At 48.1% G+C, this 60948-nt stretch overlaps 1 protein-coding gene across 1 annotated transcript; it reads left to right on the forward strand.

The window, feature by feature from the left end:
• Positions 1 to 19149: 19149 nt before the first annotated feature.
• On the forward strand, positions 19150 to 53254 carry GAB2 (GRB2 associated binding protein 2; the record flags this gene model as incomplete). The annotated part of the gene is made up of 9 exons (XM_080613457.1): positions 19150 to 19426; positions 41978 to 42218; positions 45121 to 45707; positions 46682 to 46776; positions 47499 to 47778; positions 49244 to 49334; positions 51134 to 51236; positions 52257 to 52382; positions 53111 to 53254. The coding sequence occupies exons 1-9, from the start codon at positions 19165 to 19167 to the stop codon at positions 53252 to 53254; spliced, it is 1929 nt and encodes a 642-aa protein (XP_080469583.1). The 5' UTR covers positions 19150 to 19164.
• Between the last annotated feature and the right edge of the window lie 7694 nt (positions 53255 to 60948).

Below are 60948 nucleotides of genomic sequence, written 5' to 3' on the forward strand. Positions count from 1 at the left end.
TTCTTTGTGCCTACTGGGATATATCCTTCTCGTCTGGGGTTTAGCAATGTCACTACGGGGAGTCAAAACAGGTTGGAGTCATCCTATAAGACATAATGGCTTGTTTTTAGGGGGTTTCTCTGGCAGTTCTGTGAAGCTGGAGGAAAAAACTTTGCTTGGGAGATGAATAAATATTTCCCTTGACTGTAAATTAAATATTTTGATGTAGAGCTATTGTTTTAACCCTTCCAATTGGAAAGTAAGTGTTACTTTGAACTGGAAAATCCAAACAGAGTTACGAAACATGAATTGTTTCAGGGGCTCGTAGAGGGTTTAAAGGATGTTTTCTCGGAGTAAATGATTTTGCAGAATTGACATGGATTAGCAAAATATTCCTTGCCATGTCTGTCCTAAGGTTTCAGCTAAAAATCATCATTTCTATAACCACCAGGCTTGAAGCTGGGGATTATAGAAGAGAAATAACAGGGTACAGGTGGGGAGACGTGCTTGTTGAGCAGCCTGAAGATCTCTTGGGAGCAAGTTGTGTGGTGTTAGATACCACTTGGCCTTGCCCTGATCAGCTTAAAATCACACCAGCATCTAGAAACCTTCTCCTTGACATCCAGATGAAAGCCAGTGTAGAGGTTGTTTGTGCTTCTCTGAGTCCCATCATGACCCAACAGATACTACCCAGACCCATAGAGCAGCTATAAGATAAGGGAGCTTGAGCAAATGGTACGTGGAGAGACTAAGTCCCAGTTAGCAATAGTGGTGTGTTAGTGTCTTCACCTCATTCCTGCTCATTCTACTCTGTAAAACCCCCTTGGTGATTTCCCTCTTGTCCTTGGTGTTTACACCCTTCAAATATTTGCGGCCAGTTGAGTTGCCAAGCCCCTGCTAGGCTGCTGTTAAGCCAAGCTAAACACATGAGCTCAGAAAGTCAGTCTCTCTGGCTCCATAATCATGTTTTGCTTTGTTCTTCTCCGAGTTTCCTCCAGTTTAATGATATTTTCCTGGGATCGAGGCACCTGACCCTGATGGTGATACAGGAGGTGCCATCTTTGCAGAATACCAAGGTCCCTGTGGCACGTGAAGCCGGAAGATGCTGGGTTTTATAGATGCCTCCTTGCTTTGTTTAAGTACAGACTGGAGGTTCCTCCATGGCCCCTTGGCTGAACCCAGGGACCAACTAATATAGGATCACTCCCTGCAGAGAGATCAGTGGGTGCCTGTCTGATGGACCTTCCATGGGCTCATCCCTCCTGTCTTCTCCTTAGCAAAGATGGAAACTGAGTTTTGCCAGGCTCAAACCCCTCTGCAGTCCTGCAGAGATGAAGGAGTCTTCAGACCTTCGTTCCCAACTCATCTATGTGTTTCTATTTTCCCCAGTAATAAAAAACCACTAATAAGCCTTATCTCTAGGCATAATGATACAGCTTTTGAAACCCAACCTGGCCCTGCTGTCATCTCCCCAGCTTTCATTCTTCCATGCTCCTATAATCTTTCTGTTGACCTTGCTGGCTGAAACAAGGAGACATCCTTGGCTTGGCATAGGAATGCCTTACTTCTGCATCCCTGGATGCTAAAAGCAGTCAGCAGGAGAACCCGGACTACACGTGGAGCCCACCCTTGTTGTGAAGGAGAGCTGTGTTTGCTCAGGGTGGAAAACCCAGCGGAGTCCTCCTTGCTTATCCTTGCTGGTGGGAGGGCGAGCAAGCCATGTGTAGATAGGGCAGGGATCCACAATGGGCTCCACTCCTATTTACTCAGCTGCAGAAACTACTTGAGCTTGCAAAGGGCACCCATAGAGTCAACACAAGCCTCCTGCAGCAGGCTGCAGCAGCGTGGTGGGGCAGCATCAGGATGGAGTGGGAGAGTGGGGACACATGGTGGGTTTAGGAGGGTCAGAGCAAAAGCAAAGCTCAGGATCCCCTGTGCATTAGGAGGTAATGAATAGGAGCGGCTTCCCTCGATCTCTTGCAGAGCACAGGGTGTATATATATATGTATATATCCTTGGGAACACCCAGCCCAGGAATCTGGGGTATTTAAACCCTGTCTTTCCCAAACTCGACAGCTTATGCAAGTTGAGGCAGGAAAAACACGTACCCTGTGCATCTTCTAACATATAGTGCTAATGTCTTCCAGCATATAATGCATAATATAGTTAAATATGGACCAGAGAGGTCCCATGCTTCAGTAATGTTGGTTTCTAGGGATGAACTGTCTCCAGAGGAGCTTTCAAATGAGGTCCTGTGTAAAAATACAGCGACTCTTTTACCACAGTGCCTGTAGATGCAATCACTGCTTGCCCATGCTCATGCCTCGGTCCCCTGCTTGCTGCTGTGATCCAGGGATAACTGCACTGACACACAGGTCTGGTAGGAGAGCCATGCAAGTGGGATGAGATGAGCAGGAGAATCAGAATGAAGGAATGCAGGGGTGGAGGTGTGGCATTCCAAAGTGAAGGGAAAAACATCTTTCAACATCACTGTGTACCTGCCTGAGCCACCAAAGGATTTGGGGATAGGGGCTCCCAAAGACAGCTGGACCTGTTCATCCCTGGCAGCCCATGCAGGGCAGTCCCTACAGCCTCTGAGCACGCAGAGAGCCTCTCCATTCCCTTTGGAAAGCATCTGCAGTATTCCACACTGCCAGGCCACTTGAGGGACACCCCTGAAGCCCACACTTGGCCCAGAGGGTCGGGTCCTTCATGCAGGTTGGCCCTGAAGAACATTTCCTTCTGGCCAGACACCGTGTTCCCACTTCAGGATGGATCCCAGATGTGAGTTAGCATTACAAATACATCTCAAAACCCTCATTTCCCCCAGCTGCCAAGTCCTCCACCCGCATCCCAAACCTCTTCTAGAGGGATGATTAACACATGCTGCTATGAACCTCATCAGTTCCTGCTCTTTCCACCCCTCTTTGCTGCAGGTTCAGGTTCCCACTCACTGTTTTCTCTCTCTTGGTTTGCAGAACCATTGCAAGCAGAAAAGTTACTTCCCACCCATCGTATAACTGCAATTTTATCCACCCCCAAAGTGGTTTTCCATATAGAAGCTCAGTCTTTAGGGTTTTTTTGTAATATCCGAGATTGGGTCTTGGCTTTGTTCAGCTTTCTTCTGCAGTTGATTCTGTTCAGTCCCATTCTATGTATTTTATCTCATCTAACACCCAGCTTTATGAAGCTAAGAATAAGCAGGGATTAATGCATTTCACGTCTCTTCAAGGTCTCTTGCCAGGTCTGCTCCTAAGGCATGAAATTTGACAAAGTGTTTAGGTGTCCTCATGAACCTTTCTTTACATACCCCCTTTATATCAAAGTTAATTTGCTTCAGATAAAGGGCATTACATGAAAAAGAGCCCTGACAAAGCATTTGGACTTTAAAAGACTCTCCAGCACAAACCTGGTGTGATGGGCAGGGCACAGGACAGAGCTCCCAACCCCTCAAGGTCTGAAGGCACCATGCCTTTCGTCCTTACTGCACTTTCTAGGTGCTTTCTCAGTGATGAAGCAAATGGAGGTTTTGTGTCCTCTCTAATGGCCTGGGAGTCCTGTAGAGCGTGAGCACTTTGCAGGCCACCTTTATGGGAGGAGAGAGGCTTTAAGAGGCTTTATCTGTATGACACTAATGGAAAAACAAGACCTAATGACATCTAATGCTGCTCATTTCACTTGCACAGCTACTTTTGGTTGTAGAGCGGTGTTTAACACTGTCACTTTGGCTTATCCAGTTTTGCCTTGCAGTGTCCTGCTCCTCTGCACCCCGTACGTGTTAGTTTGAACCAGGTATTGCTGCAGAGCAAATCTGGTGATTCCCTTGTTAGAGGAACACAGGAGTAGAGAAAAGGATAGCGCAGGTCCGGACACCCTCAGCTCTAGGATGCCCTGGCTGTGTGGATGCCCCATCCCTGGCAGTGTTCAGGGCCAGGTTGGACACAGGGGCTTGGAGCAAGCTGCTCTAGTGGAAGGAGTCCCTGCCCGTGGCAGGGGTTGGAGCTGGATGGGCTTTAAGGTCCCTTCCAACCTAAACCATTCTATGATTCCATGCACCTTTGCTATCTCACAAGCACTGTGATTCCCAGCATGTGTGGATGGGTTCACCCACCACCCATCATCACATTTTCCATTTGCATTATCAGAGGAGCCAACACGGGGAGGATTTAAGGTTCCTTTCCCAGGCCCACAGGTGCAGGGAGGGATGAGGAAGGAGCACCAAGGGTTCTTGTTTCCCTGCCTGTGTCCATGCAGCATATGGGCTGAATGTTTCCTTTGTGGTTTGGTCTGTGAAGGCTTGTGTCTAGGCCTTTGCTCTCGTGCCAGGGAGTCCCAGCACTTCCATCCTGGAGCTGCCTCGCTGACACAAAGGACATCAGTCTGTGCACAACTTCCCCTGCTCTCCTCTTAGCCCTTCTGACAGCTTTGTGTTGGAGTGGAGCATGTTTAAGTGGGTCAACAAAGAGGTCATTTTTCCCACTGCAAAGTACCCTAATAAATTAACCAGTGAGGATTTTAATAATACATGAAAGGAGAGAGGTTTGCTGCTTTTGGAAAGGCTTTTCAGCTACTGGCGGGGTCAGCAGCTGGGTTAGTGGCCATTGGGATTCCAATGGGCATCATCCTCCACCAATGACCATGTCATCAGGCAAAACCAGAGCTACCCCCCTTCAACCCACTGGTTTAAGTGTTGTTAATGCCTTTTCAACACACATTAACAGGCAGATGGAGAAGCTGCTGTGGGGTGGTGGTGATGCAGAATTAGCCTTCCTCTCCACTCCTCTGAAGCCTGAAGCGCATGGGCTTCAAGCTGGGCTTCCAGCTGGGTTCCTAAAGAGACGGGGCTAGTGTGATCGGTCAGGGGGAACAGTAGGATACCTCAGTTATGTCTGGCTGCAGCCACTTTTAATGGAATAATTTAAATTTAAGGAGAAAAGGCTAATCCACAAAGGTCACACTGAACAGTCCTGTTGATCCCAGCGCTGCTCATCTGTTCTAAAGTGGTTTTCAGCACCTCAGCTGATTTATTCCCCTTTGGCTTCCTTGATTTTGAAGAAGTCTTTCAACAAGGCAATCTGTCACCGTGACCCCAGGTTATTTGTCTGCCTTCTTCAGCCAGATTCGTGGGCATTCTTCAGGTCAGAGTCTGAATATGCGATGTTCTCACTGTGCTGTTGGTCAGGCAAGAAATAGGGATGACCAGAAACCCTGCAGCATCCCAAATACACTATTGCAAGGGCCTCGGTAGGCTCTGATTTTCAGAAGGCAGTAGTGACATTAATAGTCATTAGGAGCAGGCTATCTCTGAACAGGCCATCTTCTCATCCATTTGACCATCATCTCTGTTGGCCAAACCATACTGCTGTTTATCAAAAGACTCGTTATGCACTTGAGTTCCCAAAGCCAAATAGACTATTTGTACTCAGGAATATCTTCCCCAGGCTTTACTTACTGGCAGAAGGCAAAGGCTGGGGCAGACATGTGCCTCAGCACTGTGTTGACTGCTGTTCCTAAGGCCATGATGGTCTCTGCCCATGCATACTTGTGCGCTATCAGAGCATCCATCAGACCTTAGCTTCAAAGTAGACTTTGAGGTGCTACCCTCTGGAGAAGGTCTCTTTCTTCCTTTGAGGAAGACCAGGACTTTACTTGCTCTCTTCCAAATTCCATTTGGATGGTGTCTGGCGATGCCTCTCTTAAAGCCTTCTGCCCCAACCAAAACTCCTGATGGCCACTTCCCCTTGAGTTTTAGAAGGAGTTCCATCATTAAAAGGCCTCAGAGAGACTTGAAAATGTGGTGTTTGAGGAAGAGATAAGCAGAGCAGTACACAGTTTCCTGCAGGGAAGCTCGTGGAGCTCCTGGAAGCAGAAGTCTTCTTGCCTTTCCACCAAAGCATAGGAAAAGAAGACAACAGCTTTCCAGACATGGGAGAAAGGGGTTAGGTTAATCCTGAATAACTGAGTTACTTCCAACGCAGAAGGCAGAAGAAATGTTCAGAAGAGGCTCCCTAAGCAGCAAAAGAAGGGTGACCAGCATCAATCCAAAAGGTGGACCCCACAGTTCTGTTAACAGCAGGTCAGCTATAGGGATGTAAGGACAGCCCATACAGCCCAGAGCACGTGGCAAGTGAATTAAAACCTGACAGATCCCAGTAAGATGCCACCCTCAAACGTGGCTTTTCCTCATGTCATTTTTCATGGATTAATACAAGGTCTCAGCATTTCTCTATGTGAAGCAGATCCAATGGCTTCTGCAGGGAGATGCTGCCCGTGGCACAAAGGGTAATGAAACGGTAAATGTTGAAGACAAATTCATCAGATGGGGCAATCTGGTTCACTTGGCAAGCAGGGCAAACGTGAAAGAGATGTGCTAGAAGACAGCCCAATGCAAAACTGTACATCAAAGGAGAAGAAATTGGAAGAGATTGTTCCTTGGAAAGGGGCAGTAAATCACCAAATGCAGGGGTTTAGTAGGCAGAAACTGCACAAGCGGCTCCTGATGAGAGTTGAGGCTGCAGCAGGAACAGCTGCAGTGACCTTTGGTGTCTAAATGAAGGGACAGGAGGTGCATTTATTTCTCCTTATATACTGCAGCGGCAAAACGTGTTTCAGTAGCTGGCTACTGATGTTGATGCCAAAGAGGAAAAAAGGGAACATGGAAGTGTTGCAGGAATGGTGTTTAGCACAAAAATGCTTAGGCTGACAGCTGGTTAGCTTTTTGGAATAGCTTTAGTGGTTGGAAGACACAATGATTGTGATATTTTCTCCCTCCAAATGTGCTAAGGACGCTCCAGTCTAGTGGAGAAGGTCATCTCAAGAGCCCTTTGCAAGATGCCAAAGCCACAAAGTGACAGATTGGAAGCAACCCCCTCCTTGCTTTTTCTTTCTGGAGATGGTGGCTAAATATGAGGAGAAATGAGCGGTAACTTGGGTCCATATGGACATAAACGTGCATTCAGTTAAGAGCCTGTGATATAGAAGAAATCAGTTTACAATCACAGGATCATAATTCAAGTTGGAAGGGGCCTCAGGAGATCTGGACTGCCGCAATCTGTGATTCACACAGATAAGGGGGGAACATGGAGAAGATTTCCTTATGTAGGCACAGGGCTGTGGGGCTGGAAGTGTTGTGAGGACTCAATACAGACCCAACTGCTGTCACTGACAGATGTTTCAGCAACTGGTGACATCTGGAGGGATGTACATCACTGTGGCAGGCTTGAAGCCAGAAATTTGCCTGTTCTAGGCCACCCTCAACCCAGCCTTACAACAAGTGAGATCCGGACCCTTCTGTGGTGCAGATCTGGGGTTATCCCCATATACACCCTGAGTTATCCTCCACTACCCTTGAGCTGAACTGCTTGGAGAGACATGGTTGGAGCTGTGAGCTTGACATGGCTGATGGAGAGCCTCAGGGAATGTCCGGATGTGCATGTGCCTTCTGTGAGTGTCTCCTGAAACCAGTAAATCCCTCAGCAGGTTTCAGAGAGGCCTGACAGCAGGATGAGATAATTAGGTCTCTATGAGTTTCATCTAAAAGGGCGAGCTGAAAGAGGAGAGAAATCCTCTTTTAACTAATGAAAGGCTTTCACATGAGCTTACACATTATGAAGCACGAGGGAATCTACTTGTTAGGGTGCCCTTTTCAGCTACGGGAATGAATCCCAGGTCCCAAAATCAAATAAGCCGTGAAAAAACAGCCCATGGATGAATGCCATTCATAGAATCATAGAATAGTTTGGGTTGGAAGGGGCCTCCAAAGCTAATCTAGTCCTTGCAATGAGCAGGGATGTCGTCGACAAGACCAGATTGCCCAGAACCACGTCCAGCCTGGCCTTGAACGTCTCCAGGGATGGGGCATCCACCACCTTTCTGGGCAACCTGAGCCAATGTTTTACCACCCTCATTGTAAAGAAATGCTTCCTCACTTCCAGGCTGAATCTCCCCTCTTTTAATCTAAAACCATTACCCCTTGTCCTATTGCAAAAGGCCCTACATTGGTGCTGTCTCAACAAAGCTTTCTTTCTCACAGGAACCTTCAACTCCATTTTCACTTTTGCCCACATTTAATGTGTTTGGCCTCACAGCCTCCTGCCTCTGTGTCATGCCAAAATACCAACCACAGCCACATTTGCTGGACTAAAGCCAGGGCAGCATGTGAAGCCATGGGGACAGAACGGGTCTGATACCCATCTTCTGGGTCTGATACCAACTGGAGGACATCCTGGTGGTGCAGCCCCTCATTGGCCCTTTATATGCATCTCCACTACAGCCAAAGCACATTTGGACAGGGATAAATGGTTTCGTTTCCTCCACAAGGAAATCCATCTTAGTGCACCAAAGCCACTTAAATAACCTGAACCAACACCTAGAGGTGAGAAGATTTGATAGTATCAGAAAATGACTGTTGTTGTGAGCAAACAGCTCCTGTAGACGTGTGCAGGTTGACCACAGCTACATATAAAGCAGACATAGAAGTGGAATTTTGCTCAAGGAAAAGACCATAGAGGCAGCGTGATTGTAGCCACTAGGTCAAGGGAGTGAGGTATTGGCTTTGGAGACAGAAGGCAAGATGAGGACCTCACCACTGCTGCAGATTGGAGTAGCTCTGGCTGAGTTATCGCTCTTCTTCCATTCCTCATCTGCCTTTTCTCTTCCAGTCTGGCATCTCGGAGCTAATGATGTTTCTCACAGCATCTGGCACAAAGCAGCCCACAGTTTGGATAATGTCTTGTGTTGGGGCTACCATGGAAATGTTTCCTTGACAGAAAAGCTACGGCAGGGAAAGATGAAAGTCCAAATATTGTAAAGGCATGAGGATGCCAAATGCTCATGGTATTCCTGGGGATCTGCTGTTATTTTCCAGAGGGTTTGTGGGAATGTGTTGGGGAAGGTAAAAAAAGAGAGATTTGGGGGAGTGTGTTTAACCAAACCAAACCTAAGCTCTGCAAAACCTTGTCTGGCTGGACTCTGTGCCAATTCTTCTATGTCAGATGGAAGTTCTGGCTGTTGGAAGCACAACACCCCTTGCTCTGCTTCCAACCAGTGTCCCAATGGTGCAACTGTCCTCTCAAAAAAGGAGTTGGGTGCTACGATGCTCAAGAAGTGTGGTTTTATCACATCGTCCCACTCTTGCAGGGGTTAATCCAACTGGAGACAGTTACACACTGAGGCAATGGGGCAGCTTCTTAAAGTGGCTGAAAATTAACAGGCATCGGAGGTTTTCTGGAATTAGAAATCATCCCTAGAAAGTGATGTCTATACCAAAGGCAAGTAATAGTCTATGGCAAGTCTATACCAAATCTCCTGCTACAAGCCAGAAAACCAGGAGGCCAGTCCTTTAGATGGAGGCAGAAGCTTCCTGATGCTTTGTTATCGTCTTCAGCCCCATGATACCTCCAGGTCATCATCTCAAACCAAACAGGATGGAGACTTTCGCTGTGCATAGAGCACAGAAGAGGTTCAGTATCACCTCGTAAGACCCTGTTTCTGCAGCCTTTAAGCAAAGGAAGCAGCATGTCAAGGGAAAGGGGAATATCAGTGTTCAAGGCCAGGTTGGACAGAGCCTTGGATGACATGGTTTAGTGTGAGGCATCCCTGCCCATGGAAGGTGGGTTGGAACCAGATGATCTTAAGGTCCTTTCCAACCCAAGCCAGTCTTTGATTCTATGATCCTGACACACCTCTCATTCCTGTTGTCCACCTCTATGTCCATCTGTATTTTCATCCACCTTCACCTGAGAGATTGATGGCAAAGCAGTTTAGTTATGGAATTCACTCCTAGAGCTAACATGGGTGCCTATCTCCAAAGGATTGAAACTAAGCCTCAAGCTGACTTTGCAGGTTATTTATTGGTTCAAAAGTGCTGGTTTAAATCACCTTTGCTTTGAAACACAAGCAGCATTCAGGATTTGGAAAGGGTTCACCCCCAGTCTGGGAAACTGTTTCCCAAATCCTTCCCTGTCTTCCTCTGAGGCTTATGGATGCTCATGGATGTGGATGTGGGACATGATGTGAAGCCCATCACTGGGTGCTCATGGGTTGAAGCATCCTTGTTATGAGTTTTTTATGGGCTTATGTTCACCAAGGAAGTCTGGGGCAGGACCCATGGCATTCACCAGCACCTTGTGCAGGTTTTGAGGGGCACATCCGTATTCTTGGGGTAGCAATTTGGGATAGCCCAAATCTAGGGGTGAGGGAAGGGAAATCACTGACAGTGCTATGGGATTTATTTTGCTCTTGCAGAGGCCAGAAAGCCAGAACAACTCAGTTATCAAAACACTGTGCTCGAAGTCATTTGTTCATACCACATTCCCATGTCCAGCCCTGCTTGTGTAATGGCCGGGAAAGCGCTTATCAGAGCCTGATACCAAAGTCTCAGGAGGGACAAGAAAAACCTTGGAGCAGTTTGCTTTTTATTCCAGAAACCCAGTGTTGGAAAAGCAAAGTAAACTCCATTCTCTGTTGGTGTGCTCATATGGTGTGGGGTGATTTATCCCAGTGGCATGGTTGGCCCTTGCTCCCCTCCATAGTGTTGAGCGTAGTCAATGGTGATGGATGGGTTTTGCAAACAGACTTGAGAAGCACCAGTCTGGACATGCATCATGTAAAATGTACATAACTATAGTATCATAACATATATAATAAGTATAATAGCACATAATAAGCTGGTGGGGTATCCTGTTTGCTTGTCACAGCACGTTGTCCTTGCCAGCCTTCAAAGAGGCAGCAAAATGCAGGCCAGCCCCCGCTATGCCAGCAATGGTGACATGGGAATGAGGAACATGCAGCTTTGTGCTCAGTTTATCATTCATGTGGCAGAGCTACATCCTTTTGCCCAGTGAGGTGATACAGCAGTACCATCACCCTGCAACTTGAATTAGGATGTGGCCAGGGCAGATACAGGGACTGGGAATCATCTTTGGGACAGGCATTGCTGAAAACAAAGCACCTTAAGTCCGAGGATGAAAAATCCCTCTAAGTAGCCCAGGCTTCTGGATCAGACCCAGACTAAACAGTTGGCTGGAGACTCGCTGCAATCCCTTTAGGACCCCAGGGGTATCGCTTGCACTGTTGCTTTTGTAGGACGTGGTCCCTTCTGTCATGCTGTTCTTGCTGGGGTGGCCAATGGGAGGTGGGGGCAGAGGTGGTGGAGGTGTCATCCCATCCCTTCCCCGGCTGTCCTGCAGATCCTCAGGGAGCCACCAGCTCTGCCCATCCCCATACAGTGACACCCGTCTGCCTACACCCCCTTGGCAAAGGGGGTGCCTTGGCAGGGCCGGGGGAGATATTTCAGCTAGGAATAACAGAGTGGAATGTACAGAACAGGGCTGAATAGCAGGAAATACTTCCAGATGATAAAACCCATGGCACGGCGGCAGGCACACACATGGACCATTCGTGGCCAGCCCGAGGGCAGGAGCTGGGCTCCAACTCATTCCTTCAAACCCTGTCCTTTCCTAGCACCTTCCTCTTGCAGCCTTCAGCTGCAAGAATTGCCCAGAGCAGGCTTCTTTACTCAAGGAGTGTTTAAAGATGCCAGCACTGCCCTTTCTCATGCTAAATGCTGAGGAATGGTGCACAGAGCTGCACACCCATCCTGCTGAGCAGTCGCATCAGGTCTCCGTATGACAAGTTCAACATTCCTCACTGGGAGCTGGACCTGATTATGGAAAAGTAACTTAGATTTGAGATAACTGAGTTCAGAAGAGACCCTTGGAGGTCTCCAGACCAACCTCCTGCTGAATCAAAGTGGGGCCAGCTCGAAGTTAAGGCCAACTCTGGAGGTAAATCAAGCTCCTCAGCTTGTCCAGTCAGGTTTTGAATAGCTCCAAGGATGAACATCACCCCATTTGTTTCGGTTTTTTGTTGCCTACTATTCATTGTGAAGCCTTTTCCTTACATCTAATGTAAAGCAATTGCATCTCATGCTGTCTCCATGCAACTCCCATTTGAGTTTGGCTCTATCCTCTCCAGAAAGGAGTTCTCCTGGCCCACCCCAGGGTTTCCTCTGTGTCCTTCTATCTCAGACAGTCACAGCTTGCCTGGTGGTGTAAGCACAGCCTCACTACATGGTATTTTGTTTTCCCGTCCCATCCTTAATCAGGGACTCCAGCATCCCAGCAGAAACGCGATCACATCCCTGAGAGACATCTTTATTTTCCTTTATTTTCCATACAGCTCTGAGCTACTGAAATCTTTCCAACCGGAGAACTCCCATGAAATAAATACCAAGGGAAACGTTCTCCACATTGTGTCACTGCTTTGTCACCCGTTACATTCACAAAGCAGGTCCTCCAGCTCACACCAGTTGTACCTTTAGCTCTGAGCCATTCCGACCCGTTCCTTCCCCTGCCTCTGATGGTAGGAGCTGGTTTGGGGTTTTCAGATGATCTTGCAAATAGGTTTTAGCCTGTGTTTGAGCTTCAGCTCCTTAAAACCCCATCCGAGGGGATGCTCAGTGCAGGAAGCCTCACATTGTCCACACCACCCTTGGGTGGATTTCGCACGCAGCAATACATCGTGTGCTCTGAAGCCTAATTACAGAGGGGAAATAACATCCCAGGAGGGAAGGTCAGTTTGACAGCCTGAGATACACACTGGGTTGGGGGTTTACACATCACCGTTACTTCCCTTTATCCCCTAGCGAGCCAAGGAAGAGCCGCCTTGTACCCCAGTGAGGTTTCCTGTGCCCTGCAGGGTCTCACTGCTGCAGCATGGCATTATTAAGGCTGCCAATCAAACCTCCCCCAAAGCGATGCTGCTAACGAACTCACTGTGAACTCGGCCACGGCAGATGTGTGATTAGCAGGGATCAGTCTCCATCCTTTTGAAGGGTGAGAGGAGAGGAGCTGGGACCTATCTGTTCCGAGCATCATGTTAAAAGGTGCTATGAGTGGGTAGCAGGCAAGGAGAAGGTGCTTGGAGAGCCATTAAAGGGTAGGAAGGGGCTCAGGAGCTCCTGTTTGCTCTTGGGTTTGGGCACATTAGGGCTTTGTGGGGGCAATCAGCCACTAGAACCTGAGCAGACACGAGGAGCTGCCTTGCTGCTTGCACATTTTCTTTCAAACTGCATTTCCTTTGAGTTAGTGCTAACACAGGGAGGGGAGAGGTGTTCTTGCATGAATAATAAAGCCAGCATCCTTCTGTCCATCAGATGAGATAAAAAGCCCCCAGGGACACAGAGGAAGACAACATTATTATACAGGTCACCAATAGGTTATTCTACAATCCTCCTGTATGGGGCTTCATTCCCGGATGCCGGTAGCATTGGCTGCTGTATGGGACCATGTCCCTTGTGCAGGGCTGCAGAGATGGGGTGACCATGGCACAGTCAGCCCTGGTGTGGGGTAACACAGTCCAATGGCTCCCAGGATACCCCCATCGCTGCAGAATGAAAACTGGGGGCATGTGGGGCTGGGAGAGGCTTGGGGCTTTCCATGGGCATAGAACCATAGAATGGTTTGGCTTGGAAGAGACCTTCAGAGTTCATCTAGTCCAACCCCCTGCAGTGAGCAGGGACGTCTTCTACTAGATCAGGTTGCCCAGAATCACATCCATCCTGGCCTTGAATGGTGGCATCCCCACTGGTGGCCATAGGGACAATAGCAGGAGCTGTCCTGCACTCCGTCTGGGAAGAACCAGGACACAAGTGCCCATTTGCCCCACTGTGGGTTTCCTGCTTGAATCACCCAGTCCCTGGCTTCACCCCGGTGTTAGAAATTCTCCCAATGTCACAGCTAGGTCGTTCATCCTGCCTGCCAGCTCGGATTAGATCCCGTGATTTGTGTCACATCAGATTCTGGAAACCTTATTTCACACTAGCGTGTGCTGTGCTCATGGGGACAAAGGTGGCAACAGGGGGTGAAGAAGCAGGGTGGAGAGATTTCATGTATGTTCATCTCCTCTCTTCTCTTCTCTTCTCTTCTCTTCTCTTCTCTTCTCTTTTCCCTTCCTTTCCCTTCCCTTCCCTTCCCTTCCCTTCCCTTCCCTTCCCTTCCCTTCCCTTCCCTTCCCTTCCCTTCCATTCTCTCCTCTCCTCTCCTCTCCTCTCCTCTCCTCTCCTCTCCTCTCCTCTCCTCTCCTCTCCTCTCCTCTCCTCTTCTCTCCTCTCCTCTCCCCTCCTCTCCTCTCCCCCTATCCCTATATATGTTATAAGGGTGTGCTGATAATATTATTAATATTTAAGATTTGAGAGGTCTTGCTCAGCAGTTCATTCAAGCTGAAAGAACATTCCTTTCAGCTGAAAGCTAACAGTCTCAGTTTCCAATTCCTCACTTCAGAGCTAAGATAATACTGGGGGAGGAATTCCTATAGGCCCCACCAAGAGCCATCTCTTCATATTGTCACTGTATTTACTGTTTGATTCCTTCTTAGGATTGTGGCAGCTGGCAAGCTCCCCGGGGATGGGTATCTGGCTTTGCTAGCATTGAAATGATTATTTTCCTCATCTCTTTTCTTTCTCTTCTGCAACAATATACAGGTTGGGTCTCTGTAATCACTTAGCACAGAACAGGGGAGGGGAGGAGGAGATGCTGTCTGAATGTCTCCTGGCTATAATCATAGTTATTAAAGCTTCTCTCTGACCTGTCCTTAATTGCACTTGGGTTATTACACACTTGGAGTCCCCAGATTGTCTGACAAGGGACAGTCTGAGCCCTCTTAAGGGACACCACAAGCTCTGTCAAAGCATTGCTCCATCAGGGCTCAAGTGTTCAAGGCCAGATTGGACACAGGGGCTTGGAGCAACCTGCTCTGGTGGAAGGTGTCCCTGCCCATGGCAAGGGGTTGGAACTGGGTGAGCTTTAAGGTCCCTTCCAACACAAACCATTCCGTGATTCTATGATTCTAAGTGTTCCAGGCACTGCCTGAGCCCCCCACAGCATCCCTGCTAAGTGCACTAAACCGATGAACCCAGCATCACCACCTCATCTCTGCCAATTCAGGTCTCCAACCCATAAACCAACCAATTCCAGATAGTATCCAGCCTGAAAGGAGTCAGTTCTGTAAACTTTAACTGGCCAGGGCACTGTTGAGGTGGGAAGTAATCGAGCAGTTGTGGTTCTGGGCACTTAGGGAGGATTTTCATTGCGCTGGCAGCACGATGGGCATTTGCTTAACAAACAAGTCCTTAAAAGAAGTTCTTTCCAAGTGTCACAATATTTCTCAATGCTATTAAGGGCCTTCAGCAGCTGTAATTTAACTCTGAAGCCACCTGATGCAGGCAGAGGACCACACAGCTGGAAATCTGGGCTGCAAAGGCACCATTTTATGGCTGTTAAGTTGTTGGCCTCTCCACGTTGTAAAGCTGTTAAACAAACACAGCCCTTGGCTCACACCACGTGTCAGTGAGGCAGAGTGTTTTGGCAGGAGCTGACAGCAACAGGGGCTTCAAAGGAGCCAGGAAGGAATAGAAATGAGGAGAGAAGGGAAACTCAGGTGGAGAGGGAGATGAATGTTGGCCATCGCAGCCCTGTGATGGGAGAAGGTGCTCTTGGAAACAGAGACCTACTACAGAGTGTGTAGGTTCACATGGAGTTGCATCCTCCTGTGGTTTGGCATGGGCTGTGATTGCCATGTACATACACCCTATGCATCCTGCTGCTGTGGCAGCTGGTGGTTGGTAGTCCTTTAAATCCACCCTCTTGCAGGAAGGTGGTACTCTAAGGAAGCCTAAACATAGAAGATTCGGATGATGTTCATAGCTTTGAATGGGAGATAGGTGCCCCAGGACGATGGACCACATGCTGCAGGCTGTGTATCCTTTGCCACGTATCACTATATATTGAAGCAAGCCCTGTTAGTGCCACAAGGTGCTCAAAGAGCAGCCCCAGCCTGGCAAATATAAACTGAGTCTTCTTCCTGATGGAAACATAGTAAATGCACAGGAAAGAGCTGAAATACACTTGCTGAGCTCAGAAGTTCAAAGGAATGGGGAAAATCTCCGTAAAAATAGGAAGGTTCCTGGCTATTTCTGTATTATTTCTGTATTATTTCTTTCCATTCTCTTCTAATGGTCAGTGCTTATTCCTCTGGCTCAGAAGCTGATCTTAAGAGCAAGGAATGGCTGATCCTTCTGTGGGACATGTGGAGGGAGATGCATCCAGCTATGCTTCCTGTTCTGGACAGGCAGTCCAAATGCTGCTGCCATGAGCTGGTTTTCTATGTCAGAAGCTGTTTTAGAAGAGCACCAGTGCCTCTTTCATCAGGAAGGCACATGGCAGAGGTGGACAGGGTGATCATCCTATGTTGATGAGGCTGTTTCCCCATCCAATGGTCCCTTCTTCCAGTGATATTCCAAATCCTGAAACTTCCCAAGAAATATTGTCCTGGCAAAAACAGTTCTTTTGCAAGCAGATTATGTTAGGACTTACCCAATACTACCAGACTGCATGTGTTATACTGTTTGCTCTGCCAAATAGTGAATGTGTGGGGCTTTCCATTTCTACCAGACACACCAAAAAGAACTATAGAAGTTGTGGCTCTGGCATTGGCAATAAAAAGAGAAGCTGTGTTAGCATCATTGGCCTTGCTTGCAGCATTTCCTCCTGTTTTTTCCATGGAAGCTCTCAATTCTGGGGTCCAATTTCTGTATTTTATAGGATTTTTAACACAACTTCCGTGCCATGAAAGGATGCTGCAAGAGTTGGCTCTGAATAGCTGGAAAGCAACGAGCTAAGTAGCAAGAACTGGTGTTGGATGTCTTCATTCAGGTGGTGGTCCATGTGGTTTCACAACTTGATCTTCTTTCAGACCCCTCATTGACGTGTGCCCGTGTCTTAGCCCTGCCAAGTGGTTGCAAAGAAATGTCCTGGTATTAAGAAGAAGTTAATGGGACATTTTCCATCTAGAGCTAGAAAATATGTCCATGAGTTTGTTTCCCAATGGTTTAGATGATCCATTCCTAGATGGGCCAGCAAATTATTGCTGTTGCCTGGTGAAATTGGTTTTCCCCTCCCCGATGGACACAGGTCTCCCGTGTGCATTTCATTTCATCTAAAAGCAGCCGTTTTGATGAGAAGTGGGTGAGCGTCTCCTGGATGAAACCAAAACCTGCCAGCTTTGCACATCCTTTTGCTAAGCAATTTGCTGCTCCGCTGCATTTGGAAGATTGCACTAAAGTTGCTTTCCTGGCACCGGGGACCAGTTTGAGAATTAGCGCAAAACTAATTTGGTTACAAATCTCAAAGGCACCATCAAAAGCTGGTTTTAAGCCTTTGAGAAGTACGTTGCAAAGCGAACCATTCAGAGGAAGCATCACAGTTGTTTCTTAGCCTTATTTCAGCACCAAATCCCCAAAACTGTGGGATCCTGGTGCAATTGGCACATGCCCATCACCAATATGCAAAGCATCACAGGACTGTGGTCGCCTCCCAAGGAGCATCGTTGAGGTCCCAGCACACTTGCTCTCTTTCTTGGGTTACTGAAGATGTTTGCGGCTGTTGGTTCTTTCTTAGGGACATCATAGGCTTCCTCATGACCCAAACTCTCATAATCATTTTAACCCGCAAACTGGTGATTTTAACAACAAGTAATATGGTAAATCTCATTAAAAAAACCCAAATGTCCACAACTGGTGCAGGATGGCAGGGATCACATCCCCTCCCTTGACATCCTTTGGTGCAAACTGAGGTCTGTGTTGGGCAATGCAGGAGTGCTGGCAATAACCCATCCATGGGTATCCAACCCATGTTGTTTGTGAACATCTAGCACCTTCACTGCCCTCAAAGGCAGCATGAACAACTCATTTACACTTAGACATAGTCTTTCCCTTCTATACACCACGGGAGCTCAGCCCTCTGCAAAGCAGCATAGCTCTGTGATGTGGAGCAGCTCAAGGTGGTCCCTAACCCTGCGCATCCCTCCTACAGGCACCAGGATGCTCGTGCAGAGCCCATCCCCAAAAAAACCCTCCATCCCATAGGATAGGGAATTACACCTGCACAGTTTTCCGTATCACATAAGTTGTAGTATTTAGCACATTATTGTTGTGTCTCTTCACCCTCCTGTGGGCTCCCAACTGCATTTGGCGTTGGTGAGAGCAGAGGAGCTGCAGCTCCCAGTGCCAGGGCTGATGGCTGACATTTATCTTGCAGTTTGCTTCAAACACCATAACCCCCTGAGGTCTTTCCCTGGTCAGTTTGGCAGGGGGCTGCTGTTGGCAGTGCTCTGACGAATCAGTGATAACCTTATCCTTTGCTAAGGGGTTTTCTATGTGCTGGGGAGCAGAAGATGCTGAAAAACAAATGAAGCTTGGATTCTCCATGGGTCTCCCTGGCATTATTCCTGATATTTAAAACATACAAACCAGTTCCTCTTTGGTTTTATTAGCCTTTTCTACCCTGGCATTTAAACAGAGATGGAATTGGCGTGGTTGGTATCTGCAGACTTGCACTGCGACGCTCTCAGGGGTTTCTCTGAAGGGCAGGATACTCGGGTCTGAAGCACCTGAGCTCCTCCAAGCTGATGGAAGACATTTCAGCACTGTGATTGCCAGTAATGCCACCCCACAGATTATCTTGCATAGAGGAGAAAGGGTATTTAAGTCCTGGGAGTGCAACTGTAAGGTAGGAACAAGGTTGCTCTAAGCCTCAAGACAAACAATTCTTGGAGTCTTCAGCTTAATGAATCTTAAGCTTAGCATCTTAAACTACAATGATATTTTGGTATTTAATTCTCCCTGATAACCAGTGGGATTTGGGTATTGAACTAATGAGCTGAGTCTGTGCACCTCTTGCGGAGATGTCCTGAGCAGCATCCCAGGGCATCGAAGGTGGAGAGGTGTCATGCCTATGTGTCACCCTGTACATGGCAGTGGTTTCTTGGCCCTCACGACTTGAGTGATGGGGTTCTAGCTTCCTCTGTTCTTGGTTCCAGTCATGGAAGAAGCACTGGTTTGCCATCTTGGAGTCATCTTAAGCTACAATGATATTCTGGTATTTAATTCTCCCTGATAACCAGTGGGATTTGGGTATTGAACTAATGAGCTGAGTCTGTGCACCTCTTGCAGGGATGTCCTGAGCAACATCCCAAAGCAACCAAGTCAGAGAGGTGTCATGTCCGTGTGCCCCCCTGTGCATGGCAGTGGTTTCTTGACCCTCATGACTTGAGTGATGGGGTTCATGGTTCCTCTCTTCTCGCTTCCAGGCATGGAAGAAGCGCTGGTTCGTCCTGCGCAGCGGTCGGATGAGTGGCGACCCCGACGTCCTGGAGTACTACAAAAATGACCACTCCAAGAAACCCTTGCGTGTCATCAACCTCAACTTCTGCGAGCAAGTGGACGCAGGCCTGACCTTCAACAAGAAGGAGCTGCAAGACAGCTACATCTTCGACATCAAGACCAGTGACAGGACCTTCTACCTGGTGGCTGAGACCGAGGATGACATGAACAAGTGGGTTCGCAGCATCTGCCAGATCTGTGGCTTCAACCAGTCTGAGGAGAACACAGGTACCGTGAGAGCTATGTCCACGGCCAAGAGCATCTCCTGTCCTGTCCTTCCAATGGGGCACAGCTCCTCTTTCAGATCAGACCTATGGGGGGGCTGGGAGGGATGGAATGGGAAAGGGATGGACACATGGGAAACCTCCATGAGGCTTTCCTGCCTTTGACATCTGAAGCAGAGCAGACTTTGGCCACTTAATTAATTTTTCATGTAACTGTAGATTTGAGTCTCTTACAGAAGCTGGTGGGATGTGGGGACTTTTTTAGCTGCACCCTTGGTCCTCATCCATCTCCAAAGTCCCTTTGGGAGTGATGGGAACCAGTAGTGAAACCCCTCCTTGTTCAGAGGTTTCAGTCACTTGGTGGAGTGAGGGAGAAGCTTTATAGGGACCATGTCACTCCCCACTGTGGGTGTCCCCACTGCTGACAGGCTTTCATGTGAAGGACAGACACGTCCTTCCCACCTGCATCCCCATCTCCTCCTGGGACTCACTGTGAAAATGCTGGGAGAAGAGAACACAGGGTGGTTGTGTTCTGTGGTGGGACCTGTTCTACTGGTCATGCTCCTCAGTCCAAACTCAGTTGTGCTTTGTCAAGCCTCTGCAGTAAGCATCAGTGAGCTGCCTCTGGTTCCACAGCACCACAAGCGCTCATCATAGTGAGATGAGATGAGGATGAGCACAGGATACAGTCACCTTCCAGTCCCATTACACTTAGTAGCACCTTCAGGCATCTTTGCTTCATCTCATCACAGTCCAGCCTCATCCAGGCTACTCCAGCCCTGAGCTCTGTGTACATGAAGCTCCCTATGATAACGTCCAGCTTGAATCTGTTTTGGTCCCTTGTGGAGCAGCTGCCAAGAGCTGTAACCCTGCCAAGAGCCTGTCAGGCAGGACAGCAAACAAAGCATCGCAGCAGCACGGATGTGATCTTCACTGACTGACGCAGGAAATGGGACGTCACCTTGGCAATGGGTGTACAAGTGGTAGAGAGGATCCTTGCTAACACCACCAGCACGGTCTTTCAGGGAAAGGTCAGGCTAAATAAATCACATCCCATTCCAGTGTCAGCAGGTTCAGTGAAATCATTCAGGCCCCTTTTTTTAGGAGCTGTTTTGTTGCAGGATTTTCCATTTTCAGCTGTGGGGAACTGGGGGTTTTTTTTCCTTCCCATTTAGTAAAATGAGCTCTCAGCCCAGCAGCAGCGGGATCGATACGGGACTTCAGTGAAATAGAAATCTGGGCAGCACAAGGAAAAACAATCTCCTGTTTGCAAGTACATCTGTCCCGAAGGGCACACAGGGCTCATCAGGCTGCAGAGATCCGAGCGCTATTCCCTGCAGGATCACGGAGTGACATCAGCAAAAGAGGAACAAAAATCCCTATTTGTAACAAAATCACAGCGCGTTAATGCTGTAGGGAAAGTACCCACTTGAAACAGTACCCAGCTGCCAGAGAGAGATGCTCTGAGTAAGCTGGGAAACAGCCTGCGAGAGCAAACGCAGCAGATGTGTCCAGATGCTGCAGAAAAGAGGGAGCATGAATTATTCAGAGCTGGTGCTTTGCTTTGGTGCTTGCTAAAGCAGTGACCCCACACTCACCTTTCCTTCACCATCCCTGCTAAGGAATGGCAATAAATCATCGCTTTCCCAAAGTAGATAATGATTGTTTGAAGGACCTGTGGCCCAAGGCTGGGCAGGGAGGTTGAGGGGTTGTTGCAGTGTGATGAGCATTGGGAGTCTTGTCCATCTTGGTGTATTTAAGCCCATCATCCGTCCTTCATGATGGGTCAGCTGGAGGGGGAAATAAAATAGTAGTAGCAGGACTTGTAATTGCTCCGTCTTCATCACCTCCTTGAAGCCATGGGTTGATGGATAGCAGAGGATGCCCCATCCCTGGCAGTGCTCAAGGCCAGGTTGGACACAGGGGCTTGGAGCAAGCTGCTCTAGTCAAGGTGTCCCTGCCTGTGGCAGGGGGTTGGAACTGGATGAGCTTTAAGGTCCCTTCCAACCCAAACCATTCTGTATGATACAGTGACAAGGAGCCTGCATGAGATTAAGACAGTTACTGGGTAGCAATATAGCTTGGGACATCTGGCATTTATTTCTTAGACCTTCACTCCCTCATCCTCAAGCCTCTCTGGGTCTTGTTGTGGCTCCTGCCTTGGAGAATGAATGAGTCAGCAATTGGATGCACCAAAAAGGGGAGGAAAAGGTAACCATCAGGGGCAGGAATAGCTCCATGCTAATTGCAGCAATTAATTAACTAAACCTCCCTCTCCCAGCAGACAGACAGCACGGTGGAACGAGATCAGGGACTGCCAGGGAAGCTGCTCTGCACATTCTTCTGGTTGTACTCGTTCCTGGGTGTGCAATTCCTTTACACTGACCCAAAAGCCTTTCTGGGTCTAACCCCAAAGCCAGGCTGCTCCTGGCTGGGATATACTTGCATCCTGGACAGGGAAACACTCCATCGCCATTGTTTACTACAGCTGCCATCACACACAATCATATTTGGGTTAGAAGGGACCTTAAAGCTCATCCAGTTCCAACCCCCTGCCATGGGCAGGGACACCTTCCACTAGAGCAGCTTGCTCCAAGCCCCATCCAACCTGGCCTCCTGCTTGAAGGGTTACCCCACATCAGCTGAGCCCCAGTCACCGGCCATGAGTTTGCTTTTAATCCACTGGTGGTGGAGGAAAAGCTCATCAGCTTTTGGGGCAGTTTTGGGTAAAAGCCTCTTTCACCACCTCCCCATGATGGTAGGGAAAGTATGGGGGTTTGCTTGCTTTTTAGCATGATTTAGTGAGCAAATCGGCAATCGAAAAGCAGCTGCATGTGGTGATGTAAACTGGCTGCAAACCCTCTGCACTGGCACAGGGCAATGCTGCCCTCACTCTCATAAGACAAAAAACCTAAGAGACCAAACAGATTTATACCCTTTGATGCTTCTTTCTGTTTGCAGCTCAGTGAGAGAGTGTAAATGGTCTGTCACTTGGTTTTCACATTAGCCCTTCATGTCCTGTCTAGACTGCCGAACTCTTTAGGATTAAGAAACAGGCTGGAGTTTAGGGTGGGTTAGCATTGTGCTATGGCTAGCTGCTGGTTTAGCTGATCGCTGGCCGTGTTGTACATCTGGTTTGTCCATAGGAAGCTCAATTTAGCCTCAGGGACCTCAATGTCAGTGAAGTGATGGCCCCAGTACTGCAGCCACCAGTAGGAGCAGCCCCTCTGCAAAGCCATCACGGCTTCATTCCCTGCCTTAATCCAAAAACAATTGCAGAGCAGCACAATTGCATCTGCCAGGAGAAGGGAAATTAAATTGATTCCAAAGTGTTTACCCAGGCTGCAGCTCTTTCTTTGTTTCTGTTAACACCTATTTACTTTGAGAGCTAATTACTGGGTTTGAGCAAGCAAAGCCTTGCAGCATCCCAGGTCCGAGGAAGCTGATGGTGCACAAGGGAAGTAGGTTTGCTCCTGGCTCAGCACTGCGTTTCCACTGTGATTTGCACTGCTGCCACCTTGTCTGACTCAGATACAATGGGGGGAGACCTGCCGGGGACCCTGAGCCACAGGCTACGGGAGAAACGCAGGCACGTGGGTATTTCAGACCATCTGCATTTTCTCTGCCCTAGTGGGCAAGCAGCCAGGGCTCAGCTGTGAACTGGATTTTCTCATGTGCTTTGTTTGTTGGAGTTAAAGAAAAACCCAACCCAAATCCCACTGAACATGTCTCCTGTGCCATTAACCCTTTCTGGAGCGGATGCTTCTGACAAAACCCTTCCTTGTCCCGTTCCTGGTAGGACAGAGGCTCAGCTATGGCGGTGTATGATTTGAAGCAATGTGTGCCCTTGCAGCAAGCACGTCCTTGCAGGGGACTGTGTACAGGTTGTTTCAGAGGGGTCAATGCCTTTGCTAACTGTATCCCAATTTACTGTGCTCCCTGGAGCTCCTATTCCACCTCCTCATGGAGCAGTGGATCTCTAAGGGCTTGGATGCATGGGTGTTGAACAAACACTCGAGAAGGGTTAAGAGCTTGTTCATGCACTGCATTAATGCCCCTGTGCTAGAGATGCAACCCAGCCATGGAAACAGGGAAGGGAATACTTGAGGGTGAGTAAATGTCCTTGATCTGAGCTGAAGGCTCGGAGAGGGTGAGCAGGGCATGGGAAAAGGATGGTGCTGGGCTCCTGACCTTATGGGCTATGAATGGCAGTGGTGGCCTCCCCCACCCAGCGCAGGCATGTATCTTATTTATCTTATTTTATTTTATCTTATTTTATTTTATTTTTCTTACACTTTGTTTAATTTATTCCTCTGCTTTCTGCCAGGGGGCTGCAATGGGGCAATCCCAGCCTCCGGCTCATTCCCTGCTTCATCTCCAAGGCTTGGTGCTGGCATTTCACATCGTGGCTGGGATCAATCCCCAGCAGTCTCCAGGCTTTTACTGTCTCGCCGCATGCAAGTCAGGGCTGAGCATTAATGTTTAATAGAGAGCTGAGTGTCTCTCCTCCCTCCTTCAGCTCAGCCACACTCACTCCAGCAGAGATTGTCAGATCAATCTCCAGACAGCAATCACTTTGCACTCATGTTGATGGGAGCTCCTATACCCCATGTGCGTGATCCCCACTGAAGCTGTCTTTGGCTTGATGCTCTCCAGACCCTCTATTGGTTGCCCCTTCCAGCCCATGATGCAAATTCATTGCTTTAGTACCCACTTGATTTGCTTTGGCTGGGGTTCTTATATGGTTTGCTGGCTGGTGGCTCCCCATCCTGCTCCCTGCAAGTCTTTGCTATGAGCCCATATAGCTGCCCTTGCTCCTTCCTTGCTTCTCCCCCCACAATGTGTCAGTCCCAGCATCAGGCCAGTGATGCCTCCCACCCCATGAGTTCCGTGCAGCTAGGTTTGCATGGGTGTTTGCTGAGCAAAGGGAGCTCAAGATGGGCTAGCACAAAGATACCCCTGAATCACCAGTGTCCACCATCCCAACATGCAAGAGCGAGGCACTGGGGAGCCCATGGAAAGTGATGGCTGTGGGGCAGCCCCTCTATTTCTACTGCTGCTGTCTCTCTCTCCCATGGCCAGGCAGAACTGAAGCAGAGGGGAAACACTAATTAATGACTGCCACAAGACCAGGTACTTCCTTGCTATTGTGTCTGGCACACGCCTCCTTCCTTCCCTGCTCAAGCCCCTGGAAGTTACAAGCCCAGCACTGTGTCAGGGAGTGTGGTGGGGGATGAGGAATAAGGGCTGAGAAATAGGGACAAGGAGGGAGATGTGGAGGTATCCTTGTGTCCCTGAAAGCACCCGGATCCTGATGTGCTTTGTTTCCATGCCTGCAGGCAGCAGTGCCATCTAAGGGCAGCCGGACAAGCAGCCTCTTGTGAAGCTTTGTGCCCTCAGACTGGGACAGGACTTGACTCTTCAGCTTCTATTGATGCAAGTCTATTGCTCTTGACTTCATCTTTAAGCACTGGTATGGGTTGTACTTGGATGTCAGCTCACCTGGAGGCCAGTCTGTCCCCTAATAGGCAATATGACTCTCTACAACAAGCAATGAGCAAGATTACAGTCGAGTTGAGCTTGATCCATGGGTGAATGGGGCACGTCTGGTTGGTTTATCTCTATGTATCCCACCTTCCTATGTGTCATCCACCTACCCAGTGGTCCCCTGCACCATTTGGGACTTGGAGGTGGCCTGCAGTGGGACAGCGATGTGGAGTCCTTGAGCCTTGAGCCCTTTCCTCTCACCTAACATCCTACCAGACACATAGATGTAGCCTTTTACTTGGTATTCTCATCAATGCTTTCTGCGCTCAGCATCATGGAGCTCATTCTTTAAAAACACCGTATGTTGCATCTAGTCCCACTGGTTGCACATCTCAAGGGCATTTGGATCCATCCCACCCATCCATCTCTACCATGTTCTGAGTTTTCCTAACAAGAGAAAGAGCTATGGCTGTAGATTCATTCTGGGAGGACAAATGTAGATGTTACATTTCATCCCCAGGCTTGATCCGGTTGAGTTGATCCCAGCCTTACTGGAATGAATAGGGAAGAACTTGCAACCCCAGCTCGCTTTGCACCAGGCTTACGGTTGAACTTTAGGTGCATGTGAACACCTCCTCGCCTGAATCCCAGTTCATCCCTTAGCGATCCTGTCCCTTTAAATTCATTCCAAACTTCCCTGACCCTGGTTTTCCTGCTCCACAAACAGCAAGTTATTTTAAGATCTGACACTGTTCAGCTTTTATTTCAGTGTAAACAATACCGGAGATGGAGTGGTCTTGGCACAAAGGAGCAGCTTGAGAGCAGTTAAGTGCCTGCTGCCTTTCCCCCTACTTTTTTCCCCTCTTTCCCTTCGGACATAAGCTAGGTGAGGTGCTATTGAGTCTGGTGAAGAGCAGAGAGCCACAGATAATCTGGGATTTGCTTCCTAGAAGACAGAAACAGAGAGAGATCATTGCTGATCTCTACCAATCAGTCAGGGTTTCCTTGCTGTGATTCCTCGGGCGCTTTGGAGAGGGAACCAGAATCACTGAGAATGAGACAAGTGCTGATGGTTATAAACTGTCCATTCTTTTCGGGAAGAAAATAGGTAAAGATGTCTAAAATAAGGCAAATCATTTGCACCCTGAAAGTGCTCATTTCTTTCCCCTAGCTCTCCAAGGAACCAGGAGTGATGAGCTCAGGTGGACACATCCACTTTGTAGACTCCTAAACCTCTGCTGAGCTGAATCCCACCCATTGGTTAAGACCATTGAGCATTCTGGATCTTTAAATGGTGTCATTTGTCATCATTTTGTTTAAAGCAGATGAGGATGAACCTCTCCTATCCCCTCATACCTTATTCTTCTTGCTGTACTCAGCTCTTCATCATATTGTGTTACCAGAAGCATTGCAGGAGCAGAGTCAACACTGCACTGCTGTGATAGCTGCTGTCCTTAATAATGTCCTTAATGGGGGTTGGAAATAGGTGATCTTAAGGTCCTTTCCAACTCAAACCGTTCTGTGATTCCATACCATGAGCAGATTTCTAGCCCATCTGAGTGCCAAGAAAAGGATTGAAGCAAGGGTGTAGAGGGTTTTAGGCTAAAGAAAAGGTCTTAAGGTATCTACACAATCAGAAAGCCAAGCTTCTGGCTTTAGGGGGTCTGATGCAGTTGAATATCTGAAGTTTGCAATGCTGGATCAACACTGGATTTGGAAATTCAGAAATTATTTGGAGTTCATTATTTAGAGGTTTTATTGTGGCTGTGGGCATTTTGTAGAAGTGGGACTTGCGTTTGCAAACCCATAATTCTGCTATCCCATAAAGACCCCTGGGAGATATGCGTTGGCTGAGCCCCCTTTAGCCCAGTATTGATGGGAGCACGCAGAGGATGCCGCCGTTTGTGGGAGCACCAGGTTTCCAGACAAAGAATGCTCTTATGTGGCTGCAAATAATAAACCCATCAACCAGCACGAGAGAGAATTTATGCTCAACTTTCAAATAAGACCCACAGCCAAATTCTCCAGTTCTTGACTGTTTCCCAGCAGGAACCCAGCACAAGGGTATCCGACTGAAGATAAATATGGAACTGGAGCACTGGGGCCTTTAGGGAAAATCCTGCCCTTTCCTGGCCAAAGTCCCACTGAGTTTGCTGAGCTGGATTTGAGCTGGGAGGGAAGGAAGAAATGTGAAGTTCAAGAGGTTTGGGGACTATTTAAAGCAAAAAAGCATTACCCAGCCTTTGCTGCACAGGTTTCCCAGCACAGGCTGGTGAGTTGCGTTCATAAGGCTCAGGGCTGTCTCCTAGGCCAGGTACCCAGAATCAGAAGCCCATTTAAAGTAATTCTTGGGTTTATAATTGGCTTTTATCACCATAAGCCCCTGTGTACATCAGGTCAGCCCCATTAGTTTAATGGGCGCTGAGGAATTTGTAGGATGACTTACTGACCGTGGAAGAACGAATGCAGCAGATGGTATCAGCATCACGTCAAAAAGCAAACCCATGCAAAGCCTTTGGAAACAAAAGCAGCTGATGGGCTTGGAGCAAAGTGACTGGTGAAGCAAAACCAAGGGAAAGGAGGAGGCGTTTTGGGTATCTTCCAGCTGGGAGGAAACTCACACTCACATTCACCTGCATTTCTATTCCCAGAGGGGTCCTGGGAGTGTTTTAGCCCCATCTGTGGCACATTGGGATTAATGGAGCTGTATCCCATGTCTGCAAAGCTGCTCGGGTATGGGAACAGGATGTGGGTCTGCAGGTAATGCCCAACATATAGGGGCTGGGCTGGGAAGGGAAATGTGATGGACACAGGACCCCAACGTGTGTGTGTGAGCAAGTTGGAGGATAAGGAAGAAAATCACACCTTTGCAGTGGATAATTTCAGGTAGTTTTTCATTGTGTGACACTTTTTCCCCAAAAACCAATGTATTTCCCTTTTTTGACCTCCATGTATTCCACATTGTTCCCTCCAAACCTTTGAGAGGGGCCATGTATAAACCATACACCCTGAGCGCTGCTTTGTAAAACCTGATAAAAGCCAGCACTGATTTAAACTCTCATTTCCCAGACCCCAATACCTCGTTGTTTACTGCTTTGTGTTCCTTCATATTTACAATTAAACCCAAGCCTGAGTAAAGGGAAAGCTTTCTAAAGCCTTTAAAGCCTCTGAGTGAAGGCACCCAGAGCAGGAAGGAGCCGTGAAGCTGTCGATTGCTGTGAACTTTCCATGACACCACTCCGGGTTTGTTTCCAGGCTGATCTTTATTTATGAATGCAGTAGCATTTATTACTGATTTTATCTGTAAAGATAACACTTCTTCCCTAGCTGGATTCTATGCCTCAGTTATAATTACTGCCTGCTTCTCAAGCATACTTCTGCATTATTTAGTGTGGTACGATGTCAGAGCTGTAATGTTGGCGATTTATTACTTGGGCTGTGGGGTTCCACCTGATCCGTGGATGCCCCATGGTATCCAATTGTTGGTCCATACTTAAAATCACTTTAAGCCACAGACGATGAGGCAAATACTTACAGTTAAGCATGAGAAAACAAAACTGAACTAAACAAAACCTGAATCTCCATTCTTAGAGGTCCTCAAAGCCCAACTGTTCACAGTCCTGAGCTTTGTATCTGCCTCTGAGTAGGGGGTTGGACTACAGCATCTCCAGAGGCCCTTTCCAACACAAATATTCTATGATTCTGTGATTTTAATGAATTTATGCTGCAGGGAAATTCCAGGCTTCAGAGTACGGTTGGGAGCTGAGATACATCAGCAATCCAGCAGGTAAAACTGGGGTTGTTCCCTGTTAGCATCCAAAAGGTGAGAGGGAAGAGCGAAAGATGAGACATTGACCCATCTGAGTATCACAGCATGTTGTCTGATACCCCTTGGCTCTGGGTAAGTCCAGACTCATGTTTTCCTACCCTTTTTGCTCTGTGTGATGTCCTTCCTTATCCTCCAGCTGCTCCAATGTGGGTGGTAAAGCTCCGGCAGGTCTCTTGGGATTTGTCTCCTGATAGAGCAGACTTTGTCTTTCCTGTCTCAATCCCAGTTTCTTGACTCCTGGGGCCTTTCCTCATCCCGAAACTTCATCCCATGAGTCTAAGAAAAGGAGTCAATGATTTTCGCTTGAAACTCATTCATGTTTTTACAGTTTATTGCAGGTTTTAGTTTTAATTACAGGTTTTATTACTCAGTTCTTACAGGGCATCCAGCATCTTTTCATACTTACTGGGTCGTTGCCACATACCGAAGGCTGTGTCTGACTCGTCTGCACCTTTGACTGATTGCCACCCTTTATATCTGCTTATTAAGATGGAAAATAACATTTCACCTCAAAGATTTCATCATGTGTTCTTTCAGCTCTGCATGACCAAACCCCATCCTGGCCAGCACAATGCTCCTTGCCAATTTTTGGTACGATTGCCTTCCATCACTTTCCTGCCAAACATATGAACTCCCCCTGTTCTTATATGCTATTGCTTCTGAAAGTAAGCTGGAGTCGAGTGACTCATTACATTTGCTGGTTTCTTTTCATAACTGACAACAAATCCTCTTTTCGAAGCATCGGGCAGGCTTCTGGGTACTTACTTCATCACTTGTAGAAGTGTGGTGAGCGGCTATCCCACTGCCTGTGGCTCCATCCTCACCTTTATCTCATAGCACATCACCTGCCCTGCCAAGCACCACCTTGTTTGACATTACTATCTGTGTAAACCATTCCCTCGAGCTTGCATATGCTTCGCACAGGCTCAACCTTGATATAAAGCCTTTATGATGGTAATTATTTTGGCTGGCTTGCCATAACGGTTCACATTGCTCTCAGATGAGTCATGATGGAGTCTCTCAAATACCCACTTGAAATCCATAAATAGTGTGAGGAGTCTGTTTTGCTCCTCGATGGTTGCTTTGATGATAAGTGTTAGGGTCAAAACGTGGTCAGTACATGATCTTCCAGGTAAAAACACTGCCTTCCTCTCCTGGGATTTGTCTCCTGATAGAGCAGACTTTGTCTTTCTTGTCTCAATCCCAGTTTCTTGACTCCTGTAGCCTTTCCTCATCCCAAACTTCATCCCACGAGTCTAAGAAAAGGAGTCAATGATTTTCACTTGAAACTCATTAATGCTTTTACAGCTTATTACAGGTTTTAAATACCATTGTACCTGTTCTATGGCATCGACAGAACTCCTTCTGAGGGCCTCAAATCCTGCTGGCTTCTCTGTAATGCTCCGGAAACTCACTTCCCCCCCTACTGCTACCTTTAAGAACTCAGAGTAGAGCCTTGCAGATGCTTTGAATATCTTTGGCATGCAGCTGTAAGGACCACCCTGTCCTCTGCCTGACGCAAACAGCTTTATGCAGATAAGTCCATGATGTCCTAGACAAACACTGCTTCTTGCAGTAAAAAACCCACCGACATATCTCAGTAATGAGAATACAAACTGCTGTCTGCTGTCTCCTGGTGCAGCTTGAAGGGAAAACCAGCCCTGTGCTCACAAACCTGCAGGACACAGTAGTTGGTTTTACAGATAAAGTGGCTTAAAGAATTAAGACTGCCATGAGTGTAAGAATGCCCTCAGTTGTATTAGATAAGTTAAAATATCTGCTTCAATAATTTATAGATGATGAAGTGAGGCACAAATCAGTTTTCACTGTGGGTGCGTTGCTGCATGAGTGATCCCTGTGACGTACTCAGCTGTCTCCGAAGCATTTGGATATGGAAAGCTGGAGCGGGCTGACTTCTGGTCCGGTCTGGTCCTGGTAATTCCTGCATTCCTGTGGTTGCAGCCAAACCTATTATATCACTGCTTATTCCTTCCAGCATCTGCGGAGAGAAACAGATCCAACGCACCACGTATTTGTCACCAAACCACTTTTCATCCGTGACTGAAAGACTCTGATAGCAATGAGAGGGGCACCAAGTACTGGATCTTATTCAGATCTGTTTCAGCAGCCAAATACACCAAGTTGGGACATTTAATTACAATCTAGGTAATTAAAATTAAACCAAAATAAATCCCATTCCTGTGAGGAAGGAAGAGTTCTCAGAAGCTGCACGTATGGAGTCTGAACAAGCTGATGCTGGGCGAACAATGCCCTTGCAGCGAGCAGAGGGGGTGATGAGCCCATCACAAGCTCCGCTTCAGAGGTAGTAAAAACTCGACATGTTCATCTTTCCGCTCAGTGGAATTCATTTTCATGCACTTTCAGTGTCGATTTTCACTCACACCTTTTCAGTCTGAATTTGAATGAATTTCAGAAGAAATCAAGAGTTCCGCTCCGAATCGTGCTTTCACATCGAAAAAGCACATGATGACAATCTTCAGTCAAAGAAGGGTAATCCACTCCCAAAAAACCAATCCACTCTGATGAGAATTAATCAAAACACCTTGACCTTCTCCCCTTTTACTTTAAATTCACTTTTATCTTCTAAAGGTACTTTCTGGCTTCAAGCAGTCCCTTGGCAAGCTCCTATTCTGATTAAATGGCATTTCCCAGCTGGAGGATGTCAGAACATTTTCAACTGGCCCTAAGCCAAGCTCAAAGCACAGGAGATGCACTGGGCAAGAAGATGCTGGTTTTGGTCTGGGTGCTGGTACCATCTGTGGTGTGTGTGCGGATGGGTGATAATGTAATCTGGCTCTTGTGGGTTTTGAGGGTGGGCTCACCGCACTTTGAGCAAGGAAGAGGAGGGTGAGGAGATGCTGAATAAGCCCATGGGATGCTTCCCAGCCCATCAGGGCAGAGAGGGTTTGCCTCGGTCTTTGGATGCTGGAGGATGGTTTGGTCCTGAGTCAGGGGATGAGGAATGCCAGAACCCAGAAATATTAACCTAAAGGAGATTGTGATAAATCTGCCTTGCCCGATTCTCTTGAGGACCAAGCTCTATATTACGCTCCGTTGCCTCATCCAGCTGTGCTGCTGCTGCTGCATGTTAAAAATAACCACAAAACCAGCCCACGATTTAGTGCACAAGGGTCAAGCAGCAACATCCACACTGGCAGCTTGTCCTGCTGCTCAGCACAGAAATATCCATTGGGAAGAGGTTTGCTTATCCATGACAAGATCTGATGGGGAGATGAAGGGTGTCCAGGTGGAAACAGTCACGCATGGAGTAAGAAACAAAAGCATAATGTGGAACTGAACTGATGGCGACCAGTGGGATGTTAAACCCAGCAGGATTGAGGCTCCAACCAACCCTGCGTCTCCTTTAACCTCCTTCAGCTCTTGGGATGGTCCCGAGGGTTACCAACCATAGTGGATGGGGAATGTGGGGATTGGGCTGACTCTGACCTTGCGGAAGAAGCTGCCAGCCCCATGTTTCCGAGCATGAATACTACACCATCGTATTGCTGTGCTGTTTTCAACCCACGCCAGTCCTTGCCTTTGGCACAAGTCTTGCTCTCCGCTCCTTGCCAAACCAGTACAGATGTTTTAACACCCACCGGAGCCCAGATAATTACAAACAGAACCTAGAGAGTGGTCGGGGCTGTTTTCATTGCTTGAACTCCAGCCTTTCTCAAGCGAGACAACTCCCACCTTCTGACACTGCCTTCAAAGGCATTTCTGTGGGCCACGTTGCTAATACTCATTTTATTAGGGGTACGCCCGGAAGCCCCAACCAGGATGAGGATCACATTGACTTAATGGTGACCGCAGAATGAAACAAGTGCAGGGAAGATGAGTGGAGCAGCTGGGAAAACCTTTTCATAGGGAAATTAGAGCTGGTTTCTACTCAGTGGCTTTCCAGCCATGGCATTGCAAAGCTCAGGTCATTTTCAAATGGGTTTGGGAAGTGTTTTCAATGAGACAAAACCATGCAATCAACTGGTGGGCACTGGGCAGAGGATGCTGCAGGTCCTTCCCATCTTAGATCCTTACTGGAGGCAGTGTCCATCATAGTGAGCTTGTGAGCAGAGCAGATGAGATAAAGGAAAGAGCAGCATTTCCTGTTTTGATGGAGGAAAGCCAGCAACAAATACCTTCTCCATAGTCTGTGCTTGTACAACCCTAAAATACAGGAGTCTGGCCCAAGATCAGCAGCTATGTTCCCTCAGGCCATTTGTGAATAGCCAGGTTTGAGTTTAACAGATGAGAACTGATTTAGCATGAATAAAACCAGATCTCATATGCATCTCCCCTAGTGCCACTTAGAAAGTATAGGTGGGGAGGAGGACCAAGAAAGCCACCTCAGGCTTCATATCTACATGAACCTCATGTCTCCTTACCCCTTTTCCATCAGGATGCTTTGCGGTCCTCCTGGACATGCAGGTTTAATTTCTCATGGAATCCCAGAATGGTTTGATTCTATGATTCTATGATATGATGATAAAATGGACCAGCATGTCCAGAAGGACCTCAAAGCATCCTGTCCTTGTGTTCATTATCACAACTGATAACTGGTTGGGTGGAAGATGACTGGCACAAGCCCACCAACCTTGGCTGGCTCAAGCCATCTTCATGGCTCTCCCCTCAATCCCTGCTGTGAAATTTCTCTTTCTTTATGCCCAGCCATGAACATTTTCATCCAATATTATTCCAGTTCATTTCTGGTTGCTGTGGAGACCAATCTAAATGAAACTTTGGAAGAGAATATGATTCTAAAGTCATTTGCGATGCAGGGTCCCATGCTAATAGCATTAGCATATTATTTGATTATGGCAATGTGGAGGGAATAAATTCCAGGTCCTTTTGCCATCATTGCATCTTAAAAGAAAAGGAAGAGAAAAACCTCCAGGTTTTAGCTGATACTGATGACCTTTACTGCTGGTGAATTCATGATTTCTGAATGCATAAAGCTTTAAGGGTCTCAGGCATTTTTAACCTCATGGCAATGGGAATAGCTCCTTGGAAGGGACCTTTTCCTTCTCTGCTTTCAGTGAGCGCTGTTAATAGACTGCCTAATGGGCAGGACTCGGGTTTTAATGATGGGTAGAGACATCCAGGATGGCTTTTTGAGCTGTTTGCATTTTTGCTGGAGTGATGGTGCGGCAGAGCCCAGCTGGAGAGTTGTACCTGTGCAAGCTACAATCCTCCCATCACTTGCAGAGATTTTTCTTCTTGCATTTTACCCTTAGGAAAGGTTTTGACTTCAGGGCTTCTTTAGATGATTCTCGTATGAGGACAGGGCATGCCCATACCCCCAAATGAAAAATAATTGGATGGAAAACCTTTGCAGATTGGTTTATTCTGAATGTAAAGGCTGCAGAGATCGAAAAGGGAGAGGAACTTCCAGCAAGAAAGAAAACAAAGCCAATCTATTGTTTTGAGTGTCCATCCATTTGGGGGATGGACTGACCCTTGCTCCCACTGACCCCTGGGCTGCTTTGCTCCATGGTTCAGGGACATGGTGTTGCAGCCACAAGGGTTAATGACTTCTTTTGTCTCCTCTTTTGGCTTTGATGCAGCTGATACTGCCCTGTCTGAGCATGCCGCGCTCACCTAAAGCTATGTGAGGAATTTGGGGCTCCACCACCACCCCCTGTTCCCATTTTCCCCTCTACCCCCTGCACAGCACCCACCTCCCTTTCCTTTTAACCCATCAGCTAAAATACCACCCAGGGAGCAAAAAATAACATTAATCCCATGAATGTTAATAACATTCATATTAATAACTTTAAGATAGAGGAGAGAAAAATGAGACCAAACTCGTGCAGTTCGGTCCCATGCATGGATGCAAATGCACCTGTAAGGAAGGGGGCTCTGAGAGGAGAAATTTGGGGATCCTCTTTCTTTCCCCATCGCTGCCTTGCTGAGCATTGGTGAAGCAGCTCCTTAGCAGCACCGCTGCTTTATTGACTCCCTGGCAAACTGGAAGTTATAATGTTTCTCCCCCAAGGTAAGGAGAGATCGAAATAAATTACTTCTGTAAAGAGCCAGGAATGGCAGTTCTTCTATAATACAAAGTGCAAATATTTGGGCCTCCTGTGCGCTCCCTTGAATAGAAATGGTATTAAATCATGCATAATAAAACAGGTTCACATTTTCTCCTAGCAAAAGTTTTCCTCTACTCTCCTGAAGCATTAAAGCCCTACGCTCACATCACCATAAAAAGGGCCATAAAATTTAAAGCAAGCCATTAAGAAGCCCTGGCTGGGATTAGGTTGGGATTCATCCTTTCTGCTTCTCCATCCCTGCTAAGTGAGGCGTGCACCCGTGTTTGCTTAAGCAAGGAAAGGCACCAACATACTGCTCAGAGTGAACAATGAGGATGAGAAGAAATCTGTTCAAGACTTAAAAGCAAGTATTCTCCGGGGTTGGATGGTTTAAAGTCAATGCTGAACCAGCTTCTGAGCTTTCACCCTGCTCGTTGGTGGCATGTTGGACCATGGCACTGGGTGAGACTGTGTTAGCATGAAGTCCAAGGGAAAGCCAGTTAGGAAACCCCAAAATTTCTAATCATCATCATCATGGAATCATAGAATTAGAATGGCTTGGGTTGGAAAGGACCTTAAGATCATCCAGTTCCAACCCCTTGCCATGGGCAGGGATGACTCACACTAGACCAAGTTGCTCAAGGCCCTGTCCAATGATAATAACCAATAATAAGAACCAATGGCATCCTCCAAAACAGGATGCCAGAGCTTCATTTCACAGAGTGACAAAGCTGGTTTGATGCTGGGCTGCCTCTGGAGGGGGGAAAACACATTTTCTCATAGAAATGTGTCATCTCTTATGATAGCTCCAGCCAGATTTGCTAAGGTTGCCCCTGGCATCTGTAGAAAGTACGTATGTCAGAAAAGCAGCTGATTCTTCACATCCACATTGCCTTGGTGTTGCCACCTTATCCCTACCCTGACAAAGACAAAAATACCCCCTTTGAGACCACTTTGTGTTTTATAAAGTTCCATCCCACCATCTTTGTCCTTTCTCTCTGTTACAGCATTTTCTTTTTTGTCTTTTCTTCTCCCCATTTAATCCCTCATCAAATTGGTTTTACAATGTCAGAGATGATGATTTCTGAAGCAGAGTGTTAGAGACGGGGTTGGATCTGTGGAGCAAATGAAGCCTGTCCCAGCCCATGCTGACATGCTGGGGTTGTCCTTCATCCCCAGCCACAGGTCATTGTCCCGGTCTCAGATAAGGGTGTCCCAGGTGGGATGCTCAAGGCTGTGTGTAAACCAGGGCTGCTTTTATCTCCTGCACTGAAGCCCTTATAGCAAAAATAAATAGGTGCACACCAGACATCCCCTATGGCCAAATGTTAGACCTCCAAATATTGACTCAAAAGGTTGAGCTCCACAATCGAGCAGCAGATTTGCTCTTTAAAGGGTAGCCACCATGTGCAGGACTGATACGATACACAGCTGGGTCACTGCCACCATGGGGCAGAGATGGGGTTTTGGGCACAGCCTCATCTCACACAAGCAAACCTGTGTTCTCCAGGGAGAAGCATCCCATCGTTCCTGTTGCAGTCTCTCTACCTCCTGCCCCTTTGTCCTTCAAAGAATTGGTTGCTGTTAAAATAACTGAGATGTACAATGCTTTGAGGTCAGGATGATCTGACTTGGCTCCTTTCCCTCTCTTCTCTCTCACTTACTCTCCAGTGCTGTGATATTTTCCCCTGGTTCCCATGCTTCTCCGAGGCAAACGCTCCCGCATTGCCACTATTGTGTAGTTGTTCCATACAGATGCAAGCAGAGCGCTGACACTAATGGGCAGAGATGATGCTATTTATTTATTGCCACTCATCCTTGTCTCCCTGTCTCTCCAATCAACTCCTTTATGGGTAACTCTCCCCTATCCTGTGTTGCATGCTCAAATAAGTGGGGGATTTCACTGTTGTCAGTAGAAGAAATGTTAGGGGAGCAGCTCAAGCTAAATATCATTTAGATGGCTGAAACTGGGTAAGAGAAACCATGCTCCTACCCCTCTGTGCAGCAAGATCCCTGGCCATAAAGCTCCTCCTCTCCCTTGGCCAGTATGTCCTGACTGGTTTCTCAAAGCAAAATAACTGGAAAGGAAAAGCTCAAAACCCCAATATCACTTTGTCCCCATCCTTCAGCTCCTCTGCAGCGCAGGATGCATCTGTGCCCCATCCTTGCTTTTGGGGTGCTCCATTCCCCCTGCTTGGCACACAAAATATAGGCGATGCTGAATATGAGGCGTACCTGTGTCCTTGCACACAGCTCCCACCCTGATGGAAACCAGAGAGGGGAGATTATCCCAACCAGATGCCCTTTCCCACTAGTCTACTGGAGGAAACCTTTAGCAGGCAACCCTCCAAGGCGTCCTTAGACTGACAACAGCTTTTCCAAATGCCATCCAGCTCGGAGGCGATAGGGCAAGCTCAATAAACAAACCTTCCTTGGGTACCATGCTCATCCTCATGGCATTCCAGGGCCTCCTGGCAGTGCAACGGCATGGTGAATCATCCATTGGACATGTTGTTTGTTCTCTCCCTGCCAGGAGAAGCAGAGGGAAGCATGTTTTGGTACGGTTGTTTGTCTTTTTTCATTGTTATTTTGTATTTGTGCTGAAGGAATGAGCTGGCAGTGAAAGCAGAGGCACAGGCGGATTCCCATGGGAGAAGGTTCCCCCTTTTTATTGCTAATAAATGATGGAGCTACTCCAAAAAGTGGGGAAGATGAGAGCGCTCCTGTGCCCTCCTAGGGATTATTTCTAGTAGATTTCTCCTAGTCTCTCACTGGCCATAAGTTTTAACCAGCATGAAGTCAGTGACATGGTCTGAGGTGGTTTGTGGCCCTATTTGCCAAGGCAGAAGTTGGAAGACCTTATCTGTGAGGCCCCTTGGACCACTCAACCCTTGCGAGCGCAGTGTGGGCATCACAGAGAATTCTGTGCTGCTCAGGGATGCCAAGCAAACATAGAATCCCAGACTGGTTTGGGTTGGAAAAGACCTTAAGGTCATCCAGTTCCAACCCCCTGCCACAGGCAGGGACACCTTCTACTAGATCAGGTTGCTCCAATCCCTTTCCAACCTGGCCTTGAACATTGACATTAACCCAAAAATCACTGCCTTCCTATGGGCATCATTTCAAGTCCATGGGAGATAGGGAGTTGTAGTCCCAGCCTTTGCCTTCAAGCAGGGAAGGCGAACTGGGTTCTGATGAAAAAGGCCATTATGAGCAACAGTTTCCAAAGGGGACTGAGTAATTGTTTCTCTCAGATAAGTCCAGGAACATGGTGTGAAGCTCTGTGCACACAGCAATACTCCAGTGCTCTGAGAAGGGAATTCACAACTGTCAGCAAGGAGGGAAATACCGCTTTGGGGGATTGAAAACATCCATAAAACATTCCTGGCTCCCAGCCTAGCCCATCCCATTGCTGGCCATGTGCTCGCAGTTGTGTATCTTTGCTTTGGGGATGGAGTCACGAGAAGGTTTTCTCCCTCTTTACTGCAAAGTATGGCCCAAAAGCACATCTTAACCTGGACTAGTGAGTGCCAAGCCTCCAGCTGGCCTGGCACCACAGGGTTTTGGAGGGCTGTGCTGGCTTGTCCCCACTGAGCCTCTTGGCTTGCTTTCTCGCAGGGACCAGCACAACATCTGTAGCACAAGCCCAATGAGATGTACTCATGCAAGTCGTGCTGCTGACATTGAGTTTTAAGCTGTGGGCGTCCCAAAGCTGCCTTTTCCAGACCGTGAGAGTCCAATTCCCCAAACTCGGAGAAGAGCCAGCCAGGAAATCTGGGTTAAGATGACACTTCCCACATGGCCTCGCTACGTAACCTTAACTCTGCCCCCCTGGGAATGGCAATAGGAATTGGAACAAGATCTTATCCATCCTTGGCTGTATTTGATGCATTCCCTCAACATAAACTCAAGTTCTCAATGTAAAGCCAAGGGATTTGAAGGCTACGTCTATGCTGTTAAATAAAGGAGGGCCACAAGTTTATTCACGGCCATGAGGGATGGAGAAGCATCATTCTTTATGGCTCATAACAGATTGAGCTGAGCATCTTTGGTTATGATGCAGGTAGAACTGATGCCTGGAGGTGTCTGGATGGGACCTCCTGGAGCTTATTCACTAAGTGTCCTACATGTACATGGGAAAGGAGTGTTGGTCCTCATTGCCTGGGAGCTGGGCACTGCAGCATGGCAAGTTGAAATGGCTTTGAGGCCTTTGGCTCACTGTATGCCTTACTCTCATGGCAGACTCTTCCTGTTTCAAGCCAATGGAGGAGCACAAACATCTTGACCTTTCCGTTTAGTATGTACTAGTCATCAAATACTATTTTCCTGCCTCAATTTCCTTTCTTGCCTCCTGTTCTTCCCCCCACCAAGACCCATCATTACTGTGTGACCTGGGCACATGAGCTGCCCTTATTTCTACTGCAAAACCCCCCTTCAACATAAAAAATACAGAGTAATCTCAGCAATCCCCTTCTGCAGCCACAGAATTTATCATCCCAGCCCTTGCAATCCCCTCCCAGCCCCACGAAGCAATCCATCTCTCACTTGCTATTACGGAGCTCATCTCACAGACCTAATGGAGTACACGAGTCCTGAATCGGCTCCGCTAATGCTCTCGGTGGCCGGGTCCTTGTGGGAAGCGAGCTGGGAATTCATTCTGAAAATCAATATGGATGCCAATAGAGTGGCTTCCCCCAGGGAAGAGACGTGCTTTTACTGGGCATTGCTGTCTGCTCCCCTTCATCTCCTGTTTTCTTTCACGTGGTCGGAGTAACCACAGAGTAATTCATCCTCTTTTCAATGAGTGTGACTTTCCCACTGGTTTCCCCACATCAGACTGATTTTGGGGAGAAGATTCAGGTCTCCTGGCAGTGCGGGATTCCCTGGGCTCCTCAAAGTGTTGTGATTTGCTGGGCTCTGGGGTGATGCTGGGGACTGTCTCCTGCGTGCAGCCCTATCTCTCCCTTTAGGCTGTGTTGGCACAAATAAATCAGCGTAATTTCTAACTCCTGGCTATATTTTGGCTTGTCACCGATTTTCCATGTAATTGCAAGTGTGGAGCCTGCAGGGATAGTGCTGGAGGACTGCTCACGGTAGAGGGACCCTAACCCAGCACAGTTCACAGCTGTCCCCAGAGGTAACCTTAATGCTGGAATGGGGACACAACATTACCCTGCCATCCTCACACCATCCTTGGAAGAGTTGTGGCCAAAGCCCAGTGTGATGCGCAATTCCTGACCTTGATTCAGGAGGAAGCAAGACCATTGAGCTGTTCCTGAGAAGCACTTCGGGTGCAGCCCCCCTGTTTTTGATAGGAACAGGGGTACAGGCTCTACCATGCTGATGGAACTCAAAGCACTTGATTTGGGTCTAAGATCTGGGATTCGCAGAGGTCTCAAGACTCCTTTCCAATGGGGATCTGCACTACTACAGGATAAATATTTAATAAGAATGAGGGTCAAGGCACTGTTTTGTCCAAGGACACCGAGATGGCCATTTACTCCCATGACAAGCACCGAGGGATGCTTAATGCCCATGCAAAGAAGACAGGAATGGGAGTTTTAAGCTCTCATCCCCCGCCATTAATGTCAATGTTAAATATTGATCCTTTCTGTGTTTAGCACAGACCAAACAACAGAGAGAAGCCATGCTCTCTGGCTTTTATTAATGTACTTTTTCTGCATCGGGTGAAGTTTGCAGTAACACCAGGATGAAAAATGTACTGACAGTGAAGGAGCAGCATTGATTTTGTATCCTGACACCATTCAGAAGTCAGTGAAAAATCACCCTGTGAAGCAGCTCCTTGTCCAAGCCGTGACAGCCATTCCAGAGAACATATTCCCTGCAGTCAGACCCAAAACTTGTGGGATTTGAGGGAAGGAATGGAAAAAAGAGGTTGGAAATCTATAAAATCCCCATTGTCCCAGTGTCAGAGCAGGTTCCTTTATGGGTGTCTGAAGTCAGATTTGAAGAGCAGGTGGGAATTGTGTTGGAAGAAACCTGGGAGCAGTTCCTAAATCAGTGATGGCCAGAAAATGGGTGGATTTACCCAGGGAAAAAAGGCATTTTTTGTTAGGATTTGGGTTTTTCTGTGTTTTGCATTAGCACCAAGTAAGTGTAAATCACAGCTACTATAAAGGGTGACTTCAGTGAATCATGACAAGGGGTTTTCACATGCGAGAAGTGCATGCACGGCAAGGTGACCATGCAATGTCTGCTGCAGCCAGAAATGGATCAGCTATCCCAAATATTGCCATTTGTGGGGTTTCTGGGGTGTTTTTATAATGGGGGTTTACAGCTTGGCAGTTAAAATTCATCCAGGCTTCTAATTGTTGGAGCACACTTATAGAAGGCTGGAGTAGCTGGGTTGTTGTTCCATTGAGATGAGCTTAAGATTGGAAAGTATATTTCTCCTTGAAGAGCAGGCAGTAGCAGTCACATCTTGGGTCTGCATCCCATTCTACATGCAGAAAGGAGCAGGAAGTCTTTTGAGGTCATGAAATTAATAGAGAACTGGGGAACGTGGGAATGATTTTAATCCTTGCTGTCATTCTGTTCGTCTGCATTCACCTTTACCCAACTGTAAACAGATAGCAGTGATGTCCTTACACAGAGGGATGAGGATCATAGAATCATGGAATGGTTTGGGTTGGAAAGAACTTTAAGATCATCCAGTTCCAACCCCCTGCCATGGACAGGGACACCTCACACTAGACCATATCTCCCAAGGCTCTGTCCAACCTGGCCTTGAACACTGCCAGGGATCACATCCCTAAAGCCTCTTACTAAAGGTCTCTAAGCAAAGACAGACGCAGAAGCTGTGGTGTGGAAGCTCTTCTCTTCCTTTGTAACCAGATTTTAAGTCTAACAACCCACTGGGCTCCCTGTGGATTGAACTGACATCCCCCATACATCCCCCCAGGGCACCAAGCGTGTGCTAAACCATGACAAAATATGGTAATATTTTAAAATATGGCAAGATACTCATTTCTCTACATGGTATCTATAGCTGCATAGGCACCTATAGTGCTCCAAGTAGAACCTGCTGCTGAGTGCATCCAATCAAAGCCATACACAAACCCTACCAACCTGCATAAACACTGGAGCACTTGAGTAAGGAAAACCCCGGGAATACGGGATGTGTGGTCACTGTGTGCATCCTCTCAAGGTGTGTTCTCTCCCCGCACAGACACCCTGAGGAGCCTGGCCTCCATGAACCACGCACCGCGGTCCTCGCCGGCAGAGCTCAGCAGTGCCAGCCACCACCTCCTGCGGGAGCGCAAGTCCTCGGCACCGTCCCACTCCAGCCAGCCCACCCTGTTCACCTTCGACTCGCCCGCCAGCCACCTCCAGAGCACCCTGTCCGCCAGTGCCCCCCAGGACTACCTGTTCCTCCACCAGTGTATGAGCAGGAAGTCGGAGAACGCGAGGTATTGGAGTCCGGGAGCAAACCTCAGGGAGGAGGGAGGGCTAGGGGTGAGCGGTTCAACCCGCCTCCATCCACAGTGATGCAAAGCCCAGGTGGAGAAAGCTCTGAGTGATGGGCTCATCCTGTTGCGGTTGGGAGGAGGAGGAGGTCAGAGTGGCCACAACCCAAGTTCCCGGCTTTCCTGGCTTTCTGGGTTGTATTGAAAACTGGACGAATGGCTGGACTCAGAACGTGATGAGCAGTGGCCATTCACTAGCAGTGTACCCCAGGGGTCAATACTGGGTCCAGTCCTGTTTGACATAGAATCACAGAGCGGTTTGGGTTGGAAGGGACCTTAAAGCTCATCCAGATCCAACCCCTGCCACGGGCAGGGACCCCTTCCACTAGAGCAGCTTGCTCCAAGCCCCTGTGTCCAACCTGGCCTTGAACACTGCCAGGGATGGGGCAGCCACAGCTTCTCTGGGCACCCTGGGCCAGCGCCTCAGCACCCTCACAGGGAAGAGCTTCTGCCTAAGAGCTCATCTCAGTCTCCCCTCGGGCAGGTTAAAGCCATTCCCCTTGGCCTGTCCCTACAGGCCCTTGTCCAAAGCCCCTCTCCAGCTTTCCTGCAGCCCCTTTAGGCACTGGAGCTGCTCTAAGGTCTCCCCTTCAGGAGCCTTCTCTTCCCCAGGCTGCCCCAGCCCAGCTCTCTCAGCCTGGCTCCAGAGCAGAGCTGCTCCAGCCCTCGCAGCATCTCTGTGGTACTCCTTGACAATGATCATTAACAACCTGGTTGATGGGGCACAGTGCACCCTCAGTGAGTTTGCTGATGACACCAAGCTGGGAGGGGTAGCTGATATACCAGGGGTTCATGCTGATAATACCAGAAGGACCTCAACAGGCTGGAGAAATGAGCCAGCAAGAGCCTCAGCTCTGGATACCTGCAACCAGCTCTAGGTGGCCCATCTTGAGTAGCTGGGGTCTGCAGGGGTCCTTCCCACCCTCAACCACTGTGATCCTGCAGACAGGGCCCTAACTCCCTCCTTTAACCAGGACAACCACAGCCAGAGGGATGTGCAGGGATTGCACCGCTCTGCCATTCTTCCCTTGCAGAGCGCGCTGTGCTCCGTGGCATCCCGTGGTGCAGTGTGGTATCGCAGTGAGCGACAGCTCCCCTCCTCCAGACCCAGACAGTTGCCTTAAATAGCGAGGAGATCTTCCTGACGTGGAGAGTTTTGGCTCGCAGGAGCGACGAGGAGATGGGGAAGGAGGGAAGGAGGGAGGGAACGAGAGGCAGTCAAATCCCAGCTGGCGTGGGGTGAGAGCAGAGCCCGGGCTGCAGCCTCCGCTGGGCTTTCCTGCTGCAGCTGCCTTTCCCTACCCGAAGACAACAGAAAAAGGCTCAGCAAAACTAACTTCAGATGGAGTTAATGGAGCAGTGTGTAAGAACAGGCTCTCTGACACTCCAGCTGTGTAGGTATCCACAAGCCACCCATTGAGACCGCAGGCTGGGACCTGGAGGATGGAGCAGGAGCTTCTGCAACTGGACCAGAACTAATCACCCTGATCAATACCCAGCGCACAGGGCCAGGCTGCAGGACCGCTGGGAATCCCTCTGCTTTCAGCTCCCGAGCTCTTACTTTACTCATCCATAAAATGAGGGTAATAGCAGCTAATTGGTGGGCAATGCTGAGTAATTAACCCGTGAGATGCTTCAAGTCCTCAGCCAAAAGGACCCTGCCAGAGCACAAACATCTCCCGGGCAGACTGAGCTCCAAAGACAGCAGGGGGTTGTTTGTCATCTCACAGCATCACTTCGTTTTTTGCCCAATAAGCCCTATTTCTGAGCGCCATCTCGTGCTGGCTCCTTGGAACAGAGTTCCTGTTGTCCCTGCAGAGCATCAACCCCATCAGAGCAGTGTAAACCAGCGTCTCCCATCTCTTCCCATAGGGCTGGCGCTTTGCAACTACTGGGAACACTCCCCATAACCATTGCACTTTATCCCAGTGTTGTGGTACAGGGCAGAACAATTCTCTGGGGAGATGTTTGAATGGGGCTGACTGAGCCCTTTCTGGCTGTGATTGGTCCCCAAAAAACTGACCCATGCATAGTTGGGATCATAGAATGGTTTGGGTTGGAAGGAGCCTCAAAGCTCATCCAGTTCCAATCCCCTGCCACAGGCAGGGACACCTTCCACTAGAACAGGTTGCTGAGAACCACATCCATAGTTATAACTGCAAGCAAAAAGACCCAGCCCAAGGCTACCCCTCACCCTCTTTTGGTGCATATGCATCAGATAGATCTTCATGGCAGAGTGACCCTATTTGGGGGCTCTGCTGTATTATCTTCTTCCATGCTGCCTCAGCCAGCTCACAGGTATCATTATCACCTGTGCTCAGCTCTGCTGCGTCTTCCCCTCATGTCCCAGCATTTCCGCAGTGATTCTCATGTTTCCCCAAGTCTTGCAGGATGGGGAAATGCTTCGTGGTGGCAGGAGTTGAGGGTGGGAGAGGGAGAAGTTCTAAATTGCCAATTCAAGCATTCCCAGACTCTTCATCGGGAACTGTAGCGAAAGGACAAGGGGTGATGGCTTCAAACTGAAACAGGGGAAGTTTAGGTTAGATATAAGGAAGAAGTTCTAAACTGTGAGGGTGCTGAGGCACTGGAATGGGTTGCCCAGGGAAGTCGTGAATGCTCCATCCCTGGTGGTGTTCAAGGCCAGGTTGGACAGAGCCTTGGGTGCCATGGTTTAGTGTGAGGTGTCCCTGCCCATGGCAAGGGAGGTTGGAACTGGATGATCTTAAGGTCCTTTCCAACCCAAACCATTCTATGATTCTAGGATTCTAAACAGGGGGAGCAGAGCTCGGTGCACCTCAGGACTTGCTCTCCCCCATCTCAGCCCGTTTTTCCCCTTCCTCTGCAGGAGCGCCAGCTTCTCCCAAGCCACAAGATCTGCCTTCTTCATGCGGAGCGACACAGCTGTCCAGAAGCTCTCCCAGGGCAACGGGCACTGTGTGAACGGGGTTGGAGGGCAGCTCCATGGCTTTTACAGCCTGCCTAAACCCAGCCGGCACAACTCGGAGTTCAGGGACAGTGCGTACGACCTCCCGCGCTCCTTTGGTTCCTACACGCACCCCAAGTCGAGCCTCACCAGCTCCGAAACGGATAACGAAGAGGTCTACACCTTCAAGACTCCCAACAACACCCTATGCAAGGAGTTTGGGGAGCTCTCCACGGACTCCTATGACATCCCTACCACCCCGCATTCCGTCTACCAGATCCCCAGGACATTTACACTGGACAAGAACCACAATGCTCTGGCCGTGGCCACCAGCGATTCGCCCGCTGCACCCCCTCCACGACCCCCAAAACCTGGGCAGATGGAGCCACGGTGGGGCAGCCCGCCCCAGCAGCCGCAGCCTGGTGACAGCTTAGGGCTGGTCCCCATGGCAGCCACCATTCCCAGGAGAAACACGCTGCCAGCGGTGGAAAACAGCAGGTTACACCGAGGTGAATTGGGGGGTGAAGAGCTTGGGGTGGCTTGGTTCTATCTAGCAGCCTTGGATCACTGTGTTGCAGCAGGGATGGGGTGGCTGTTGGCATCAACCAAGGGGTTGAACACAAAGAAGGTCTCCCTGATCAGGATCTGGCCCTGGTTTTTGTATGTAACAGGCGTGGAGAGGGATCCCCAAGGTTCTGGCACTGGAGATGTTCATCTGGCTCTTGGTTGTGTTGTACTTTGAACCAAAACCCCAAACCTTCTTGACCCATCGCCATACTTTGATGATTTCAGCTCTTTTTAGCTTGCTTTTACTTCAATTCGTAACCAGATTTATAAGAACCTACTTCAGCCTGGAGCTGCCTTGTTTTTGCTCACCAGGGATGTAATTTCACACATCTCCAAGATCCAGCATCCCTTCCTATTGGCCATGGATTGGCTGTGGATGAACATGCCCTTTCCAAGCCTTGTGCCTAGGATGTGATAGTTGCCAAGAAACTTAGAAGAGGTGGCTGGAGATAAAACATCCTCTAAATGATGTACACAGTTCCCTAAAATGCCTCTTCCATCCCCAACATTAAGGCTCAGATCAGACCCATGCTCAGCAGTAGGCAGACCAGTCTAAGAGCTTAGCACGTCATCCTCACCCCATCCTCCCCTTACTGTAGGCTGCTAGCCCTTATATTTGCTGAGCGAGGTGTAACAGAGCTCTTCCTTAACCCAATTTTGTCACCATGACATACCTTATCTGACATCTTTACCCTTGGGATTTTGCAGCACATTGACAGAACCAGGTTAGGTCCACGTGGCACGTGCGTTGATGCATCAGAGAGATGCTAACTGGGAAGGAGCAGAGCAGGGACAGGCTAAACCCCATACCTTCCCATCAGCATCTGCATCACCAAGAGCAGACACTGCCCTCCCAGTACCTCGGTTTTGTTTGTCATCAGCTGGAACACGTTGTGCATTTATGGTTGCGTTGCAGCTTCTTCTTGTGAGACATACGAGTACCCCCAGCACGGAGGCAGCAGCGCTGTGCAGTCCGTCGAGTCGATGAATGATGGGTACAACTCCTACCTGGTGAGTTGGCTTTGGTGTTGGCCACACTATAGGCACAGTTTGCACCTTATAGATTAAGAGACAAGTTGGTTTCAGGTTGGACCTCGCAGCCTAAGTCAAGAAAGGGTTTATTACTGGTTTCAGTTAAAACCATGGTGGTTTGCAGGTTAGAGATGGAGGAACAACAACCTAACCCAGCACTTCATGCAGAGCTTTGCTTTGGGTGCTTCCATAGAGTGTATCTGCCTGGAGCTTTGATCCCAAAAAAGCACCCAGGAGTTTGGCTTCTTCCTGAAAGCCTGGGATGCTGCTGAGCTGAATTTTGACGTGTTGCCAGAAAAGCCTCTTTTGTGCACTTTCTAAGACTTCCTGAGCTGGAAATGGCATTAAAGCAGCCTTTCATATTGCATCTTAGTCATGGCCAGAGCCCAGGGAAAAATTACTTTTCAGGTTGAACGTGCTTCTGCAGCTCACTCTAATCATGAGAAGAGGCTCAGGTCTGGGTGATTAAGACCTTTCCCTGAACTCAGGATGTTGTAATGCCTTGGTAACAATGAAGGTAGACCCTCAGTGCAAACTGATGGCAAAGGAGGGGACAACCCACCCCATCCCTCTGTGCTGAGATTTTAGTGCTGGTCCCACCTCAGGTGTGTGTTCAGTGATGCTGAGATGAAAGGGTTTATAGTGGGATGGGGTTTAGGAGTATCTGATGCTCACAGCGCATCCTCCTTTTTGTCCCCTAGCAAGCCAAGGCAGTGGTGGCCCGCTCCCACAGCACTGACTCCGAGGACAACTACGTCCCCATGAACCCCGGTTCCTCACCCCTGATCCACACCGAGAAAGCCAATGACAATGCCCAAAATCTGTACATCCCCATGAGCCCTGGGCCGCATCACTTTGACCTGGTGGGGTTGTCCTCGGCCACCCTCCCCGTGCATAAAGGAGCCATGGCGCAGTGCCACAGGCGGCTGAGTGAGATCCAGCCCCCGCCAGTCAACCGCAACCTCAAACCCGATCGGAAAGGTGAGAACAGTTATTTATGGGTGAATCTTTCCAGGAGCCCTTCTACTCTTGTAATGCTTCAGACTACACCCATTGTCTTGTGCATACTCAAGTAAAGCCCTAGGTGGGATGCTGGAGCCAGTCCAGATGAGGCCACGAGGATGATCAGGGGCTGGAGCACCTCCTGTATGAAGACAGGCTGAGAAAGTTGGGGCTGTTCAGCCTGGAGAAGAGAAGGCTGCATGGAGACCTCAGAGCAGCTTCCAGTATCTGAAGGGGGCTACAAGGATGCTGGGGATGGACTCTTCATTAGGGACTGTAGTGACAGGACAAGGGGTAACGGGTTCAAACTGAAACAGGGGAAGTTCAGGTTAGATATAGGGAAGAAGTTTTTCCCCTGTGAGGGTGCTGAGGCGCTGGCACAGGGTGCCCAGAGAAGCTGTGGCTGCCCCATCCCTGGCAGTGTTCAAGGCCAGGTTGGACACAGGGGCTTGCAGCAAGCTGCTCAAGTTGAAGGTGTGCCTGCCCATAGGTGTTGGAACTGGATGATCTTAAGGTCCTTTCTGACCCAAATCATTCTGGGATTTATGATTCTATGTGCTTTGCTCCCACCTGCACAGTCAGACCTTCAGATCTTCCCTATCCCCTTCCTGTTTCAGGAGCACTATTGTGAAATGCAGCTTTCATGGTGCTTGAACAGCCTGTCTCAAACTCTTCCTGGCCTTTACAGGAGATGCATGTTGCAGGCAGGATCTCACCCCCTTTGCCTGCACCCCTGCCTGCATTCCACCCCAAAATCTCTGCTTTGCATTCAGATGACCCAGGTTTCTCCTTCTGTTTCCTACCGGCTGGCTCTAGTTCTTCCCTCTAGGCTTTGCCTACATCGTCCAAATCCCACCCCAAACCATTGCCTGATAGCTCACCAATAAGATGCTGAGAAGAGGGCTCCCATCACGAATGTGTCAACACCCAACCTCATCAATGTGCTGGGCGAGGACTGGGGCTGGAGTGCAACACTCTTCCACCTAATGAACCATCTGCAATGAGAAGAGCTTTAGAGCTTTCATGTTACACTGCAGATGTCCTTTCCCAACCCACTCCCTATGGGAAAATGTTCTGGCCAGAGGTAGCTCAGGACTTTCAGAGCCTGGTCTTGTCCCCATCTAATGGGTTATCACAGCTCCCTGATGAATGGGAGTTAGGGCATTTTTAGCAGATCTCTATTCCCTGGGAGGCACATTCCCCTTTATGGGCCACCCATCCACTCTGGGGCTGTGAGTCAGAGGGAGAAATCGACTGGTTTCCCTCAGTCCTGTCATAAATGGATGCAGGGAGTTTGGTTGGGGGTATTTGCCATCATCATGGAAGGCTGAGGGTCTGATTAAGAGAATGGGAAGCAACCAGTATATTGTTGGGGACATGCCAGTCATGGATGCTGAACTGTGGGAATGCACTCCCTCTGAATAAAGTCTTTTCCCTTCCCCAGCAAAGCCATCACCATTGGACCTGAGGAACAACACTGTCATCGATGAACTTCCCTTCAAATCACCAGTCACAAAATCCTGGTCCAGGCCAACGTGAGTAATGGTTGGGGTATGAATTCTTGCTGTGCTCCAGCAGCAGATCTCTGATCTTGCTCTTGTCCACGTGTAGACATGCTATCACCTCTGCCATGGATTAGACATCTCTGGCTGAGTATAAGGGGGATGTCCACTGCTCCTTTGCTTCCTTCTGACCCACCATCTCTTTTTGTGACAGGCACATTTCTCATGGGCCATCTTAAATCAAGCTTGAATTGAGCCCAGGCATTGGTTGCAGACCCAAATTCCCCCAAAAGCTGGATGACCCCTTCAGCCCTCATTGTGTTCTTTGTCGATGTTAGCAACGGGAGCTGCAACATCACTCAAACATCTGCTCTGGCATGAAAGTCCACCTTGCCCAACACACTACCCCGATTAGGGACCAGCAGGAGCTATTTGGGAAGAGGGACACTTATGGAGTAATTCTTTCCTAAAATATCCTGCCACACCATGGCAGTTTGGGGGTTTCCTTGGTCACACCATGGCCAGACTTAGGAGCTGGTCCAGATGTTGTTGAAGCAGAGTGGCCCCTGTCTTGAACCCCTCACGAGCTTAGTCAAGTGTTGTGAGAGCCAGATTCGCATTCCCCACATCACAGCTGGTGGCAAGAGAATACATTTGTTTAGGTCGGGATTTCACATGAAAGCCCAGCATGCGTCCAAGCAGCTAATTAAGATCTCTTGAAGACATTTCCTATTTCTGGGATCTGACAACTCCTGGAGAGCTGTGGCTCTAACAAAGGACCTGTGCTCCACTGCGACTCAGGGCCCAGCTGTGCCACCCCATCTCAGCCACACTGGAGGTGCAGGGCACGATTTCCCATCCATCTTTCCCCCAAAAAACCCCTCCGTAATGTCAAAACACAGGGTGAGACTCGCAGGGTCTGACGGAGCTGTGTTTTGGTTGCCTTGAAAGCAAAGCTTAGCCTGAAGGAAGCCTGCAAAATGAAGCCAAAGCACTTCAGAGCAAAGGCTGCCAGCCAAAAATAACAGGATTCACACAGTTCCAGTTCTTGCTGCTAATTCGTGGTCTGATGTTGTCCAGTGAAAGGCAGAAGCAAGGTTTGGCTGCTATGACTCCTCTAATAAATTGGATTGTGTGGAGACTGACTGCAGGGCATGAGCACTGTGTGCTGAAATCACTGCACCAGGAAACAGAGAGCAGGCTTTGATTGACAAGACATCCGACCCCAGAGAAGCTAATGGATTTTTCCTTTATCAGCTAATCATATGACCCTGCCTTTACTGCAAGGCAACAAATAGCTTTTTAAGATACAAGCTTTAATGCCAGATGCTGATTGCATTATGTTCTTCGGTATAATCAGATTTGGCCAATTGAAAGCAGGACAATGCCTTGAAGGTTTTGTATGCCAGCTAAAATGTGAATAGGGCCCTGCACAGCAAACAGATCCTGGAGCTGTGGTGGGGCAGGAGGTGAGAAGCTCCACCGAGGCTGGCCCTGCATGCTCCACAATTAAATATTTCCTGTGAGACAAATATTGTTCATGGAGCCTGATTCATGTAGCTGATAGCAGGAGGGTTATGGGTACACAGCAAGCAAGGTGTTATTAAGAGGTCTTAGAAAGAAAAAGCATTACAAGACCAGACCCAGCAATTTATGACCCATGGAAAGGTCAGGTTGGAGAAGCTCAATGCCACCAGCTCTTCATGTCCAGTCCCCATATCTGAGCATGGTGATGTTTGGAACCCTCGGGTGCTACCGTTTCCCATCCCTCCTTGGGAATGGACCAGCAGCACATGCGACCGCCCTTAATGCATTGATCCTTGTCCTTACAGCCAGACCTTCAATGCCGGCTCTTTGCAATACTGTCGCCCTGTCTCCTCCCAGAGCATCACCAGCACTGACTCGGGAGACAGCGAGGAGAACTACGTGGCGATGGTAAGGGCCTCACAGCTAAGATATATGGTCCTGGCAGGACATATACGTTCCCCAGAGCTACAAACACATTCCTAGCTCATGACATGGAAGTGCTCAGATAGCACCATGTGGTGTTCGTCCTTACGTACATCCCTACATGCACGAAACAGTGGCTTTCGTTGCTAAAATGACATGTCCCACTGGGGTTTTAACTGTATATGAGAATGGGAACATATATCACTGACTTTGCTAGGAATTCAGAAGGGATAAAATCATCTATGGGCTGTCAGGGTGTATTTTCCTAATATAAGTTAATTTTTCAGGTTTTTTTGCCTCTAACAGCTGCTGACATCATGTTTGTGTGGAGGGCAGGGGCTATCGGAGCAGCAGCAGGGAGTGGCACTGCTTACAGGGAGGAGATTTGTCTCTCTTTGTGAAGCTGCTGACTTGAAGCATGTTTTTGAGGCTATGTAACTAAAGAGGTAGAGGAAATCCATGCTCTGTGCAGCGTGGCTGGGATTAGTGAAGATCCTGGAGCTGATCTGGCCTCAGTGAGGTGTGGTTCCTGTGGAATGCTGAAGCCCATGTCTGATGTCAGGCATATGAACAACATCAGCACAAAGGCAGCAGAACTGCTCCGATACGTCAAGTTAAGAGTATGAGCTTGAAATATATATATTACATATATTATATATAACATATGTGATATATATAATATATTAGATTATATATAGTGCAAGATCTATAACATTTATAATATATAATTTACTATATATTATATGTAGTATATATTAGATTATATATAATATATATTACATATTAATAATATCTATAATATTATATATATTCTACATTATATATGTAGACCCTCAGCAGTTCTGCATATCCTGGTCCAAGAAGCAGGTGAACAAATAACCAGCCTAGAACCTCTTTTAAGAACACCATCAAGGCATTTTATTGCCAGATTTGTGTTAATTCCTCTTTTTCTCCTTTCTTCCCATTTTAATCCTCGTTATCTCTCCTGTCTCTTCCCTGCATTAGCAAAACCCCATTTCTGCTTCTCCTGTTCCTAGTGGCACCAACAGCCCAGCGCCTAAAAAGAGCTCGGGGAGTGTGGATTATCTGGCCCTGGACTTCCAGCCAAGCTCGCCAGGGCCACACAGAAAGGTAAGAGGGGTTTTATAGACTTCTGATTAAAAGTGGTGTGTTTCTAAAGGGGTTTCAAGCAACCAGGTCTAGCGGAAGGCGTCCATGTCCATGACAGGGGGGTTTGGAGCTGGATGAGCTTTAAGGTCCCTCCCAATCCAAACCATTATATGACTCCATGTGACCTGGTGCTATGCTTATTCTTGGTCAGACTCAGTGTATTGCATTGCATGCAGCCTTGCTGGAAGCGTTACCAGCCACATGGATGTGCAGGGCTCCAGGGATGCTGATGAAACCAGAAATTCAGCTGGAGATTGTATATTCAAAAGCTGTCAAGAAGTATCCCCAGAAGCATCAGAATTCATTTCTTTTTCCTCCTTCAGAACAAGTCCTCCAAAACCTCTGTAAGAGTTCTTGAGGTCTTTGCAAGAAAAAGAGCAAGGTCCAGAGCTGAATTTTCAATATCAGCATTTAGGTATCACGTTTGCAACCAAACACTCATGCCCCAGATTTGATGTGAAGGTAGAGCCCATGTGCTGTTTCTGCCTTACCACTGCACTTTATGCAAGCAAGATGCAGAGCAGACTGAAATCTCCCATCCAAGGCTCTTTGGGAGGTTAGAGGGAGGGTGCTGAGCTATAGAAAGAAGAGATGCTGGTGGATGTGTAGCATCCATGATGCTGTTATGGGAAGGGAAGAGCAGTGAGCTGATGGGTGACCAGGCGATGCCATGTTTCTGCTCCCCGCAGCCCTCCACCTCATCGGTTGCCTCAGATGAGAAGGTTGACTACGTGCAAGTGGACAAGGAGAAGACACAGGCGCTGCAGAGCACCATGCAGGAGTGGACTGATGTGCGGCAGTCCTCGGAGCCCGCCAAGAGCACGAAGCAGTAGCGCCTGGGACAGGCAGTGAAACAGGCAAATCCCAGGTCCGCTTGGGCTGGGTTCCTAAGACTCACCTGCACAGGGGAGGGGATCTCCATTGTTTCTTGGTTTTCTTTCTAAGGTAAAAAGAAACTTAATTTCAGGGGCAGATTTGGCAGATACTGTTTGCCAGTGACAAAGACCAACTACGTTAGGTGGCTAGGTTTGTGCTTTAGCTGTTGGATGCACTATCCAGGAACTTCGACTTAGCAATACCAGGTTTCACCTTACACATCTTTAGCTTACAGCTATTAAAGCCACCTTGTACGTGCTAACACTGCATCATCTCTCCCCTCCTTCTTCCATGCCATGCAGGTTTGCAGCATCTCTCATTCCCCAGCTCTAATTCCCCACTCATTATGGAGAATTGCCCTTCTCTCTGCCTCTTCCCAATCCCAAAACTAAGCAAGGACCGTTCCTTTTGAAATCACTTGCGTTGTCCCAACTCTTGTAAATAATATGTTCAAAACCTCTGAGGGCTCTTCTTCCGCTGGAGGAACAGCCCCCATGGTTTTGGTTGTGGTTGATAACCTTCAGGAGCTTGAAGAGCATCCCATTGAGCTGACTTAGAAGCCCAGGATTTGCTCCGTTGTACACACACAGATATGCCAGCACGTGCTCACACACATGAATGCACGGTTGGAACAGCCAAGTTTGTTGGGGTGTCTTCTGCTGTTGATGCTCTCCAGCATCTCTCGAAGTCAATAGGCTGGAGAGATTGGCTTTGGATGGTAGAATTTAAGCCCTGACCCACTGCCTATCTGAAACCTATGAGTCTGGCCCCAAGAATCAAAATCTGCCCTTTGTGATACCAAACAAAGCCCATAGAATGAGAGTCCTACATCTGTGGCCAGCATAAGAAGTTCTGTGGTTAAACACAGGGGTACAGGGAGGCTCTGGAGACGATGTATATATGGGCTGGTGTGAGGATGAGTGACAAGGTGGGAGTGGAAGGCTGTTGTGAGGACCGGGAGAAGGTGGATGCTGTACTGTAGAGGTTGTCTTGGATGAGGAGCTGCAGTGGGGTGTATCCTAGAGGAAAGGAGCAGGGTAATTGAAATGTTGGTTGATGTGGAGGCCTTAGGCTTGTGAAGAGGCTGGTCAGGAGAGTTAGAGCAAGGTGTTTCAGTGTTAGCTTTCATGTATTGTTATGGTTGGTATGGTATTGAGTAGAAAGGGTTGGACCAGATGTTTTCTCCCCATGTTCATCAGTGTTTCTCCAACACAGAAATGGGTCTTGTTGACCCTGGGCTCTAATTACGGGTGGGAACCTGCTGTTGTTCCTTGCCAGCATCCTTGACACGTCCAGGCTTTGAGATCGCTCCCGAGGCAGCTGCCGGGGACAGAGTGCAGAGAAGGAAGAGACCATTTATTGCAGAGATAATAATTCATGATCTCATGAAAACAGGAAGAACTAATGATTGCCATGGAGCAGCCTGGTTGCCAGACAGCCAGCAATGACACGAATAAACAGGCCAACCACAAACCAAGAGCCAAATGAAGGAGACATTAGAAAGATTAGGTAATAATATTTATCAAAGAGCTGGAGTTATTCTGTCTTTAAGCTGGACCCTTCCAGCCCCACAAGCTCTATGTTCCAACCACCAAGTTGTATTGATTATTAAAGCTTAAGTGTTAACACATCTGTTTAATCTTGATCTGGGTTTGGAAAGGGCCAGATGTGACCCACACTGGGATAGGATACTGGTCCCTTAAGGGCTGCAGGGTGGTAAAGTGAGTGTTGAACTTCCAACACCAGTTTGTATCTGTTTCTTGCATGCCATGAAAGGGAAGGATAATAATGGAAAAGCTCTGACAACCCTTTTAAGACATCGAACTGTTGGCCTTTTACAGGAATAATGAAGCAAATATCCTAATGCTTATGGTAAAAACAATAATCATCTAGGAGAGAGGGGAAAAAAAGACCCAAAGGGGAAGATTTAGCACAACCAGATGCTCTCTGAAGGTCGGGGAGTGTGTTACAGCTTGCAAGGGTCCTTGCATCTCATTGGGGGCTTGCAAGCTTGCATGGTGAGATAATAAAATGAAGACCAGACTGCAGTGCTTCGTATTTCTATAGCCCCTTTCATCATTGCATCTCAGGGGAGACTAAACATTGGGCCTGCTCCAGAGCCCACTGAAGCGTGCGTTCGCCCATCCCCACCAAAAAGCAAATGTGACTCAAGTGGGAAGCTGTTCTTTTCCTATCCCATCCTCTAAACTGTTAGAGGGACACAAGGCAAGATGAGGTTGGGGGAGAAGTGTTGTGGTGCATGCTGGATGTATTTCCCTGCCAAAAGTGTGCTGTTCTCCTCCTCTTACATGAAAAAGCAGCTATCTCTGGGGTGGATTGCAGCAGGAGTTTTGGGAATGGTTCCTTATGCTGCTTTGGGTCTTGCTCTGTAAAATGGTGCCATTAGCTCCAGGCTAAAAGTCTTGAACTGGACCAAAAGCCCTGAGAAATCAAGTGATAGCCTGTGCTAAGATTGAGTTTTTTAACTCCACCTGGGACATGGGGAGCTCAGCAAGTCCCAAATGTACCCAGAAAGTTAGAAGGTGATGGGAAAGCAGCAGCAGCAGGCATTTGATGGTTCAGTGGCTTGAGAGGCAACGCTATGGGTTGTGATGTTTCTTACTGAGTCGTGCCTTGTGCTTCTGAGCTGGGACTAGGTGCATCCAATGCCCACTCCCACGTCTAATCCAAAGCATTTAGATTGGAAAACCCCTTTGTGGTACTGGAGAAATTAGTCCCTTTTCTCCATGTCCCACAAATGTCTGTATTTGCTTATGGGACAAGCACTGGCATGAGGTAGCTCTATTCTCTGTTTTGATGGTTGGCTTTCATGAGCATCCCCTGTAACTGGCCCTTTGCATTTGGCAAACCAAAGGCCAGAACAGCCCAAAAGTAGCTATTTTGCAACTGCTGCTTGCTGGTCACTCTCTGCTTTGAAGGGAGGTCTCTGTTTTCCCAGAAACTGATACATTCCTCATTTTTTTTCCCAAGCAAATGGCCTCTCCAAACCAAGTCCATAGACTCTACGCACTGTCATACAGACAGGACTATATCAACCCTTTCCTGAAATCTATTAAGTAATCAATGGCTGCAGTGGAAACAGTCATTCCTGATGGTTGCCGAGCTGATTACAGCAGTCCCTAATGATTAATGTTTGTGCAGTATTTAGTCTTAAACCATATTGAAAAGCAGTTGGTTTAATTACATGGACTGCCAAGAACTTTGTCCTGAAGGCATGGAGTTTATCACATCCACTCTATATTTGGATGCTCAAGTACGACTGACTCCTTTGCTAGAAATGGGTATTTTAGGAAGCTGGGAACACTGTAGATGGTTCATTTTAATTGCTGTTAAAATGGCTTGAGCCTTCCCATCAGAGCGAGCTCTTCAGCTCTTGAGTCCCATTTAAGAAAAGGGATGTGCTTGAATGTGTGTGTGGGCTCATGAAGAAAGGTTGTCTGTGGAACAAGCATCATGACCTCAATATTTAGTTTTATGAAGTACCAGGGCCGTGGCTTAAAGCTTTCCCAGAGCTTCAGAATGACTAAGGTGGTGGTTTTGAAGGCAGAAGTCTCCAAAAGTGTGTGTCCCTTGCTGTGAATGTGCGACTGCTGCTCATGTCTTGGGTGACATGGTCTAGTGTGAGGTGTCCCTGCCCATAGCAGGGCATTGGACTGGATGATCTTAAGATCCTTTCAACCCAAACCATTCTATGATTCTGTGGTTCCTCTGTCTGGTGACATGTGTGGGCTGCCCTGGAGCTGATTTGCTCTGAACTGACATTGAAATGTTGGGTGGGAAATACTTTTCCAGCTCCAAATAGATGCCAGGCATAGGTTAGTCTCAAGCTGGAGAAAGAAAATGCGAGTGCAGATTGTGCCAGGGCAAAGCTGAGTGTCTGGCACATAGGGCCAAAACCAAAAGGTAGCTAAGAGTTGGGTTGACTGGGATGGGTTTGGACCCAGGGTCACCAGCCACTGTCAAGGGTTATGTATGGGGGAACATGAGATTGAGAGGAGAAAGGGCAGAGGAGTTTGCCAGCCAGATTTGAGTCTTGGACCTCACCTTTGGCATGAGTCCTGAGCCAGATTTATGGAGATCTGTGAGTTGTGGAGTGGAGTTTTGCTCAGTAAAAGCCATGCACTGGTGAGAGGGGAGATCCCACTGCTCTCACGACTTACAGGGTTGTCCCACAGGGTTCCACTTCCACCTTGGAGCTTTTCAAGACTAAGGTGGATCAACCCTACAGCTGACCCTGCTTGGAGCAGGGCATGGAAGTAGAGATGTCTCTTCCTCACACTTTACCCAATGCTGCTGGTGCTGAGTGGAGACTCCTCCATGGGAGAGAAGGGGCCAGAGGTATTGCCCATAGCCCTGTAGCATCCAAAACAGGGCCAGGGCCTTTTCTCTAGCCATGAAGCCAAGTGGCAAGGCACAGCTCAACCGCATATTCCCCAGCAAGGGGACCTAATCCACACTAGGATCATGCATTGCATGTGGGAGAGGGCTGGCCCAGACCAAGTCATCCAGAACACAGACAACTGGGAGACAGCTTGAACTTGTACATGTCTTAGGATAGACATTGACCTAGAGCTCTCTGCAGCCCCATGCCAGCCACTACACCCTGTCCCAGTGCATTGAGCATGGTGGGAAAAGTTGGGTTCCTTTGGCCATCCACTGAGAATGGCTCCTTGGGAGGGGTAGAGCCATGCCCAGGTCTTATGTGGCAGTGGAATTTGGTAGGAAAAGGTTTAAATAGCTCCCAGATCCCGGTTTATCTTCCTGTCCTAAAAGGTGAGTAAGAGGATGGTTTTCTGAAGTCATGCTTTCATTGCGTTGATGTTCTGTCACCTGGTGATGTTGTAGTTCCATGTAAAAGCTGACACTAACTGTGTGCCTACTGAAGGGATGTTGTCTGGATGAGATGGTTGCAGTGGGGCTGTGCCTATGGAGAAGCCCTACTTGAAATGGAAAGGGCAAAGAGCAGAGCCTAACCCCAACACCAGCCAGGGGACAGGCATGGCCATCAAAAAGCCGTCAAGAAAATCAGAGGGACCAGTCCAGCATCAAATCACAAGGGCCAAGAAACCATCTTGTGGCCTCTGGTGAGTCTGTGTGCCTCTGCCCAGAAAGCACGAACTTGCCCACATGTACACAATGACCTTGCAACTATTAATGAGGCTGTTGCAGGTAGATGTGCACCTTGTCGTCATGGTTTCTGCTTGGCCTGGAGCCGTTCATCCCTCAATCAGCTTGTCCTTGGTGTCTCATCGTTGTAGACACAATTTGATCTCCTTGTTCACAACTCCTACAGTACTACTGCTCATCAGGTTGCTACTTCAGTGTCTGCTGTTCAGAAAAGCTGATACATAGCAAGGTGTCACCAAACAGCTCTGTCCCCACCAACCCATGGCCAGCCAGTCCTGCCACATAGTTTTGGCACAAGCCAAGCAACATCTGGAGCAGAAGCTGGGCCACATGGCCCCATCTCCTGAGCTAAAAGAGCTTCTCAATGGACTTACTTCCAATCAAGTGATGCAGCCCATTGCTAACACATAACGGTTTCATTTGTAGGCCAGTGAGTTGACTATATGGGAGAGGCATCAACCCATCATTTTTACTGTTGTTCTTTGGGTGACACTAGGTAGGACAAGCGGGCTCATTTGAACTCAGTATCCCACTTCTTCTCCAGCTTGTAAAACGAAGGTTTTTAGCACTTACTTCCCCACATCACACATGTGTTGTGGGGTTTAATTAATTGACATCTAATAATGCAAAGAGCTGCTTTGAGTCTGCATGCAACAGTCTGGCAGCATGTGGTGCGACCTTCTTGTCATGCCCAGCATCAAACATGGCACTGCACATCCTGCTCTGCAAAACCCATTAAAAACCCTCAACCTTAATTCCTGAGGTGGAAAATAATTTGGCAGGATTTTCTCCTGAGTGAGGGGAAAAGCCATTTGCACAGTTTCAGCCTTCTGCTGCCACATTGGCCCTGGAAATACCACATTTTGTTTGGATGTGGTGGCTGAAGCATGTTGTAGAGAGGGAAATGGAATAGGACCTGGGCTCCGACTGGAGCTCACCAATGAATCCCGTAGGGTTAGGACCAAACTTTTAGAGTAGCTACGTCCCACTCGACCCAGCCCTTGGTGAAGTCAATGGGTCTCCATTGACTTTGGGTTGAGTGGGAATGAACCCAGCCAAATTAGGGTAGTTTTCTCCATTTGTTCCTTAACCTGCTGCGAGGAGGGGTCGGAGCCCTGGCTGGGAAGCCACGGCACCGGCAGCCAATCCGCAGGGATGTTTTGTGTGTTTGCAAGCCTATGACTGTTCTTTAAGAGAAGTCTTTTTAATTCCTCTATTTTTTTGTTGTTGTTTTCCATTTGTAGAAGGAAGGACAAGAGTAACCTGTGGCAAACTGTACAGTACGTGTCTTCTTGTGGTGTCACTGTTTGAATGGTTATTCGGTTTTCAAATCACTGTGGACAGCTAATCACTTAAGTTATTAATTTATTCTTTGGGGTTTTGTTGTTTGGGGTTTTTTTATTAAAAGTAATTTGAAACAATTATTTATCCTGTAAATTGGTCTTGAGTGAAGCCTAGATAATACTTTTTTGCTGTTAATAAACATGGTACATGCCTGACGTGAAGGTGATCTCATTTTTAAGTACTGTATACGCAGCGGGAAAGCAACAGGGAAATGAAAGACTGGTAATATAAAGACATCTCTCACTGGTGACTCCCAGCATGGATTCAGAGTGGGAAGAGAAAGAGGGAATTAACGACCTGATCAAGTTGAATTATGCAGCACCTTTAATGCTTTCAGACCATCTTGCCGGTGTCGCCAAGTATATCCTACAGCTTCCTGTCTGTAGAAAGAGGGCCTTTAGGATGCAGTTATGTGGTTTCCCTGATACCAGAACCCAAACCGTGTGTTTTCAGCTGCTAAGGTGAATTTCATCCTATATATCTCCTCCAGAGATACACTTTGGTGTGTGCAGAGTAAGGAAGCACTGCCTTCCTTACCCATCAGCAGCTCAGCACCTGTGAGCTCCAGTTTAGGACAACAAATCACCTGTAAAACCTAAGCACAAGAACAGGTCTTTTGGGTTGATTATCTACTTTGATTGTTTAGATTAGGATCTCATTAAGACAGTCTCCTGCAAAAGCACCTTCAGCACATGGCCCTGAAAATGTCTCCAGCTGATCCTCCAGCACAAAGCGAAGAGTTGGAATGACAACAACATGAAAGCTTTCAGCAACCTCTTTGGACAGGAGGTTCATAAAGGTCTATTAATAATACCAGGAAACACTGTTCTTTCTGTACAACTTCAGCTTTGGATCCATATTTATTTCCTTTTAGCATCACTTTAAGTATGATGGACTTAAATACAACAAACACACTCCACTGCTCGACTATAAACCCTCACTAATAGGACTGTGATCTGCATTCAGAGGCTGCAGGTCCCCATCCCACCACTGCCTGTTCCCATCTTCCAAGCCACCACTCTACAGTGTTGTCCCATGTATGTGGTTGAATGCTCATCTCCCATCTCTTTTTTGACCCATCAAACGCATAGCTATGAGTATTGCAATAAGACACTGAGACTTTACGTTGAATTCATTCATTTCCTTTATTTATATATAG

The sequence above is a fragment of the Psittacula echo genome, assembly GCF_963264785.1.
Source record: "Psittacula echo genome assembly, chromosome: 3".
Classification (NCBI taxonomy): domain Eukaryota; kingdom Metazoa; phylum Chordata; class Aves; order Psittaciformes; family Psittacidae; genus Psittacula; species Psittacula echo.